Here is a 70,576-nt window from a genome sequence, read left to right as displayed (position 1 = left end):
TAAAGTAGCTGAAACTGTGCCAGCATTTCAAGAGCAATCCTCTCTCATCTCTTCTCCTTACACAATATAGACCCATCTACTGCACTCACTGCCCCTACTTGATTGCATTGTGTGATGATGAGAGGGGCTACAAGGAAATCACCTTGTCGTGTTGTTTATCTCGATCATTCAGGTAGGCATTATTCTGGGAAAAAACAGGCTGTAGGACCTGATTAGTTGAAAGAGGTCACAGTATCCTCCAGTGCCTTACGTGACTGTGAGGGGGAAAAAGCTGGAAATTTCCCCATTTGCACTTTGACACCATGATCTAGTTATACCTACATCTGTCTCTTTCTTACCATTATCTTTCCTTTGTGCCAAGGTCCACGCTTGTTGATTTGTTCTAGTAAGACACTGGTGTGCCATTAGAACATTGAGGTTCCAGAATCTGCACAGAACCCCCAGTCCTGATGATGGAGCATGGAGTAACTCTTTATTCCCCACAGCGGAGTGATATTTAGGAATGTGTCTCTATGGAAAAGCCATGAAAGTTCAGTTTAAGTATCAGCAGCTTTTCTACGTAAACGAGAGAATTGGACATGCTTGCAGAATGCCAGTGAAGCTGCTGAGAGTAGTTAGTGCCATTGGAAAAAGCAGAATAAATGTGTAGTATTTGCTGGCTCTTCTTTGGTACAGAGGAATAGGACTTGAAATCTTATTTGTTCCACAAGATTTTGACACTTGTCAGTTCCTGCCATGGTTATGTCACAACTCATGCGAAAGTGAGTTTCATCAGCTTAAATGAGATGTCATCTGAAAGTCTATGGATAACTTTCTGGCTGTAGGCCCACCCCCATCCATTTCTCCTGCTCTTTTCCTCGGTAGGGGTTGAAGTATTCTTTGCAATTAGCAAAGGGAGTCTGTTACTGAAGGAATACAAATAACATTGCAAAGTGGAAAAACTGGTTTTATCCTTCCTGTCCCTGTCCATCAAGACCAGCACCAAGCACAGTAAAATGGCCAATTCGAATATTTTGGGGAGGTGAGAGTTTCAAATGTGAACTTAGTTATTTTGCTCACCTTGTAAAGGCCTGGAGTGAGTGTGGTGTAGCCTGTAATTTTACAGGAACATTGGGAATCAATTGCTTGGCCTTTTATGCACCAGTGTTAACAGCACAGGTCTAAGGTTCACTTTGAGCCCAGAATCACTATGATGGAGCAAAGATGTAGAGCCCTGTGGAAAGGAAACACATGAAACCTACTGTGGGAATCTATCAGACTCAGATCCTGCCTTAGTTTTGTCTGTTTAATGCTCTTAAGTGTTTTTTAACTTGCTGAAACTAGAGCCTTTGTTGTTTGTTTTAATCAACTTTCTATTGCTACTACAAATGATTTTGCTCTTTGCCTGAGTGAGAGAATCTGAAATAAAAGGGTTCTTAAAGGAGAAAGGTGAAAACTAGATAAATCCTGCAGGCAAGAGAGAGGAGATTTGAATTAAGTTGTAAAAGGAGTTAATCTTCCTGACTATCATCTGCTTATGATCCAGAGGAGTTTCCATCCAAGCAGCTGTAATATTGCAGTGATTGGGTACTGGTATCTGAGCACGAGGAATCTTTTTTTCCAAATTCATACCATGGTCATTGGAAGAGGTCTCACAGAACAAAGTGTATTGCAGATTTAATCTCTCTTTCACTCTTCTGTAGGGCTTTCACATACTCATAAGAGAATAGCATCTCAATGCCACATACAATCACATGAAGCATTAATCACAACAGGCAGCAACTTCTGCTCCTTTCTTCTTGTACATGGTGACCACGAAGGCCATTCTAGGATGAAACAGAGATAAGGAGAACAGATTCCTGAGTATTTTGCAACAGGAAGATGTTTCTTGTATCACATGTAACAGTACAGAGGCGAAGTACAAAGGTGAAGAGATTGAGGAAACGAAACCCGATAAAAGCAAACAGTTGTCGGACAAGGGGACAGGGAGTGCAAGAGACAGCAAACACAAGGTATCGATGCCAATACAACCTTTCTGGACTTGAGGAGTGGCTGCTTTCAGCACATAACAGCTTGGGTTTATAGTACTTTTTCCTCTCTTCTGAAAAACTCTTCTGCAAGTCCAAAGCAATTACACAGTTGTTCGCACATAAAAAGGATTTCATGGTTGGCAACCCAAACTGATGATATATCAGGTTCTAGATGAAGATACAAAGGATATTACTGTATCAGCTGAGTTCATAAGAAGATTTTCTATTACATATTTTCTTAATTCAGAATATATTTATCTATTTGGAATTGAGGTTGAAGAGGCTGTGCCTTCCTCCAGTTCATTAAAATAAATCATGTGTACACAGATGTATATAGATTCGGATTCATATTACTGTGAAGAAAATTATATATAATTTCTTACATATCTCAATGTTATTCCTCCAAGTTAGTTCTTTAAGAAATATATGTGATTTGGACCTATTTTATGTCTGATTGAGAAAAATGCCTTTCAGGAGACTGTTTCAAGGAGGAAGCCACCTTCTTTGGAGAAAAGCATATTTCTTGCTGAAAATCCTGCCTTTGTTATGATTGCCTGTGAAAAGTCCTGATTTCTCCTGGGTCTTGATTTGAAGAAGACCCTGGCACAGAGTGTTTTATTTCAGGCCTTTGCATATCTTTCTAATCCTTTTTATTAGCCATTTATTTTAATATTTTTCTGACTGCTTTGTGCTCTAGTGGATCTGCTTCTTCAAAATGGATCTTTCTTTGAAATTTGCTGCTCTTCTGTGCACAGTGGTCCCAGGTTTCAGTTTCTCTTGACCTGTTATTAGGATTGGCAGAACAATTTTCATTTCATGGAAACTGCAAGGAGCAGATGAAATTGTCTCCTTTGCTCCAGAGATTTTTGCTTTAAGTTACCTTTGGGGAAATACTCATGCTTGGAACCAGAGAAAAATCAAGGAAACTTCTCAAAGTGTAGGTACCAGGTTCTTTGTACTCTAAAGGAAGCAATGTTTGTGTTTACTCATTCCTATCAGGTTGACACATGTTTTCTAATCCTTCTGGACTGTTGTCTGTTAATTTTTAAAAATTCCACCTCTATTATTCATCTTTATTTTAGATGACCATAGTCGATAGTTTTTTCATATTATGTTTTGGAGAACCTTTTCACCTGTATGAATCAGAGTGTATTTTTCCTAATTTTAAACAGGGATGTAATCAAAATCTCTTTCCCTTGTCAAATAGAGAAGTATTTAGAGCTGCAGGGTTAAACTACTATGTTAGATTAATGGCAAGTGCCCTTACTCACTGCAGAGAAGATTACAAATTTAATTCTAATTGATATCTGCTTCAGCCTCTAGAATGTTGTCTCACCAACAACCCCACAACCCATAAGTTCTTGGAACTGACTTCCCTCTAAGAATATATAGGCAGAAGGTAACGTTACTGTGAGCATTTTTATTCCCATGGACGACAGCTTGGACTGGACGTGTCTCACTCAAAAGGTCAGGTCTCCACAGTGGGTTCATGTATACACAAAGTACTTTGAGACTTGAGCATCCCAGATTATTTATGAAATATAACAGGAATTCAAGATGGGGAATTTTACCCTCTCACCTATCATGGACTAACATATAACTTCAGTGATTAAAAATTCATAGATGAAGATTTTATTCACAGTAAATCACAAATTGGTATCTGTCTTGGGGTGACTTTATGAAGTGTATCCCCTATCGCCGCTCTATAGGGGATATAGAGGCATGATTCCTGTGCCTTTCTGTGTCTTTAAAACTGGATGTGAGAGAAAGAAAAAAAAAGCCAGACAAACTTTTCAAAGTAGTTTGTGCTCCAAGGTCACTCTACTCCTCTGTGTGCTTCTGTGACAGCAAGAGTGGAGGAAGCACCTTTTGCTGCTTTTCAGACAGCTTTTGGCTCTGTTTCACTGGAGAGAGACGGAGAGTTAAACGTTTTTTTTTTCCCCTGGGACTTCAGCTCCTTCTTTTCTTCTGGAGCTTTTCAGAACACCAGAGCTCACTGGGAGAACTTTCCACCGAGGCCCAGAGGGGGCCCATGCCAACACAGCTCCGAAGAGGAGAGAGAGAGAGAGAGACAACACACCCAAAGAAACGACTCTGAGAATTTACCAGATTCTCTCCACAGAGAGAGGTTTTATTATTTAGCATTATTCTTTTCCCATTGTGTCTGCTATATAAATAGTTTTTTTCCTTTCTCTTTCCTTCGAGGAAAATTCTTTCTGAACCTGCCTTCTATTAGAGGATGTTGATTTTGGATGTTCCTCCAAATTTGTCTCAAACGGGGACAGTATCTTAAGCTAAAAGCGCCAATTTCTTGTCTTGAATTCCCACAAAAATGTTAGAAGAATACTTCTATGCAGAAAATTAGATGCTGCTGGAATAGGTGACAAAACATCCTCTCCTTTAAGTAATAATAAATCAGGTACTGGATGAATGGAACATCTCCTGTCAGCAGAATTCTCATAGTATATTGCTTTTTATGTCAATGCATACATTTTTCCTGGGACTGGAACTGTTTCAGGAAGAGAGTTGTCTATTTTCATGTCTTTCAAGCACTCTATGTGCTCTTTGGGCGGCCTCTTAATTATTTTTCCATGGTTTGGGATACTTAGAAATAGAGAGGTTCTGTTAAAGAACAGAAGAGGTCTGAATATGGATCAAGGATCAGATTAGATTTATGTTCTATTTTCAGCAGGATTTGTCTGAAAGCAAATTCTTATATCTAGTATTATTTGTGTGCTATCTACTATAGTTTCCAGCTCCTAGTCACAATTATTGATGGACTTTCTAAGCAGTTACTGTATTTGGACCACCACTTTAGTTGTTTGCAAGTTATACTCCACGTTGGACTGAGCTGTGCTGGTATATTTGTATTGTTTTCATTAAACCAATAAACTCAACAGCTACACAGCCAGTGCATTCACCCAGCTGATACAGTCATTTGCCTGGAGCAAAGGCTACTTTCTGGTTTTGTTTCTGCTAAGTTCACAGCTGGGCAACAGCTATGCTCTGTAATTCACACATCACCAGGCCCCCCCTGCTCACCTTGCCTGGACACTGGTGGGATGCCCACTTCATGGCACACAGCTCCTGACTCCCTGTTCCCTAGTAACCAAGCAGTTCTTCCTCTCCCTGGGCACTCTTAACTCTATCCTGATTGAATCCAGACAGGTGTGAGAGGTAAGAGAAAGGTTTGGTGGGAGAGAAACTGAGATACCTGGGAATGGAGATTGCCCTGGATTTCTCCCTGGCCTATTTGAATGTTGTTTCCTTTGTCAGCACCAACATGGTTTCATTCTTCCCAACCACTGTTGAGCCCCCACTTCATTCAGTGGCTGCAAATTCTGCACTGCTCTTGCAGGAACTCTGCTTGGACCTCTCTCACCTTGGTGGGGCATCAAATGTCCTGCCAGATTCCAGTCACTTGGTCCCAGCGAGCTTTCCTCTGCCATGTTAGGCTTCTGAGCTTTCACTTTATTAAGAAAAGGGGGGTTAAAAGGGGGATGAAGGAGGTAAATGGTCTGTCTCATGCCAGGTGCTAAAAGAGGGGTGCCAGCGAGAGACATGTTCCAGACAGGTTTCATGCTTCCATAGTTCTCTGTCCTCTTGTCCTGTGTTCCTCGAGGAGGTGATGGTCAGGATCTCTTCCAGCAGTCAATCATTACGAGGTTTGTTTGTTACTACACACAGCACCTTGTTCAGCTGTAGGTTTGTTTACAGGGCTAATCCTAGGCCAGGCTGAAGATTTAAAAGAGTAAATCAGACCAGAATTTTATCTTTCACAAAGCTTGCTATACAGTGCAGGAGTTCTGTGCATAATTGTGAGGGGAGAAGTTCATTAAGTCAAAATATGGTGTGTGCCACCAATTTCCCTGAGACTGATTATCTTATATATGGGTTTTTAAACTTAGTAACTTTTGCTCCCTTTCTCCAAGTAAAACCACTCCAAATTATTTCAATTTTCATTTTGTCAGTCATTATACTTTTTCTGTCTTTCAGTGCACAGAAATTGGGGTCATAAAGATACAGTAAACTTAATCTTAGATCTGTCTAAGAGTTCATGAGGTCAGACTTGTTGGTCTTCTCATACGACCAACAGTGCAAAAATCTGGAACCAACACAGTTAATCTTGGGCATAGGATAATGGGCACTAAAGAACTGCACACCCATAAATCAATGGAGACTAACCCATAATTTATATATTTTTGGGTCACACATTCTACTTTCACCATAAAAGCAGATAAGGATAACTAGAGTTAAAATGTCTTTCCCTCTCTACTCTTTGCGTTAACATTCACGCTATTGAATATACCCCTTCCTTAATACTATATTTTTTTCAGTATTCTAGTTATTGTTTTGTTAAAAATACCCCAGCGATATTAACTGTATAATAAATTACAATTCAAAATAAAAGATCAGCCATTTCAACCATGAGAGAGAATAAAGCCATAATAAAAAATAATAAAGTTTACCAATATGATAATGTAGCATGAGGTTTTTATAGACTCCATGCAAATGTTAAAATCTATAAATTTTTTATATTGTGTAAAATTGTAAAAAATAGCAATGAAGGGGGAGGGGAAAGGAAAAAAAGGACCATGGTCAGGTTGGCTTAATCATGAAATTTTCAGATTTCTTTTTAGAATCTGAAAAAGAGTGTATAAAAATATGCATATTAAATTATTTGTTTGTAACCTATCTTATTGACTAGAAATATTAAAGGTAAATTGAAGAAGGAAAACCCTGTCTTTGCACTTTCCAGCCTACAGTATTGGTAAGTGCAGAAACTCTAAAGCCTAATCACCTCTCTCCTTGTCTTTCTTTGCTCACGCCCAATACCCTGTACATACTCTGCCTTTATTTTTCCAACTATGCTTTAAACAACTTCTTTATTTGGCTTCTTTTTATTTATTTGGGGTGTAAGAGAAGGTAGCAGGATATGCAAATATGGGGAGAAGAGAAGAGAAGAGAAGAGAAGAGATTAAATCCTCCTTGCTGCCATTTTCTTCTTGCTGCATCATCCTTCACACCACACTGGTGGGATATGAATTTAAAACTTCCATTTTCTTGTAGACTAATGATAATATATTTAATTATAGTAGTCTAATATTTAATATTTCTTCTGGCAGCAGATTGCATAAGGCATATGCAATTTGAGTTAAAGAAAATTCTCATAAACAATTTTTTAATTGGGATATGAATTTAAAACTTCCATTTTCTTGTAGACTAATGATAATATATTTAATTATACTAGTCTAATATTTAATATTTCTTCTGACAGCAGGTTGCATAAGGCATATGCAATTTGATTTAAAGAAAATTCTCATAAACAATTTTTTAATTTAAATAAAGGAGAAGGGAGGGAAAAGTATGTATTTCTGGAACAGGTTCAAAACGGGTACAAATAATTATTGTTTAAAAACTTTCCTTTTTGGAAACAGCGCTGGTCAGCCTTGTTTTCTTGTATTGTGTTGGTCTAGAGACAGCACAATGAAAGGTACTTGATACATCCTAGAACATGCTGACTTGTAAAATATGGGGGAACTTAGTGTCCTCTCATGTTGGAGCTGCTTCCATTTAATTGACAGGAAGCTTGTCACTGATAAAAATATCCTGGATTCTATGTCCGTAACCAAGATTCTTGTTGGATTTCCAAAAAGGAGGAGAGGAAGGAGAGAGGAAACAAAGCTACACTGTCATAAAATAAGGAACTGACTGAGTGCCTGCACTTCTGAAAGGAGAAGTCCCTTTCTTCTATAAACCTAAAACTTTGTTTTCATGTGTGAGTCTTTAAACCTAAAACTTTGTTTTCATCTGTGAATCTTTAAAACAGCCATAGGGAAAGAGCAGGTTGGATGGAGCTTTGAGCAACCTGGTTTGGTGGTGGGTGTCCCTTCCCATGGCACTAGAACTAGATGCCCATGGAACTAGATGGCCTTTAATATCTCTTCCAACCCAAACCACTTTACGATTCTATGACAATATGAGACTAGATGAAGAGATGCTCAAGAGAACAGAAAAATATCTTCACAGAATCACAGAATAGTCTGAGTTGGAAGGGATCCACAAGGATCATTGAGTCTGACTCTTAAGTGAATGGCCCATGCAGGGATCAAACCCACCACGTTGGCATTACTAGCACCCTGCTTTAACCAACTGAGCCAACCTCAGGGCTCATAAGAACATAAAAACACGAGTCACAGCATAATCTGAAAACATTTAAGGACAATCACAGATTAAATCTCTTCCTCTGACACTCCACCTCCACTGCCAGTTTTCCACATTTTTTGTCAAGAAAAAGCATGGGGCTTTCTGACCCTTCACAGGAGCCTGCCATTTTAAGGCGGCTTTAGCCTATCTGGGATCAACATGCCAGTAGTTGGGGTCTCTCAGGTATCCCAGGAACTCCACCCTGTGCTGTTGAAAAGATCTGATTTCTGGGCTTTGACATGGAGTCACCACTGCTGCAAGTGACTCAGAACTTTCCTGGCATAGCCTGTTGCCTGTTGAGCACTGGAGAACATGAAGATGCCGAGAACACCATGAGACAGTTAACAAGCAGAGTATGCAGAACATTATGTGCAGAACCATGGAAAGTGGTCAGAGTACAGGAGAGACCAAATAGTATCACAAGATCCTCATAGTGTTTGCACCTGGTTCAGAAAGCACTTTTCCGCTCATTCCCTTCTAGCATCCAGGAAGTGCAGACTTTCTTAGGATTTGCCAACTTCTTCTGATGATTCAAAACATGCTTTTTCAGTATCATGGCTCTTCTAGTGGTACCTACTTGGAAGGGGCCTCACTTCCCATGGGCATGAGAAGCACACACAGCTCCTGAGGAACAGAAAAAGTTATTCACCACATCCTGCTTTACTGTCCTGCCCAGGTCTTGGCTGGCATTTCGTTATGGAAGCAGATGTCTCTGGGCCAGAGGGGCCATACTGTCCCATAATCGAGACCAAAGCAAGAGCCATGCCCCCATGTCTTTTTCTTTAGACAGATCGCTCCCACAAAAAGGAATTTTGACCTCTAAGACAAACGGCACCTGGCAAACCAAGCTGTCTCTGAGGAGTGGTAGCGCACTCTTGAGGCAGCAGAAGAACCAACAGTGGTGCTGACCTACCACCAGAATACAACTGGTAGACTGCCCCAGGCTCTGGGGTAGGCGAGTCCTACCCAGCTCATTTTGTGGGTGTCACAGACAGACATAGACTTTAAATGGGCTTGCTCTTCACACTCAGTTTCCAGAGTCAACTGATTCGTGTATTTAGTGACCAACTATTTCCCCCGATGGAGCTCCAGCACTCCAGTGCTTGGCCACTGCAAACTGTTTAAATGAACTAAGTCAACTGGTTTTGGATCACAGGGCCATTGTGTCCCACATGGCCACAATCCAGGTTGGTCTGGGATATTACTGCTGTTGATCATCTGATGTCCCTTGGGATATATGGTACATGGATAGGCTGTAAAGATTAGCCATATCTTACTAATAAACCCTAATATAATTGTGCAGTCCCCACTGAATGGCTCTGGAAGACCATAAAACCACAGAATGGTTTGGGTTGGAAGGGACTTTTAAAGACCATGTCATCGAACCTCCCTTCCATGGGCAGGAATATCTCTTACTAGATCAGGTTTCTCAAGATGGGAAGCAAGAGATCTTGAAGCAGCCTACAGTGCTGTGCTGCACTTCTACACATTGACCACAGCTTCCTGCAGGAATCTGAGGCTGATCTGCAGCTGATGGGGAGCCTGAAGACCAGGCTCTGTAACAGTCAGCCTTGGGCTTGAGGTGGTCCAACCCACCTGCCATGAAGCAGCAGGGCTGGGGCTGCTCTGCAAGGGATGACAGTGAAAAGCCATGGGAGATCACATCACAGGACAGCGACCTCACCGACCAGGACACAGTACCCAAGCAGGGCAGCCTGGTGACAGTAGCAGCTGTTGACAGTCACAGTGATCACCAGAAACCTGAGATGGCAGGTCAGGTCCAAGTGGAATCCATGAAATTCAGGGAACAGAAGCTGCAGGATATAGGACCAGGTACACGCCTGCCAGCAACACAGCTCAGGAACGGACTGGAGGCCAAGGCTGGAGCAGAAAAGGAGCTACCCCTGCAGCCATGCTGGTGAGCGTACACCGATGTGTCTCTTAGGCTCCAGGTTAACTCCAGTGCAACTGAGAGAGGAGAATGTAACACAGACTAACCAAGCACAGGAACTGGCCCCAACCACCTTGTACCTTCTAACTGGAACATAAAACCCAGGCCAAATGTGTCTTGAGAGTGTTAATCTGACCACAGATTGATTTCACTGTCTCTTCTGGTCCTTTAGTCATCCATTCCTATGCCCATGATGAAAAAGTTGCACAAAGATTTAGGAAAACTTTTAAGGGTGGGAAAGGAGCAGAAATGCAGGAAATCAGGCCTGTGAAACCACCTGCTCTCACTCCATAATGAATAAGAATTGAGTATTCCAACTTCCTGATTAAAGGCAAGGACAACCTTTGTGGATTTTTGTTTGTTTTATTTCAAATAAAAGCCTTGTAAGTATACTGTGACCTGGGTTTTGATCCTAAGCAACAGCAAGAATGGTCTCTCTCTTGTGAAGTTATAATGTGGAAATGCCTGAAATTATTTTGAATAGAAATTGCAGAATTCAGATATAAATTGTATTTCCTACCACATTACAAACTGCACTTTATAGATAACACTGGACTTCAAAGCATGAAGAATTTGTAGCTACTCAATCTATTTTCACTCTTAAAATTTAACTGTATGGATTATGTGTGTTATAACCAAACAGAACAACTAACTAATAAAGATGCACTAAAAGAGAGGTAGATGAACAAAAAATATATGCCTTGCCCCAGACCAGCTTGAAAAAAAAAAAAAAATCACATTACTGTCATATGTGCACTCACTGCATTAGGAGAACATGAAGTTACCACTGAATTAAGCAAATTAAAATGTCTTTTTTGCCTGGTCCAGATTAAGACCTTTATAAAAAGTGTGCTATAATTTAGAATGAAATGTTAAATATAGGGAATATTATTTCAGTATCTACAAACCGGAAATTCCCAAAGTAAAATTGGATCTTCAAGCACTGCAGGTAATGAAGAAACATAGATTTCACCACTAACATTTTTGTCTGAGGTAGGCTGATATCCTTGGTGTTATTCTAGTCTCACTTCCTCCTGCTCACACACCTCTATGCTTTTTTGACACCCAGTGGGACTACACGATGCAACTGGACAAGCACAGTGAAAGGTCACTCATTTTAAAACCATACCATTCATATGCCTAACAGCACCGTGTTTTTTAAATATGCACTTGGTTGGACTGTACAATTCTCTCCATACTTCAGCTGAGATAGCTCCTTTGCTTAAAAATTACTGATGACCATTTTAAATACCTAAAGCTGTGCGTGTCTTATCTGGACAAATCCACATCTTGTAAATTGAATCAGCCATACCATACAGTATTAAAGAAAAACATGCAGAAATTTTCCTAGTAAGTTACTGTCATTTAACTTTTTTCCAAGGCACAGTACACAAAAGAAGTCCTGCAATGGCAGAGCAGTCTACCACACGAAAATTTTAACCTTCTAATGACACAGTGGGAAACGTTTTGCTTCTTCTTTGTGCCAAGTGACATAAGGCAGCACAAGAAGCAAAACAAGGACATTCAGATATCCCTGGTTCTTCATCAGTCACAATGAATACTGGTCCCCTACACAAATGAGAGACACAATGTTGAAAAATATAGGAACATAATTTTATTCTGTTAATCTGCGTATGTATTGGTACAGCTGTTCTGAGAAAGCTTCTGAAGAAAATTTTTCCTTAACTCTCACTCTCCCAGCTGCTCCCATTGTGTCCTTTAAGAGAGGATCTCGCACAATTTTTTCCATGGCGTCAGCGAATTGGGTTGCCAGAGGATCACACAAAAATCCTGTAACATTATGCAAGATTGATTCTAAAGGACCACCTGAATTAACTGCTATAACTGGACATCTCATATACATTGCCTCCAAAGGGACAATGCCAAAATGTTCATTGCTTGGTGTATAAAGCACACATACAGAGTTACTAAAAAGAGAGATTTTCTGTTCATCTGAGAATGATCTCAGAAAAGTCACATGGTCATTAACACTAAGTTTGGCTGCAAGTCTCCTCAGCTCTTCATAGTGCTCCACGTTCTCCAGAACTCGCTTATCATAACCACCTGCCATAACCAGGTGAACTTCATCCCACTCATGAGAATCAAGCCTCCCTCGAAGTTCGTGCAAAGCTTCGAGAGCCAATGCTAGATTCTTTTTCCTCTCATACCTATTAATGGAAAGAAACAAGAACTTTTTCTTTTTCGGTATCAGGTCAGCTATGTCTGCAGGAACAATTTCTTCAAAGCTACTGATGTTGAGCGATGGGTAGAGGACATCTGGGTTTATATGAGATAGGGACTTAAACGTGTCTTTGAACACGCTGGCAGTAAACTTGCTGTTCACAACGATACAGTCTGCCATGCCAGTCGTGTACTCTTCCAGCCAGTCAAGTGGCCATCTGTAGAGGCGCTTTAGGAAAGATTCTCTCTTGGTCAGAAGTTGATCAGGAAAGTGACAGTAAAACAAAACCTTCTTACGGGTTCTGGCCAGTCTAAGTACAGGAATGCAGGCAGACACCTAGTGCAACCGGAGAGAGGGGACAATAGGAGAGGTTAATTATTTGTGACAGTGCCACCAGTGTGTACGTGTGATTTCAAACCCATGCTCTGGGACTGAGTGCTTTGCAAGCCAAGTGCCTTCTCCCTTCTCCCCTCCACAAGCACATCAAGTTGTACTCCCTCACCCAGGACCCCTTGTTGTGGCCCTATAATTTCTCCCTGAATAAAGCACCCTACTCCCCACCTAAGCCCCATCATGCCCCAAGACTTCTCCAACCACCTCCTCCTGCCACTACCACGGGTGCTGGGAGCAGAGCCCAAGGGGCAGTGGAATCCTTTCCCTCCAGCTGCTCCAGAACGTAAGAGAGAAATTGCAAAACTGATGTGGAATACATCAAGATTATTGTAATTCAGGATATTCTCTATATACTTTCAAGCCTAATCAGCAAGAAAGGACACCCAATCAGAGGACCAGGCAGCAGCAAGCATTCCTTAGTCAACAACATCCTGGAACTAACAAGCCTTAAGGACGCAGTAAATGAAGATGTTGATTTGTGTCTATGTATACACTGCTAACTTCGCAAAATACTCCAGGTCCATGTATTGTATAGCTAAACTGTGTTCATTATAACACTAGAAAACACACCTACAGGTCAGAAATACCCCTGCTCAGGTGAAGACCGTTTCCCTGAGCACGTGTAGAAGTGAACTGGGTTATGCAACTTGTATAGAATGACAGAATCAATTAGGTTGGAAAAGATCTCTGAGATCATTGAGTCCAAACGATAACTCACCACTACCCTGTCAACTAGACCATGGCATAAAGTGCCATGTCCAGTCCTTAAATATATCCAGGGATGGTGACTCCATCACCTCCTTGGGCACTCCATTCCAATGTATAAACACTCTCTCTGAAGAAATTCTTCCTAATGTCCAAGCTGAATCTCCCCCGGTGCAGCTTAAGAGTATGTTCTCTTGTCCTGTCACTAGCTGTCAGGAAGACCAACCCCCCCCACCTGCTAGAACATCCTTTCACGCAGATGTAGAGGGTGATAAGGTGACTCCAAGCCTCCTTTTCTCCCAGCTAAACACCCCAGCTCCCCCAGCTGCTCCTCCTAAGATTTGTGCTCCAGATCCTCCCCCAGCTTCACTGCCCTTCTCTGGAAATTATTAACCAATCACAACATAATGAGAGACTGCACTTGGAAAGTTACTAACTCTGAATTTCTGTGTATAAAAGATGGTACAGAAAGCCTGATGGGGTGTCCTTGATTTGTCGAACACCAAGGAGCAGCCAGGCTTGCACAGCTCTGAAATGAACAATCGATGTTTCTCTCTTGAGTGTATCATTATTGGCTTGTTGCACTCCACATAATGAATCAGATTTTGTGGGGATTTGATACTCCAGGGCTCTGGAGCATCTATCTTATGAGAGACTGCAGGAACTGGGCCAGTTTAGTTTAGGGAAGAGAAGACTAGAAGGGGATCTATTAATTCATATAAATATCTCTAAGGTGGGTGTCAAGGGGATGGTGCCAGACTCTTTTCAGCAGTGCCCACTGACAGGATGAGGAGCAGTGGCCATAAACGAGAACACAAGAACTTCTACATCAACACGAAGAACTTCTTTACACTGAGTGACAGAGCACTGGAAAAGACTGCCCAGGGAGGTCGTGGAGTCTCCCTCTCTGGAGACATCCCAAACCCACCTGGACGCGTTCCTGTGTCACTTGCTCTAGGTGACCTTGCTTTGGCAGGGGATTTGGAGCAGATGACCACCAGAGGCCCCTTCCAACCCTAAGAATTCTGTGATTCAGTGAAAAGCAGCCCACAGCCTCCCCGCCTCCCGTCGGGCCAGCGGCAGCAGCGGCGCTCCTGCTCCCACGTCCATGTCCGTCCCCGCACCTGGTCGCACACGAAGGCGTCGAAGGTCTCGCCGCTGAGCAGCAGCACGTAGAGCGCCACGAAGGCCATGCGCAGGGCCGCGCACAGGGCGTGCCCGCGGCCGCACAGGCTGCGCGGGAGCCACCCGCCCGCCCGCCGCACCGCCAGCCCGCGCGTCTCCGCGAAGCACCGCCCGGGGTCGTAGTGCGCCGTCCAGATCTGCACCCGGCAGCCCCGCGCCCGCAGCGCCAGCGCCGCGTCCACCACCAGCCGCTCCGCGCCGCCCAGGCCCAGGTCCGGGTGCAGGAACAGCACGGACGGACCCCCTCCTCCCGCCTCCTCCTCCATGACGGCTGCCGCGGGGACGGGGGCGCATGCGCAGCCCGGCAGCCCCGGCGGGACACGTCAGCCTTCCTTCCCTTCCTGCCGGGCCTTCCCGCCCGCCCCGCCCGCCGGGCGGCCCCGGCGCTGCCCGACGCGTCGTTCCCCGCGCTCCCGCGCCGGCCCGGCCGCTGCGCAAGGAGGGGGCGCGACCGAGGTGTCACGGGCGGCAGCGGTCTCGGAAAGCGGCCGCCGAGCGAGGGGTGTAGCGACAAGGGGCTGGTGTTGCTCAGGCATTATCCTGGGAAGCCGCATGGTCCCGGGATGCGCGTCGCGGGGGCGGAGCCTGATGCGGGCAGGGACGTGGCCGAAGCGGCTGTAGCGGAGCGTGTGTGAAACCACGCCGAGCTCCAGCCAGCGCCGCCGTCATGGTGAGGGGCTGCCCGGGGCGGGGGGCGGCTGAGGCGGCCCTTCCCTGCCGGCAGTGCCCGCCGTCTCTCACCCCTTCCCGCTTCTCTCCTCTCTCCGCAGCCCGGGCCCAACCCCAGCGCCACCAGCGTCGGCTCCTCCGGCCGCTCCCCTAGCAAGGCTGTGGCTCCCCGCGCCGCGGGATCCACCGTCCGGCAGAGGTGGGTGCCCGCCGTGGCTCCCTAGTGGGGGCAGCTCTTGCCTCCGTCGTGCCTTCTGCTTGCCGGGCTGCCCGGGCCGCCCGGGCCGATGCCTTCTGCTGACGTGGCAGCACAGACTGATGCGAGTCCAGAGGAGGGCAACGGAGCTGGGGAAGGGTCTGGAGCACAAGTGCTATGAGGAGCGGCTGAGGGAAATGGGGGTGTTTAGCCTGGAGAAGAGGAGGCTCAGGGATAAACCTTTTCACTCTCTACAACTACCTGAAAGGAGAGTGTACCCAGGTGAGAGGGTCATTCTCTTCTCCCAGGCAACTAGTGACAGGATAGGAGAGCACAAGTCTTAAGCTGTGCCAGGGGATGTTTAGCTTGGACATCAGGAAGAATTTCTTCACAGAAGGGGCAATTAGACATTGAAATGGACTGCCCAGTGAGGTGGTGGAGTCACCGTCTCTGGAGGTGTTTAAGGGAAGACTGTATGTGGCACTTTGTGCCATGGTCTGGTTGACGTGGTGTTGGGTCACAGGTTGGACTCGGGTCTTTTCCAGCGTAATTGATTCTGTGAAGTGTATTGTTTCTGCCGAGTCTCTTGGGCTGTTTGGTCCTAGAAGCTAAAGGAGTACTAACGTGTTGTTCGGTCTTTGTTTCCTTCTGTTGTCCATTAAAGGAAAAATGCCAGCTGCGGGACAAGGAGTGCAGGCCGTGCCACGTCCACAGGGACTGGTGGGATGTGGCGGTTCTACACTGAGGACTCTCCAGGGCTCAAAGTGTAAGTTGGATTAATGGGTAGTGGCAGGCTTGGGAGCTGTAGAGTTCCCTTGCTTTTGTAGTCTTGCAGTCTTTGAATTAATAATAAATTCTCAGTGCTCTGGTGTGCATGGGAAAACTTGCTGAGTTGATGGCTGGGATGACATATTTAATCTGTAACCCCAGAGAAGTAGCTTTTAATGTTACAATGGTTTTTAAAAGGTAGGTACAAGTTATATTTTGTAATTGCCAAAGCTTACCCTAAGTGGTCTTGGAAGACTGTGAGCATCACTTTGAAGTTGAGAAACATCACTTGCCTCAGTGAATTTAGGCATCTATGGTCATGCTTTCATTCTCTTTTAAGTAAAAATTTTGGGGTTTGTTTTACAGTAGCTGTGTTGTGACCCTGTGCACCCCTTGAAAATACAATATAACTGATATACCATATGCTTGCATAATCTCTGGTGTTTTTATTAAAAAGCTGCAGATAAATTACTTTAGCTGAACTTGCCTGCCAAATAGCATGCCAGTACCTTGTCTATCTCCGTTTTTACAAGATGAATATTCTAAGATTATGGTCAAATACCTAGTAATATATCCCTTAAACTATAAAGAGAGCCTAAGTTTTTACTTTTTTGACCAGTTTGAGTCATTTGGATGACTTTCCCAAACAAACTTTGCAGCCCAATACTTGGGTAACAAAGGTGTATTTCAGCTGATGAGTGCCTCCTAAGTTATATCCCAAGAAGGAATTCGTGCTTATTGTAGAATTATAGTTCGTGACCTCTTGTTCTTACTGGGTTGAAAAGTCTTGAGGTGCTCAGGGCTGACCCTGTTGCTTGGGGTTTTTTCTCAAATCTATTAATATTTTCTTTTGAAGTTCTTTAAAAGGGCTGCTGCTGGCTGCAGAAACAGAACACTTGGGGAAGGGCTGGTTATATGCTGCTTAGTGATTGTTCCATGAGTAATCCTTCCTTTGAAGTTGTCTTATGTGTTTTCATTTTCATATGTGCTTGACACTTCAAAAAACAAAATGTATCCAGCAAACCACTAAAGTAGTGCAGTTCAGCCTTGCTTACTGCACTCTGAGTGCGGAAAGGAGACAAGGCAAAAAAAAGACAATAAGCAGCAATAGTGTTCTAGAGCAAATCTGTGCAGATAGGCAGGGCAACTGTTTTCTCTGTTGTTTGGTCTACTATAGTTCAATTAAAAAATTCAGTTAAGCCAAACAATAAGAACCAGAAGGGCGTTAGGATTTTTTTTTAATAGACTTGTGATACAAGCTTTAACAATTTTGCTAGGTTTCCTTGTGAATCCTTTGATTTCACTTTTGGTGCTGAATGGCCATTTAGTTCTTATCTTCAGTGCAAGCAGATCAGTGAAGAGATTTTCCCATCTATTTATGTTGCAACACAGTGGTTCCCAATTTTAAGGTTTGGAACACTGGGAGTGTTTTTTTGAAGCTACTTTGGGTAACTGTATGCTCAGGCTTTTAATGGAAGAATCAAATCTGTAAAAGTGAGTTGCTTTTACGAATCACTCCATAATAGATATAACATTTTCTGAGCCATGGGTTGGTAGCAACTTTCTTGCTTACAGCTTTCCATGTATTTTTCTAAATTTTTTTTTTCTATATCAACCAATTGTTATTATCTTTGTTGTGTTTAGTAGACTTTAAAGTGAGAATGGGTTATCGAGGGTTTGTGATTGCCTTGGTGAAGTGCTTCAGCTGAAACTGTTTTTAGAAGTGGTTGTGATCACTACTGCATAAAGCAATGTGAAAGCTTAGCCTGGTAGTGGTGGTGGGTGGGCTTTTTTGGCGTTTTTTCATATTGTTTAAAATGCAAGCTCTTAGAATTGCTATGAAAAATACATAAAACCGCCTGAAGACAGGCTAATTCATACTGGCTACAATGAGGGGAATTCTGCTCCAGATAAAAAAGTTTTTGTATTTTTATGTTGTGTAGAATTATGTTGATGCTTTGGGTATTTTGTATCTGTATTCAACATCCAAAATAATAAATATGTTGAATAGGCAAGTTGGTTCCCCTCAAGAAAGTTCCTTTATTTGCATTACAAGATGCTTCAAGATGTGTATGCCTTTAAAAACAACTATTAGCAAAAGGGAATTGTGGGGGATTTGGTTGAGAGTGGGATATGATATTTTTTCTCTTTAAAGCTTGGAGATTACATGCTTTGAAAAGAAAACTAAACCAAACTTTTCCTCTTTTTGGGTCACTTGGTAGCTGTGGTTCCTGTATCTTGTCTTGAGCTTTCCTGCTTAAAGAGCTATAGGCAGCATTTCTTGTGGGTAGAAAGTCAGTCAAATTGGGCTTGTGCCCAATGTGCAGCCTTATGACAGACATTCTGAGAATGCACAGTACCAAATCTTTAGAGGTGTCTGAATCCATTTATTTTTTTGTGGTGGGCTGAGCAGATGCAGGTGTGTGGAGGAGAATCGCAGGGTTTCAACAGGTTTTCTTTGGGACTGGGGCAAATGAGATATGTGTGTCAGAATTGGAGAGCTGATTATTCTCTAGGGGTTCAATGTCATCTGCATGTTTAAAAAACACACTGAATATACAGTCAGTCCCCACTGTTTATTTCCATGTAGTTCTGTTCTGATTATTGGTGCTCCTTTGTTCCTGAATGTCTTTGGCAGAGCGCAGCTTACCTATTCCTACTGCTAAAGGCTCAAATGAATTAAGTAGTAATTCAGATACAGTGTGAGGACTTTCTGCACCTAATATGATTATGATTTATACTATGTAGCATATAAACTTACATGCATAAATATATAAAAATAAATATAAATTATAGAGGAAATATATATATATATTTATATGTATAAATATATATAAAATGCCGGGGTTTGAGAATTGCATTCTATTGCTTAGTGAAAGATAGCCCTTGAAGGGGTTGCTTATGTAGTCACCATGTATGTGGACTTTGTTTATTTTGTTATTGGCTTATTTGCTAAATGCTTTATGTCTGTGTTCAGGGTTCTCCATACCAAAATAAGTATGATAGATAATAATTGAGGTTTAAAACTCAATGTAAGATTACAGTTGTGAACATTTGAAGTATGTGGATCATGATCTTGTAGAAAAATACGACAGTAAACTCTTTGAATCCCTTTTCAGTTTCCTTTTTTTTACTTTGTATTCAGGTAGCATTTACATGCTTATAATCAGTACCCTGGAGGGTAACACAGGCTGGATAACAGATTTCCCAATAGCATGTTGAAAATCAGAAATGAGATTGTTGTATGAAGTGAGTGGTACGAAGGAGTGTTGAGTGTGTGTAGTCATGTAATTGTTGTATCTCAGAACAGCATGAAACAGCTGATTGAAGCTATCAACATGCACCCTAAGATTAATCTGGTTTTTTAAAACATCACTATACAATTTCTAAACAATCTATAAAAGTAACAAGGAAAAAAATACTAGTTTATTCATTTGAGGTAAAGATTTAATGATGGAGCTTTGCCACTTGGTGTATGTTTTTCAAGAAAGCAGAAGTCCTCTCACCCACTGCTGCCATTGTTTTCAAATGAAATAAAACCCCTAAAATAAAACAGCTAATGAGAATTTTATGCCAAAATTTTAGTAGCCGCTAGAGGACTCTGTTGGTTTTTGCATCGGACTGCATCTCTGCTCAGGTGGCTATCTGAGTTGTAAACACAGAGGATATTTTTCCAGAGACTGTGAAAACAGTGATGCATAATAATGAACCATTAATGGCTTTTTAAACAAGTGAGGTTTTTGTTACTCTCTTGTGCTTTTTAATGTACATTTAGGGTGTGTAGAACTGTCTTTAAAAACAGTGGCAGCAGCAGCAGCAGTTTTTGATAGAGATGGCTATCTCATTTCTATGGGCTTTAAGGTATTTCTGTGGGAAGGGGAGTTTTCTTGTATGATTTCTTATGAGCTGATAAGCTCACTTGGCTGATAATGACTGGCCTTTGGGCAAGACAGGCTTCTTTTTTATGTTAATGTATTTTCTCTTTATTTTTAGTGGACCTGTTCCAGTTTTGGTCATGAGTCTTCTTTTTATTGCTTCTGTGTTTATGCTGCACATCTGGGGCAAATACACTCGTTCCTAGACTCAGCTGCCAACTTAAAGCATACATCTTGGACCAAAACTATGGTGGATCCTGGTTGTTCTTGGAGAGAGACTGGGGAAGCTTCCTATCACCTGTTGAAGTCCTGTCAACTTTGGCTATAATACCGAATTAATTTCTCAATTCGCTACTTGGGCAGCTTTAAAGCCTGTCATGGGTCATTTTATATTTGTATCTGTACACTTAGAATACAGGTATTGCAATAAAAGTTGTATATGGAAATAGAAAGAGTCTTAACTGTATTTTTTCCTCTTCCAGTATACCACAGCTAACACATGATACTTGTGGTTTTCATATATAATCACATTTCTGAGTAAACGCTATTTGACAGTTCAGACCAGATTCTCCCATCTCTACATTGCTATGTAATTTTATGCTAGAAGATCTTTTTTTGTGGATGGAAGAGACAAAATCAGGTTCTCAAACATGAGAAGGTAACCAACGTCCTTGTTGAAATAAAACTGAGGTACTGGTGCTGAGGTGGTTATATTCTTCTGTTAACTCCCAAAATATAGCTGTATTTATTTAATTTATTTCCTTAATGCAAGTTAAGCTTTACTCAGTGCTCATTATACATAAAAGATATATAAGTATGCTTGTTTTTTCAAACTGCACTTGAGGAACAACATGAACTGGTACCTAACTGATTTTAAAAAGAATAATTGCACAGCTGTCAAAGACATTTTTCACCCTCAGTCACATGGTGTGATTCTTGGGACTGTCCTGTGCAGGGCCAGGAGTTGGACTTCAGTGATCCTTGTGGGTCCCTTCCAACTTAGGATATTCTGTGATTTGATGACTGGAGGTCCAGACTCTTTCAAGGAGAATTAAATGGAATGGGAGGACTGGAAAAGCAATGACTACATTTTAAGTAACAGGACATGCAAATAGGCTGAGATACAGCTAAGTGTTGCTTCAGATAATCACTCCAGTTCTGGATGTTCTTTATTTTCCTTTTGAACAGTCAGACAGCTTTCCCTTCTCTTTTTAAAGATATCTACATATCTGTGCATTAGCATTACTCACTGCTAATATGGTCTTGAAGTTGAATAGAATTATTTTAGCCTGCTGTTCATATCAAGTCCTGGTTGAGTATCAGTTTATCTTGGGAAAACAATATTCTTGGTTATGCAGCCTTGATAGAAGTGCTAACTGCATGTTGTAGAAGCAGCCTCCCTTACCAGCTTCCTTAAAGCAGTTCTTAAATTAGCATTACTTCTGAAGAGGCCAAACTGTTCAGAACAAAAACAAGAATAAGGAATGTGGTCTTGGGGCTACAGAGATAATTGTTTTGAGCTGTGCTTATGCCGTAGTACCCAGTATAAATGTGGAGGGAAAGATAGAAGACTTGGAGCAGAAACTGAAAATTGTCTTAGAAAATGTAATAGTAGGAAGGTTATGTTTTCAGAGGTTTGGAAGTTGAGGAACAGGGAATTTTGGAGACTCAAAGGCAGTGGGGTATCAGAACACTAAATTGATGGAAACTGATACAAATAAATCATGTATTAAAGGGGAAAGGATCCATAAATCATTTACCTCTATGCATATGGAAGGGAAGTTAAGCCACAAGGGAAAACAAAGTAAGTAGGGGGGTTAGCTCAGCACTTCAAAAGGCAGAGATAAGGATCTCTCCCTTAAATGCTTTGCTTAGCAAGAAAATAAAATCTGCACAGTCAGCGATTTCATCTTAAGGCAAGAAAATGCAGAGAAGACCAAATGCAGGTCAGTTGTTCTGCTGACCATGTGAACAGACTGTGCTAATTTGTGGTGCTCAAAGGAAAAGGAATGGAATACTCTAAAATAGTGTAAGGGTAAGGAATAAGGAATAACAGTAATATCTAAGTAGGTAACCTCTTCTCTACTGTTTTTTCTAATACACTGTTTGACTGTTTTCTAATACAGCAGGAAACAATTTTCTTTGAAACACTTCTGTTCCCTAAAAGCTGCTTTCCCACATCAAGTAATTCCATTTAAAGCCCTCCACATATTTTTTCTTTTTTGGTGTCCTGCTGCTTCTAAAGACCAGCATTGGTGATGACCTTGGAAAAGTGATGAGCGGAAGGCTTATTGCTGTACAGCCTTTTGATAAATTTTTAGTACATTTAAATACATATTAATACATTTAATTCAACTGAGTATAAAAGTGTTGACTATTTTGACAGGGCTGTCCTTGCTTAAATATTTTGTTTTCTAGAATGGCCTGTGTCATGGATTTTTGTATGCACTGTCAAAAGAGTCTAATGTCTCTAGTTTTGCACAAATTACTTCCTACCCTTTCTTGGCTTTATATTTTGTGTCAGCTTACCTCTGGTGATACTTTAGTTGGATTCAGCTAGCTGAAACATCCATAGTTTTATATTCGTTGTACTTCATTAAAACCCAGATACTCTATATTGTATGTTTTCAAGTTGTGCTTATTTTAATTATTAACATGGATGTGTTGGATATTCATGCTCCTATTCTTAGTATTTCATGTACACGAGTTGTAGTGGAGTCTTGCAACTGATGTTTATCAAACTTCAGCTCCAGAGAGGTACAGGTAAAGAAATGCAGGTGGCAAAGACTTACCAGAATTCTGGCTAATAATGAATGTGAAATTCTGTTTGACCTGGGTGAATAAATTACAGCCATACTGATAAACAGTAGGTAATCTGTGATAGAGAGAGCTAGTCTTTCAGTAATAGGTAGAAAAGAAGAAAGGACAGTCATTTGAAAAGCTTTGTATCAGGTGACTATGAATTAGTAAGGCTTTGGATTTTTATGCCTACTGGTATGTGATTGGAATACAAGCTCAACTGAGCTGACTGTTGTAAATATCTTTACTTAAGTGCTGCAGAAGGCTCTTAAGTCCTCAAAGATCTTTACTTTGTCTCCTTAACAATAAAGATTCAAGATATCTGGAAGAACTTGTATTTCCATAGAAGAGATGATAAAGTACTAGAATCTTTTATCCTCGATTTAAAAAAAAAGTATTTACAACCTCAGACTCCATTATCCCTCAACTGAAGAAGGGGTTTATAAGGAGATGGTTCTGTTGCACATGAGTCCATCTGTGTCTTAAGGCTTCCCTCCCCCTCCCAGCAATAGGTCTGAGTACGTAAGCAGCTTCAGTCTAATTTGCCAGAGACCTAGAAGCTGAAAGACACCATTCTTGAGGGTTGGATGGACTAGGTAACTGATGGTCAATGCTCCTTCTGCGCAAAAGCCTCTCTCGTGTTACCTAGGAAGAAAAGGGGGAGAGAGTCTTCTTCCTTTATGAAAGGAAAATTTTTGTCTTTGCTCTTGCACCTGTTTGCACACTGTAGTCAATCACCCATGAGCTACTGATCTGTAGGTATGTGGGCTTTGTTAGTTCCAGTGTTTCAGAATTGCCTTTCACTTTTGCCATCTGTTTAGAAGCCAGATGTACTGCACAGCACACACACACACACACATGCTCTTTCCATTGGTTTTTGTTTGGTTTTTTTCTGGAGAAAGAGATGACTTCAAAGTCTAACTTGTTACATACTTCCTGCTTTAGTAATAAGGCTGCATTGGCATCTTTGTATTAGCTGTTGATAGAGATGTGTTTCAGAGAAGGCTCTTTTCTAGACATGGCACTGGTAATATACTAAGAATATTAATGATTCTCAGCTTAAGATCTCTGAGGAGGACTCTGCCTTTTGGCTCTTTTTTTTTTTTTTTTTTTGAGGGGAAACTTGTACAGCATTTGTGATTTCTGCTTTGATTTCAGAAGTTGCTGAAAGGAAAGGCAGGCAAAGCAAGAGCAGGTGTGAAGTTACTGAGTATATCTCATCCCTGACATGTATTGTTATCTTCTCTTCTTCCTTCAGTGGTTTAGTTATCTCTTTTTCTCTGGAGGCCTCTGAAGATACTGAATTGTGCCATGTAGTAGGATAAGGCTCTGATGCAGAGATATGCAGGTAGTAACAATAACGAACAGAACAGACCCATTTTACTTAAGTCAAAAAATCCAAGTTCAGACGTGGATCACCACAGATTTGATACCACTATGGCACATTTGGCAGCAGGTTGCAAATAATTATCCTTGTTTCTTATTTTGAAGGATTTTTCACATGGCTTCCTTTCAGAATAGTATCAGCGACTTTTTGACCAAACAAAAATTGAGGAATTCTTTGAAGTTACACTTTTATTTCATAAAATAGAACTAAGCAAAGCTTCCCATGCACTGCTTCCTCCAAAGAGCTTCTTGTCTTAAAAAAGTGAAATTCCAGCTAGTTTAGTGTGATTTTTTTTTTTTTTTTTTTTTGGTTCAAGCATTTATCACTGAGTAAATATACTGACCTGGTTTTCTTCTCAGATACTATAGAGAGATAGAAAATGTGTTTACAAATGCTGCAGAGCTAAGACATTATCTCAGTGAAATGCTTCCAAAATCAGAACTAAATTTGTGGTTAGTATGCTGTGGTTTCAGAGGGGCTGCATTCCCAACATTGCTTAATTATCAAACACTATTCTGTAGACCTTCCAGTTTATTAGCTACTGTTTTGATTGTTTTCCTGGTAAGGTAATAGGAAAAGAACCTAAATTCCCAAGATCGGCTGGTAAGTAATATTACTCCTGTCTTACATAAATGCTCCATGCAGTTAGAGTGTGACATTTGTTGTAGTCAGTGAAGGAGAGCATATGTGTTCCTCACCTGAGGAAGACAGCTGTGAGGGAGAAAACATAACTGCATGATACAACTGCACAGAAGTTTGTAAAGGACCAAACTATTGTAATTCAGTGTGAATCTGAACCTGATGCAGTTGTGGGGTTTGGTAGACGTCACTTTCTAATTTTGTTCCATTTTTGTTTCCATATTCCTTCCTTTACTTCAAAAAGTAAATGATGAATAAAATTAATTAAATGTAATATTAAATACCTTTTTAAAATTAATATGTTTAACTTTCTTTAATCTCAAAGCAATTTAAAAAATTCTTAATGATTTTTTTGTTTGATTGAAATTATAATGAAAAGTAATTGCAAATGCCAACATTTTCCATGAAATGGAAATTCAGATTGGAACCTGCACTTACCACTAGATAGCTACGACAGTGTGAAATAGTATTGGAAATATGGGTATATGTCATAGCAAAATGCACTTTGGTAGGAACTTGATGATGTAATCATCAAGGCTTGATCAGGTTGCTGAGGGCCTTGTGCAATTGCATTTTGAGAATCTCCAAGGAAAGGGTTTCTCTGAGTACCCGTCCCTGTGCTTAAGCACTCTCTGGTGAAGATACTGTTTGTTATATCCAGTTAGAATTCCTTTGTTGGACCTTGCAGTGATTGCCTCTTGCTGTGCATTGCAGGGAGGGCTCTAGCTCCATCTACTCTCTAACCTTAGGTGAGGGCAGCAGCTTGTTTTACCCTCAGCCTCTTGAGCTAAACAAATATGGTTGTCTCTGTCCCTGTGTGTCATGTGCTCAAGCCTCCCACCATCTAAATATCCCTCTTCTAGATTCTCCAGTTTGTTAGTGTTTCTTTTGCACTGGGGGCACAAAACTCAGTTTTCCAAATGAGTGTGTAATAAAGGAGTATCTTTAGGAGAGCTTCGCTTGACATGCTTGTTGTGCATCTTGCTCCATGGTTAGCCCTCTGTCTTGGTGTGACTTTATCATGTGTATCCCCTATCATCATCATCATCATCATCATCATCATCTTTCACTGGGCAATCAGTTTTGGTTGTGTGATTTTTTCTCATGGTAGGAGCAACTGTCATTGGCAACAGTCACCTTCCTCTCTGCAAGGGTGTGCCACTGGTTCATGTCCAGTGTGTCCCCTGTGCCATTCTGTGCAGAGCTGCTCTCTGGAGAGTCAGGCCATGTCTCACTGCATGGAGTTCATCATCCAAGATACAGGACTTAACATTTGTCTGTCCTGTACTTCAGGAGGTTTTTGTTGGCTCATTTTTCCACACTGCTAGGGTCCCTGAAATTGCAGTGCTCTTCTCCATCAGCTACCACTTTGTGAAATTTGGTGTCCTCATAAACTTGCTGAAATGCAGATAATGAGACCAATTGCCTTCCTGCCAGCAGCACGACAGTGAGTTTGCATCACTGCAGGATTACTTTAGGCTTCTGTCCCTGTTTATGACCATCCTCAAAAAACCTGATATGTCTGGGCTTGAGTGTAAATCTGGCACTGAGATACTGGATTTCACATAAGGACAGGCTCCAGCCTCATGCATGGAGGATGCAAGTGAAAACTCAGACGTGCTTGAGAGTGCCTTCCCAAAATTCACTAGGCACTGTTCCCAGGCCTTCTGCTTATTCATTTCTCACTCACCACCTGTGCATTCAGATCTATCTGCTGGCTCATAAACTGATTTATATAAAGTTCTAACTTCTCAATAGCCTGCACCATTTCTGTTATGTGTAGATCTCACACAGACTATACTAGAAGATGCCTAGAACATGCACTAGGTGGCCAGAGCAACACATGAAAGTTAATTTCTGGTATGATTTCAGTTGAAAAGTGTGTTTTTCTGAATTTCCTCTTAGCATTCCCAGTGAGTCCAGAAGAAGGAAGAAAACTTCCAAGTATATACTCACCCTGTATTCTTTCTCCCCTTGAACTGACTAATTCTGTGAAAGGAAAAGGGGCTCCAGGAATACAACTGTAACCATCTTCCAGGCACTTCTTTGCCAGTAAAATGGATCTTTAAGATATTTTGGTAAAATATGTTAATGCCACTGCATACCTGTGTGATACCTGTGTGTCCAAGTGCTCCATTTGGTGGACAGCTTCTCTTCCTCTTGTCTCCACACAGATTCTTAGGTAACTTTACCAGTGATCCTGTTTCCCATCCCTCTTGTCTGCTCTCTGGCTTAAGAGCCTCTGGCAGGCTCATTGTTTGTTGGGATAAAAGTCCTGGTTCTTTCTCTTGGAACATTTGTGTGTCCAGAGTCTCAAGGCTGAGTGGTTTTCTCCTCATTCTCAAGACAGGAGGCTAAAAGCATTGAGGAAGAACTGTCTTCATATAATGCCAGGTAATTGCCAGTGCTGACCAGCCAGGTCCCGGGTAGTGGCTGAAGCGTGGATGTTTTCCAGGGAGTTTGGGTTAGAATGTTTACACCTGGCTTATCTTTGCCATATAGACATCAAAGCTGAGTGGGAGAAAATAGTATCTATGTCTCAAAGTTCACTTTCCCTGCTCTTGCAGGCAATGCAGCATTAAAGCATTTTACAGACTAGTCAAACTCCACAATTTAAGATTTATGAACTTCCCATGTCTTCTCTGGGAAGGCACACTGGAATAAGTACAGGAGTTATCTACCTCCCTGTATAAAAAGGCACCTCTTGGTAGTGAAGTTGTAGGTGTAGTCATGCCAGGTTTAGTAAAATCTGTAGCTGATTCACAGGCAATGTAAATACGCCTGTACTTCAGGAAGATGGTGTTGGTGGAAGTCTGTGCCTTACCCCTACAATGCATGAGCATCAGGTAATGAAAAGATATCTTAAAAAGCCGCCTACTCACCATGTTGTGTAGAAAAGTGCTGTGAGACAGTTGTATTCATGCTCCAAAACCTGTTCCTCCACCATCTACTGTAAAACAGTGGCTTTCAGATAATGCTGAAGTTGGGAACAATACTGCTACTGATAATTCATGGATCAGATTGCAAGGAACTTTGTCATAAAAACTGGCATACATTCCAAACACAGCATCCTATCTTACTCTAAGTGTCTTTGTGAAGTACCCAACTGTGAAAAACCTGCAGAGGCAGATTAATGTGGGAGAGTGATGGCACCATGGGTTCTGGCATTCTAGTGTAACTCCATTGTGCTGTTGTAAACCAGCACATGCATGGAGTCAAAGCTGTACTTTAGCATACAAAGTCCCATTTTTTCACTGTACATTTAACACCATCAGGTCCTGGATTTGAAAGTGTAACTGCAATGCCTAATTAGCACGCCCATGCTAAATATTTCCAGTACCTTCTGTGACAGAAGAGCTTTCATGCAGTGCTTCCCATCCTACATTTCCCTTCTCGCCCTCATTTGATGCTGCTGGGTAAAACCCCTATAGCACTAAGAACCACTGCTACTTACTAGCTATTAGTAATAAGCTATACCACCATCATTTCATTATTCACCCAGTTTCCTGCCTTCAAACTTTGGCCAGACTAACCCCTCAAGTTCTTTTCTGTTTTAAGAAATCATAACACTTCTGCTCACCTCCTGATAACCTCCTGAAAAGTAGCAGTTGCTACTTTGTAGGAGGGCATCATTCGTGTGTTAATGGTGTGAGGTGGTTGGAACTAGATGTTTTTTAAGGTCCCTTCCAATCCCAGCCATTCTGCAGCTCTGTGATTCTATGTAGCTCAAGTTTGGATGTAGTTCACTGAAGAATTGACTTGGTCTTGGTCTTTGTTGGTCTTGCACAGGCAAGACCTTTTTCTTGCTGAGAAAGGCAGTAAACATAGGTCATGTTCTTTGTTGCTGTGTGTGATATAAAGCTGTTTACATCAAAGCAATGCCAGTGCTTTGCTCCAGCTTTCATTTCCACACTGCATCAGTGCCACTCCCAATTTCTTTGTGTATGTGCCCACCTTCATTCATTGCCAGAAAGCACTGCATGGATTTCTGCTGAGGGGATCTAGCGTCATCCTGCCTTTTCCAGGAAAAAAACAAATTGACATGAAAGCATTGCGTCGGTCCCGCCTTATGACATTTGCTTCTAAAACTGATCTCTGTGCATTAGGGGGTGTGTTCTTTTGTCACATTAAAGAAGAAGAAATAATAGTGTTTGTCTCAGGCCAGACTTGCTGAGTTGGGCTGAACCTTGAATATATGTATTTTCTATGAGATGTATGCTGTCCTTGCATGGAAGTATTGTAGAAATGAAAGAATTTAATCTTCTTTTGTATAGCAATTCAGTGACACAGGTCAGGCTGGAATTCAGGATTTCTGGGGTCCTTAAGTTACAGATATTCCTCTATGTAATGCTGTGCTTGGCATAAAAGTATAAAGTCCATGTGAGTTAGCCTGTGCATGAGCTCTGAGCACGAGGAAATACTGGAGGATAGTGGCACAGTGTGTCAGTTTACTGCAGAGATTGGCTGTGTCCACCTCTCACCCTATGTGATCACCCTCAATATAGGAAAGACAGTGATAAATTGGGCCTTAATAACATCCTTCCTAGAGCTACACAGAGGTCGTAAAGAAGCTGAAGGCAGTCTTTTCATGGCAGTTCATGGCAGGAGGACAAGAAACAATGGGGTTAAGTTGAAACGAGATACATTGGATATAAGGAGATACCTTGTCACCATGAGGATGGTCTAGCTAAGGTTGCCCCTAGCAGTTACACAGTCTCCTTTCTCCACTGGATGTTTTCAAGATCTGATGGATAAAGCCCTGGGAAGCCTGGTCTGATCTCATGAGTGACCTACCTTTGAGGTCTAGGTAATAGAGGGTTGCACTAGATGACCTTTCAAGGGGTCTTCCAACCTGAAATATCCTATGACTGTATGATTCTTGTGGAGTCTTTATGACACTGACACGAATGTCTGCATCCTCTGGAACTTGTGATGTTTCTGCTGCTTTGCTGCACAGCAGGTGATGGGAAGAGCTGAAGGTAAAGCAGAACCTCAATAGAAGTTACTTCAGATTTTCAAAGGTCTTGGAGAGTTATGGAGAGAAAGAAGATTCTTAGTTTTATCTGTTGGTTTATTCAGTCTTTGGAGCTTGATTTTTTGATACATTGAACCAAGTAGAGTTCCATGATATAAGGTAAAAAGTAATATAGTATATATTGCAAATAAATAAGTCTGCAGGAATTATCAAAACTGTACATGCTACTCCATCTGCTGGGGAAATCAATAACAACTTCCAGTATTTAAGAGGTGGAGACATTCTTCAATCACAAAGGCAGGGTTTTTCCAATCTGTTTTGTATCGGTAGGCAAGTGTCTTTGCTTTTGTAATACTTACACTACACAGGATAGACAGGAAATCTTAAACTGTTTGGGGCAATTATGATTTTTGAAAAATTCTGCAGGTGTAATTACTATTTTTTCTCCTGTTCCCTTTATTTTGAGAGGAGTCACTTAAATCAATGTGGTTGAGAGGTTGCAAATGAAACACACACCCCTTGGCCTCCTCTTTTCTATGCATTGTAGACTCAGAACATGAGAATGTTTGCTAAACTACCCGGAGCAGAACTCGGAAGTCAGTCTCTGTGGTCCAGGATTGCATTCTGTCTGTTTGTGAAGAGCTTAGCTCAGTGGTCCTTGATTAACCCCTCTCTAAACAACATTGTCCACTGAAATTTTCTTCACCAAATTTTGTAATGGCTCTGCATAGAGGTAGGTGAGAATGATGGTGTTGAAGGTGCCTGAAAATAACATGAAGCATGTTAGCATGAAATTACAATCTCATATCTTTGGAAGGTAATAGATGTAAAGGTCACACAGCCTCTTCATGAGCTATGAGACTCCACGTCTGATAGTAACTTCTCTCTTGAAATAAGAGAACCTCACAAGAAAAAAGCCATGAAAGAGTAAGGGCTGAGCTAAGTATTATTATGTGGCTTTCACAGGTGTCTTTTTCTTTCATTACATAATCAGTAACAACCACTTTTTTCAAAGTAACACACATTGAAATGGAGCTGGAGAGGTCCGAGACAGTGAGCTTCAGTCTAAATCTGCATTTATGTTTTGATATGCAAACAGAGACTGAGGATTATGTTTACTGTCCTGAAGACTCACATCTACTGTTTATTTCCATATTTTGAGCTAGAGAAAGAGCAGTAAGCACCTATCAGGAGTACAATCACTTCTTTCTGGTGAGAAGTAAGCTTTCATTTGGACCAGAGAGTGTTAAAGTGCTCTTCACAGCCATGAAGTCTTCAGTTGTGCTCCTTTTTTGCAATGAATAAAAATGTGTGTTTGTTTCCTGTATGATGGCAAATTTGTAATTCAGACATTTGTCATGGAGACTGACTGATGAGTAATGAAGTCTAGTCCCTTCTAATCTAGTCTGAATGAATATTTGATCTCAAAGAGAGCATTTGCATCACAGTCCCTGTCGCTTCCCAGAGGTTCACTTGATCTGAAGACAGGAATTCTTGAGAGGTTTTTTTCAAGCTCAGAATTTGACTGGAGACTCCATCATAAAGCATGGGTTCAAGGAACAGCTGTAGCCTTGTAGCCAAGTAGATAAGGTGTTTCCATTTATTGTAAGAGGCCACAGGCTTTGTGCCAAGTTAACAGTGGAGACTTCTGACCCTGTTGGGCTTTGTATGGACTTGTCTTGACCTACTTGTAGATTTATTTTTAGCTTATTTACCTGTATTAATGATTGTCTAATGACCATGTAACTGTTAATTACTTCTTTTTAGCTTTTGATCACTTCGTACAACTGTGTGGTATAACACCTAATCTTACATATTTTTTGTAACTAGAAGATATTAATAACAAGCACTTATTCTCTGTAGAATGAACTGTGTATGACTGATCCTGGAATAAAGCACCTTGTGGGTTACAGGGACAGGAAGATACTACAGGCCCCAAGGCTATGAAGAGCTTACCAGAGGTTCCTTGCAAGCAATTGAAGAAAAGCAGTCTTTAGAAATGGGTAAAACCAGTTAGGCATAACAAAAGAACTAATACTAAGTATCTGACACATGTAATACACACTATATGGAACAGTGTTATACATGTGTAACATAGAGTTGGAGAACAGTGAAGAAAGAGCAAGGTGCAGAGGGTGCTAGAAAACATGTAAAAAGGACTCCAAGCAGATTCCAAGTTGAGATGGAAGAAACCATCAGCATCATACTAGCAAAAGATTTGAACACTGGGAGCTCACTGTTCCTCTCCCCCTGCTCTGAAGCTGTCCTTAAGACCCAGAGGTGCAGTGGAAAGGAAAGCACACCACCAAAAAATGGGTTGGTATATCCTGGGCATAGTGACCAAAAAATGGTAAGAGATTTCAATTCTGGGTGAAGTTAGGAGTGGTGCCAGCAGAACTTGGACTTCCTACAGGCAGATTTTGGCGTGTTTAGGAGATTGATTGCCAGAGTCCTGTGGGAGTCAGTCCTGAAGGCCTAGCCAACATGGGTTTATGAAAGGCAGGTCCTGCTTGACCAACCTGATGTCCTACGACAAAGTGACCAACTTAGTAGATGAGGGAAAGTCTCATCTATCTAGACTTCAGTAAAGCATTTGACACCATTGCCCACAGCATTCTCCTGCAGAAACTGGCTGCTCATGGCCTGTACAGGTGTAGCCTTTGCTGGGTAAAACTGCCTGGATGGCTGGGCCCAGAGAGTTGTGATGAATGGAATTACATCCAGCTGGTGGCTGATCACAAGTGATGTTCCCTAGGGCTCAGTATTGGGACCAGTCCTGCTTAATACCTTTATTGACAGCCTGGATGAGGGGATCGAGTGCACCTCAGTAAGTTTGCAGGCATCACCAAGTTAGGTGGGAGTTGATCTACTGAAGGGCAGGAAAGATCTGCAGAGGGCCCTGGATCAGCTGGATTGACGGGCTGAAGACAGCTCCAGGAGATTCAACAATGAGAATGCAACAACCCCAGGCAGTGCTGCAGGCTGGGAGCTGAGTGGCTGGAAAGCTGCTCAACAGGAAGGGACTTGGGGGTGCGGTTTGACAGCGGCTGAACATGATCCAACATGTGCCCAGGTGGCCAAGAAGGCCAATGGCATCCTGGCTTGTATCAGAAATAGTGTGGCCAGCAGGACAAAGGAAGTGATAATTCTGCTCTACTCAGCACTGTTGAGGCTGCAGCTCAATTTCTGTGCTCAGTTTTGGCCCTTCCCTTCAGAAAGGACGTTGAGGTGCTGTGAGTGTCCAGAGAAGGACAACAAAACTGATGGAGGGTCTGGAGCACAAGTCTTATGAGGGTCAGCTGAAGGAGCTGTTGTTGTTTAGCCTGAACAACAGGAGGGTCAGGGAGGACCTCATCACTCTCTACAACTCCCTGGAAGGAGGTTGCAGTGAGGTGGGGATTGATCTGTTCTGTCATGTTTCAAGTGCAAGGATGAGAGGAAAGGGCCTTAAGTTGTGCTAGGGGAGGTTCAGGGTAGATATTAGAAAAAAACCTTTCACTGAAAGTGTGGTTAGGCACTGGAATAAACTGTCCAAGGAGGTGGTAGCATTGCTGTCTCTGGAAGTCTTGAGGAAGCATCTGTATGTGGCTCTTAAAGCTATGGTTTTTGGGGTGATATGGTGGTGCTGGGTTGATGATTGGATGAGATGATCTTTAAGGTCTCTTCCAACCTTAATGATTCTGTGATGCTAAAATGTTTGTGTATATACAATTTTAAGTAATATAATTTGAACTGTGAAGCATTAGTGTCATTGTAACTGGGTGGGTAATTCTTTTATTAGACTGTTAAGACTTCAGCTAGACTCACAGTAAGATCATGGCTTTGTACATATCTTATGTTCCCTTTGCCCTTAACTTTGCAAGTTTATCCAACTGATGGGAATTCAAGCAGTCTATAATAGAACCTAAATGCAATGATTTGGTAGCAAAAGTTAGGGAACAGTCATGAGCTGTGTATCCCTGACTGGTAAAGTAAAAGTATCTTGGGGTGGCCTGTCTTCAAGTGGTACATGCCCACCTTTTGTTATGCTTAGTTGGAGCAAATGAATCTGTTTCCAGAGATTTTTTTTTTCAGAAGAGGGTAAAGGGAAAAGCTGTACTCAAGGAAGGGGTGTGGTTATGTCGTGAGTTGCCCTCATCCTAGACAGGCAAGCTGTATGACTTTTTAGACTCTTTAGGAAAACACAGCTTACATGCTCCTCTGGATGACACTACTGGATTTGGCCTTCATGCACTTGACCCACATACACTGAATATGTGGTTTAATTTATGAGATATTATTTGGAGATGTTTCAAGCAGTCATCATCCTCTGATACCAGCATTTGCCATCTTACAGGATATCCTTTAAGTGCCGCTAGAGTCAATCTGGTTAGGTCTTGTGAAGTCTTCTGCTGTTGAGGCTTCTAAGGAACAAGAAGGAAACCCACTAGATTTAGAGCTTATTTACTTTGTCTAGCAGTGTGTACAGTGATTTAGGTAGAACCGTCATTACATTTCAGAAATTGTACCAAGACAGCTTAGCTTGGGAGCAGATCTGTGAAGAAGAGTCTGTGATGGTATTTAAAGAAGAGCATCAAAGACAGAGGAAATTAAGCTGCTACTGTGCTGTTTTGAAAGATTGGAGAACAAGCCACACAGATATTAAGGGGAAATATTGTAAGCCATAGGCCATTTCCTGTGAGGCCAAAATGCAATCCCTACAATTCAAACTGCTCTTCATATGTGTGAAGGACAGATTTAGACCCACGAGGGAAAGAAAAGCTGTGAAGAAGAGGAGGAGGGCTAACAGCTTACTTCTTGGCTGTTAACATTGAATAATTAAGCACTAACAGCCAAAAGGAAAGCTGTTGTTTTCCTAGTCCAAATACCCAGCCAGGAATAAAACATTAAGCAGCTATAGAAATTATGTCTTTCATTTTCTTTTCATAAAACAAACAACTAAGTTAAACAACATATACTTTGGATACATGGAATATAAGTGTGTTTCATATAGCCAGAATTGTAATTTCTGGAATTTGGTCTTTGCATTTCATGGGTAAACTGAACATGGTGTGCTCAGTTTTGTTCCTTAAAATTCACTGGGAATATGTGGGAATAAAGGCTGGTATCTAAAGCTTTAAACCATGACCACTTTATGGTAAAGAATCCCCTAAAGTGCTTGTGTATACCAAATCTTACCTGTTTTGTTTTTTTCCATCTGTGTTATTTGGTTCAAAAATTTTGTTATTTACTAACCTGGTCCTGCTTCTGGAAAGTAAGTCATTTTTCCATGCTTTTACTGATGGAGGGTCTGAAGGTGTGGCATTAGGCTCTGGCCCCTGCCACTTTTGTAGTCTTTTTACAAAGGCTGACCTTTTGAGAAGTTTTCAACCTGCAGCTTAAGCTTACCAGAGAGGGGAATAAAACAAGTTTTTTACTGGTAGATTTTACTGGGTCTAAAGTGAGGATTGTAAAAATCAGAGTGAAACAGAGACACCACATTCATGATTTAAGAGTACAACCCATACCCATTCACACGTTTTATACTGTAAGGAAACTCAGTGGGGAAAAAAAAGCCTAAGAAAAAAAGACATATGAAATGAAGGAGATGGCATTCAGCATGTCTGACAGAAGAAATAGCCCCCAGAGCCAGAAAATTGTCATCAGGTAGCAGTGATATCAGTCTAGAGCTCCTTCCAGCTTTGGATCACAGGGCCCATCAGCAGAGCTCCCTGTATACAGCACCCCTTCACAGTCACTCGTCAATCAAACAACTCTGAAAATAAAGACCACATGCCATCAAATTTGTGGAATCCTTCTCTTCCTGTTTATGCACGAACTGCCAGATCACTTATGTTGCTGCACCAGCTTTCTGTCCTCAGAGAGGTGGGTGATTTTCTTTTCCTACTGTCAGTGTAGATAAGTCCTTTCACTTCTGGTGTCAAAATTAAACAACTTCTGGTTGTTGTAAGACAGTTTCATGCTGCATGGGACACTGAGGACCTTTGTAGGAATGCAAAGCAGTAGCTTTGAAAGGCTGTTTATCACCTCTATAAAGACCCTCTGCCATCATGGATAGGGAGGTATAGAAGGATGGATCCAGAATACCATGTTTGCCTGTGCAAAAGCCTTCATACTTGTTTGTATTGGTTGGATTCAAGCACTGGAACTGGAAAATTGCCCCAAAGATGCAGTGTATGCTTGTGTGAAGGCCACAGGAGCAAGGTAGAGAGGCTGTTTACCTGCACTAGCTCTTGAAATGTTACTAAAGAGCAGGATGTCATTTGGCCTGGGCCAAAGCTGTGCAAGAAACAGTGCTCATGCTTTTGTGGGAAGGCTGATTGCTTGCCAATGCTCAGTTTACTTGGATAGGTGCAGCAGAAATGGGACAGAACAGTCCTATTTCAGTGAATTATCCCCTGTACATAGCTCACTCCTGCTCAACTTAACATCGGCAGAGGTGCCATAAGAAGTAGAGATCATTCCTGGTAGTAACCATCACTGCTTTCTCTAATAAAGCTGCACAGATAAGGAAAAGCATGAAAATTATATTAAAAACATCCAAAAATAGCAGTACTTTTGCTGGCGGATTTCCCAGCAGACCATATGTCGACCTTTTCTGGTCAATGTAAAATCCGCAATCAGCCGTTACTGGATTAGAGCCTCACCTCAGATGTATCACCCCATGTTTTGCTGTCTCACTGATGCCACCTTGCCACCCTTTCCAAGTGGCTTCAGGCTCTCTTTGTGTGACCTTTTGCTCACAATGTGTGTTCTCAGAGAAGCCATCATGGGCTCTCAAAGCGTAGTCCGAATGCTCCCCAGGGCCAGGATTTCATTTGTTCCTCTGCATTGCCTGGGCCAGGGCCCTGTTTTTTTGGTGTTGCTTGGCCAACCTTAAATTTTTTTTACAAAGCATTTTTTTTTATGAATGCTAGGTTTCTTTCTTTGATTATCAGAGGAACATTCCCTTCCTCTTCCACATCTGTCTGTGTTTTCATTCTCTTTAACTTACAAGACAAATTTTAGAGGGCCTTCCACCCTCCTGGCCCAGGAAGACAACCTGATGCCTCTTCTTTGCCGGTCTTTGCTCCATATGCTAAAGAGGAAGGCTTTGTATATTTTTTAATGTTCTCCCATAGCATTAATTCTTTATATCCAATATGAGTTATTGGCAGATTAACAGCAATCTGGAAAAACAGATGGTGCTTTCCAGACCTCCCTCCTCCTTCCCTGTCATGGTTGAAAGGAAACTAACATTAATTCAGCCACAGCCTTCAGTGAGAGTGCAGGCCTACTCAGTGTGCCAGGCTGCCAGATATTTACGTACAGCTTTATCTCATGTTCGTACGTCCTATTTCTTCTAGATATAGAAAGAAACCTCTAATATATATCAGTGTTTTTTAATGTGCCAAAATTTTATCTATAGTTACAGATGCAAATATAAAACCACCACTTAACTATGTCCATGTCTAATCACATAACTATATATTAGTAGCTCTGCATTTGTACTCCTAAATATATGGAAGTGTATTCACAAAAATACAAATGTATATATGTGCATACATGATACATCAGGTGTGTGTTTCCTAAATCCATTGGGCATCAATATTGACGTTTCTCTGTAGAAACTCTAAATTAAGTCTGATTGAAAGTTGTTATTATGGCTTGGAATGGCAAATGTCCACCAGCTACTGGTTAATCACAGACGTCTTCCCTGGCTAGAAACAGATCCTTATATCACTTTCTCTGCACAGTTGCACTATGTCCTGGCTTTATGTATCATGTTTGGCACTATGTCAGTCTTTTCTCTGCTGGACAATGCTCTTCAAAAATTTCTTGTCAAGAAAATTCATCATGCCAGTTGTATGTATGGCTTTTCCATCTACCACCAGAATTATTTGTCACTAGTTGTACTCTTTAACAATGGATAAGAACTAATACATCTCAAGACCTTTCTTCAAACTTCTTCCAGGAAAACATTAATTTTTTTAACAATTCTTTAATTTCATAGGAGTAAGGTTAGTATGAAATGCACTGAAACCAACAGAATCTGGTAGCAAATTGTATATATACGTGTATATACACACTGATGCACAGAGGTTTCAGTCTGAGACATGTAATCTCTTTTTGGCAGATGCTTTCCCTTTGTTTTCAGTAGTTTATATTTTGACTATCTTTTCTCCCAGCCTACAGTTAATAAAGTCAGCCACCACAGACAGTGAAATTCTTTCTTCTTTATTTTTTTGTATACTAATAACCTGTGCTGTTCCTTACTGTGCTGTCAGAAGGGTTTTGATGGAAACCTTTTCAAGACAGAAAGGATCCCACAGCAGTGGTTAATGAAGCCTGTGGTGCCCTCTTAAATTCTGCACTCCTGCACCACTTACAATATTTATTTCTTCAGGTTTTTATGAAGAATAGTGTTTAGTCACTTGATCACAGCTCCCTTACACTGAGTGGCAAGAGGCCGCCTTGTCAGTGAATGAGTATAGCATCTTCGACGGAAAGCACTGCAGGAAGAGAACGTCAACTGCGATGTGATGGAATTTTGCGAGGTTTTGTTGTGGTTTACTTTGGTTTTGTTTTTCTGTTTCATTTGTCACATTTTGGATGTTTAGAAGTATCAAGTGTACTTAAAAAGTAATGGTGTTTTCCTCCGTCCCTGTCAAAGGGCCATCTCACTTAAGGTCAAGCATATCAGCGAAAAGTTTACCAAGAGAATCTGGAGGCCTGTGATGAAAAGCAGAATTTATTTATTACTAATGGCTTCTGGTGTCATTTCAGACTGTTTCATGCTCATCATATAAACAACCCCTTGCATTTACTCAGCTATATACTTATATTCCAAAAGGAGTAGCATATGGTGTGAAAACCAGATGCCCCTGCCCACATAAAAGCTCCATACATTTGTTTGAATGTAGTCAGGAAACAGTCACGATCTTCTTCCCACTCTCAAAGGAGTCAGCTGAATGCAGCCGAGACCCTGTTTAGCTCTCAGTGACTACTTAGAGTTGCCTAAGCTCTCCTGGGGGATAATGGGATGGACTGTCTTGTCTCATGGGAACGTTTCACCATGAGAACTGAACTTCCTATGCTCTGTGAATTAATTCTCTTTACTGAGACAGTTTTTCTCTTCCCCTAAAAGGCTGCCTGGATTCCTCCACAGAAACTTTTAACTCCATCCTTCTCCTTCTTCTGGCTCTGTATCTCATTCTTTGCTTCTGTGGAGTAGGTTACATCATCAGGATCTCCTTCGCAGTTGCACTTTATATACAGTTATGGCCTCTGCTTCCAGAGGCCAAGTTTGCATCCTGTCTAAAACCTGTCGTTAATTCCTCATATTTTAAAATCAGTACTCCAAATGAGAACCCTTCACAAAGCCTGTAATAAGTCAGATTTCACTTCTCTTGCATCTTCCCTTCCGACCATTCTTTGTTTGGAGGTTGGTGTTTATGTCAGCCATTAATTTTTTATAGGCTTCTTTCAGCTGCATTGCTCCTACAATTTTCTGGCATGTGCAATTTTAACAGAACACGATGCTCTGAACACTAACACGGGTCCCTTCCATGTGGCATAAGATCTTTGGCATGCTTTGCCATGAGATGATGGGTTTGTCAGTGTGCAGCGGAGGTCTGGCTCCGTGCTCTGCCAGTGACCTGCCATGCGGGGGCAGAACAGCTCCACCGTGGAACATGAAATGAGTTCTTCCAAAGAGAGCTGGTGGCTCTGCAGCGCTTCTTTCCACAGAGGCACATACTCCACTGAAAAAACCTGGAGGATTAACTGAGTTCGCTGGAAGACCCTTAGGTTCAAGAGATTCTCATCAGCCTTGTGTTGTTCTTCTTCACATTTGCAATAGCTGGCTTGGCTGCTCCTACTGTCGTCCAAACTCATAGGAAGCCCACAGTCATGAGAAATTTCATATCTTCTGCTGCACCTGAGTTGTCAGACAAGCCAAATTCAGCTCCAAATATTTCGTGAAGATCAGAATGAGGCAACAGTACACATGACTACTGTGTGCTCTGGGCATCCTCATGTAGCCTGGGTCAAGCATGACACCAGTGGGAATTGCATATGCAGAGGAACTGCATGGCATGCAGCAGTGGTCTCCAGTGGATGGACCTCTGCATCTCCTATGCAAACTCCAGTTGTAAGATATGCAGAGGCATTGCTTTCTGGTAGGGCCTATATTATTTTAATATTCTACTTTTTTCAAGATTTCTGGGCATGGACAGTAAATCTTTAAAGGCATTGATTCTATTTTTAGTGGTGCTATTCTGAAAGTCTTCCCTGAAGAAACTGCAAATACTATTTTAAAAAGTCTCTACAGCTCTAAGTCATATGAGTCACAAAAAAGGGTTTGTATCTTCTTTTTTAGATTTAAAAAGAGTTTTTTCCTCCAGTAGATACTTTGCTCTCCCAGGAAAATGGATGGGTTCTTTCTTTCAGTCAGACTAGAAGGTGTTGTTGAAGGCCCTTTGACATGTTTTTTCTCATGCACATCAGATGATGCAGGTAATGAATGGACAGCACTGTGCCTGATGTTTGACTTCAAAATACCATTTAATACTGGGCTTGGCCTGTCATTTCTGTCCTGTTGGTGAAGCTGCACTTACTGCATGCCACTTGATTCTTCTTTGTTGCATGTGTCATGCCATTGAAGGCCATAATTCAAGCAAAGAATCTTTTTGGTTTTGATCTTTTATAAAAAAAAAAAATTATCACATCAGCAAAAAGGCTTACATGGGCATGGAGGCAAGGACCTCTGTTCACTCCTCCACTCCCACCTATAAAGGAGCTTCTCTTCTGAACTGAGTACAGTGTATTTCTGGTAACACCTGAGCTTCTCCACTTTCTATCCTGCTGTGGAAAAAACTTCCCACTGAAATTGGTGAAAACTGATAAAAAACTACTTTTTTCAAAACCTGCAAGAAATAGTGCAAAGCCTTTAAAAAAATCTGAGTAAAATCCAATTTCTTAAATCCCTGATGGAAGAAATCTTATTACCTTCAATACTATTATATACAGGACAAAGCCTGTAAGGCTTTGCTGAGAGATTGAAAAAGGCAAATTAATGACAGCACTTGAAATTACCTGTAATTATCAGTGGCATGGGGTCAGCATCACTGCAATGACAGTTTCACAGGTGGTGATTCTGACTGGTTCAGGATTTATGCAAAACTGCCAAACAAAACGTGACCTCCACAATCAGTATTAACGTATCTCTGGAGCATTTAAGCATCTGAATTCTCAATCTACTGTGTAGCTGCTTTCATCTTTTGAAGAGCAGTTAAATTCTGAAGGGTCCCAAGCGTTTTCCTGGTCAAAATCACCTCTTCTTTCCCATTCATATTTACTCAGGCCTCTCTCTTCACTGTCACCACCACACAATGTCTCTTCAGCAGCTATAACAACTGCTTATATGGAAAAGTAATAATAGGAAGGCGTTTAATGAATTTTAAGCTGACTTTAATGTAATTTAGCAGCTGGAAACAAGGAGAAAAGCCAGCACAGTGTGACCTGCCAGCTCTCTATGGATTGTCAGTGGTCAATGTAGCACATATTTCAGCACTGCTCTCCAGGGTATGCTGGCAATGTTTCTTTTCTCCAGCTACATTCCTGATTTCAATTAAATCAGCATCTGAAGTACTCTTTCTGATATAGTTATTTTCTGATATAGTTAGTGCCTTCCAATAAATGCTCCTGGCTTTGTTTCTCCCCAGACGCTGTCCTTCCTAACACTTCTTGGCTCAGTGAGTGAAGCAGATATCACCTAAAAAGCAAAGATGTTGTTTTTAGAGAGACTAAAAACCAAGTTTTGTCTTGAGAAAGAAAGGAAGGAAAAATAGTCTTTGGTTACAGAGCCATAATTCCTTCATTCCTGCGGAACGTCTCCAAATCTTCCTTTTGTTCCCTCCCTGTTACTATTTCAATATTAGATCTGGAGTGGCGTTGGTTTTTTTTACTCTTTCTATAACTATAAAGGAATTTCCAACATAAAACCACTCACCAAACTATATAGCTGAAGTTTTAAGTTTGCAGGGACCAAGCATACCTTGAAGTTCTTTTCTCTTTATTTTCCACTAAGTATATGAACCAAATTGTTAACACATTGACCCAATGCCTTTGAGGCATTATCAGGGTTTTTATGACAGCCTGCAATTAGTATTATATAGTTTCTTTTGAAGGAGGCGTGCAACAGGTGTCTTAGCTTTCTGCTCATTGCTTCCGTCCCCTCCAGTTCAATGAAAATTATGCAGTTTAACACCCCTTATTAAGATTACCCTTGCTTCCAGTTCAGATGTGTCTGTGCTAGGACATGGAAGGAAACTACATTTTTATACTCAGCTGGACAAAGGACTGCATTTGTCTTCAATTTTGCAAAACTTTATTTTGATACAAATTCATTTTTGCAGTTTTAAGGTGTTTTGACCTTTAAAAAAAAAAGCAAAACACAAAAACAACCAACCACAAAACCCCTCTGTGACATTGTTGTGATGAGCTCCACAAGTAGCTTTTTGTGGTGGCCCCACTACTGAGATACAGAACAGGACAGAGAGTTGTGCTGGTGGCATCTGGAGCCACTCAGCTTCAGAGCTTTGCTGAAACCATCCCAAAGAAGACAGTAGCCTTCAGATAGTTTCCCTTGCTTGCTGAGGAAGGGTCTTCTAGATCACTTCAGGCTCATTTGGCCTGGTGACAGTATAATCCTTCATTGCTTGTTGGCACTCTCATTTTGCCTGCTTGGGTTGATGACCTGCAGTGATAACCTGAGGCTGCTGAGCCACAATAACCAGCCTGTCCATGGCAGTGTGCAGCAGAAGGCTGCAGTTCTGGGGATCTGACTGCTCATGGCCCCTCTGTGTCTCCAAAGGCATTCAATCAATTGCACATTGCACTAGCTGGACATTCAAGGTAGGATGAGGATGCCTGTACCTCTGGCCTATACAGGTTTGTGCGTTGTAGGACTCTCAGATACTGGCAGCTATTCTGCTCCTCACAGCCAGATAGCAGAGGCTGTTTGGGGCTTCTTGGCACTGCAAACCAAATACAGTGATGCTACCTTCAAAGTGAGATGCTGGGGTAGGACCCATGCTGTGGGAGGGGAGAAAGGAGGTAAATGAGCTGGCTCAGAGAGAGAGGGGAGAGCCTGGGGAATGCAACTTGTTGCTATTGTTAATTGGAAGAGAGTGAACGCTTCTGTTGAAACCCCTGACTCCATCCTCTCAGTGGAGTCAGCAGCTGTGTTGGCACGGCTCTCACCAGCTCCAGTGTACAGAGCAGGCATCAGGGCTGTGGTTGCTTGTCAACCTGCTGCACAAAACAGCTGCATCCTCTGTGCTTAAGATTGGCCCTGCTGTGCATGGAAGTTGAAGGCAAGCAGGCAGAGACACCTCAGCCCCAAAGACAACATATGTAAAAGCCATTGAGCACTGACCTCTCACTTCTATCCCTTCACTGCACTTTCCTGAATAATTTCACAGACTGTAGACTCAGGCTGCAGATAAACAACACTTAAATTGGGACCACTGCTAACTATTCCTCCCCAGTTACACATTCTTGTCACTTCTTTTGTGGTCTCTCTGGCACCCCGACACACAGTCAGGAGGTAAGAAAACTGACCATGTAAAGGAAGTGAAGCCAAGGGCAATGGTATGACACTTGTATGAAAAAAAACCCAAACAAAAAACCCAAACCCCAAACCATAATATTTCCATTCCCTTTGTCCTTTTCAAATTGGCCCTGTCTCCTTTGACATTTTCCTTAAGCATCAGTGGCATGTTGACAAATTCAGTGATTGTTGTAATTAGCACCTGTAGCCAGAAAAGAGCTTGATGCTTACAAAACATCCTTGTGATTCTGATAGTTATACATGCAGATACAAGTTCTCTGGGAGAGTAAAAATCCCACATGCAAATTTTTAGAACAATTGATTTCAAAGTCTGTAAATGCATATGTACTTACGCTGTCTTGTACTATTACCTCAGTCTTGAAACGTTCAGTTAATAGATGGGTGGGTTATTTTCCTAACTATATTCTAAATTGTGAGCATTGTGTTCTAAAAGTAGTTCTTATTAATATGAAAAAAAGAGAATGTTTGACTTAGCCTGAAGGTTCCTGAGGAATGGTGTCTAATTGTCAGGGCTATAAGAGCCTAAAAACAGTGCTCAGAGCCCAGAGCTGAGGTGTGAAACATACCGCTAAGTGCTGGGGGATTCATAGTTACTTGCAGACCACAATGTGAGTGGGCAGACTTATGAGCCTTTCTGAAGGGAGGCATGATGCTTTGATGTGCCCAGTAATGACATTATAAGTTCTAATTGATGTAAGCAGTAAAGACAGAGTGCCTCGTGGCATGGAAAAAGAGACTGGCAGATACCACTAGTTGGTAGCTGAGCTCTGGTAAGAGATTGTCCAAGTGAACATCTCTCCATTCAATCACATTTTCCACTGGAAATTCCTCTTTCCTTCACATATCTTTTAACATACAAGACTCTCTGTGGGCTCATTTGAATAGGTTGCCACACAGGTACCTCAGATGAAACCACAGGCTGTAGCCTCAAAAGGAGCGGAAATACTATTTTAAAGATCTTGTCTCTCTGTGAGAGTCAGGCTGGCACTGTCTGTTGCTTTCCTGCTTTTACATGTACTTGCCTAAAAGAAACTCTACTCCTTAAGGACTTAAAACCCCCAAGTAAATAAATAAATAAAAATCACTTTCAAGGCCAAAAAATGTGCCAACCAGAATTTGCGGTGGTTGTGCTGCACCTTCAGAAAATCCAAGGTTGTTTCACAAAATTCTACATGCAAGAAGGTTGGAGCAGCATTTAAAGCCTGAGATGTGACACATGTCTAATTACTATATCTGTCTGTGCATAAGAGTGCTAGCTCTGTGTGAGTAATTGGGGCAGAAGATGGTGTCTAAAATCCCCTTTCAGACATCATACAGGTGAGGAATCGGTGACAGTGTGGGAAACATGACTCACATCAGTGGTGATCGTTGAGATTAGACGAGAGAACAAGCCTTCCTCTAGCTGCTGTGCTGGATGCTGTCAGTGGGATATCTGCAGCATTTGGCTCTGTTGTTCAGCAGGTTAGTCAATCACCTTTTGGGGCATACAGTTCCCCAGCAGTAAAACGCTGGGAGTAAAACGCTGGGCAGGAAAGAGTTGGCCAGCACTATTCACCTTGGCAAGAGTAATGAAGAAAAGCTGTGCACAGAAGCCACCTACTTACTAGAACCGTGTCCTTGATTATTATTACTCATCAGGAAGACTTACTAGAAAAACTGAGGTGAAAAGATGCTTCTTTCAGGCAACAGAGGGTGGAAACAGAGCTTAAGATACAGACAGAGGAGAGTCACTCCAGGCTGTGACAGTGAATTTTTTCATCATGTTTGGTTTAATGTTGCTCTTTGAAGAACCATGTTTTAATAGATGTTTTGCAGCAGAGATACCAGTTACAAGTTGACAAAAAAATCTGAACTGTGCCATACTTGGAGTAAGAGTTTTTAAGAAGTGAATTAAAATCTCAGTATTGCTTTACTGCTTATTATGTCTGAGAAACGCCCTTCATAAAAATAATTATCTGGGATGTGGGAGTTCAGCTAGAGGGGAATGATTTCCTCCCCATGACCTGAATCCAGACCATAGCCCCCTGGACAAATAGGTGTGGTTGCTGGCATAAGCAAGCATCAGTATATGTGAGTAGAGCATCAGGAGTCACTTAAACCATCCTGTAATTCAGACACCTTGTTGTGACAGGCTGTTCCTGGGCATGGCGGGTCATTACTGGCTTAATAAGAGCTTCCCCTGAAGCTGGCAAATGCCCTCTCCCTGGAAAATGTCCCTGACTCAGGTGCTATTGACAGGGAAAAAAACCTGGAATGGGAGGTGAAGGTGAGCATGGGAGGATGGGTTCCAGAAGAGGCATCACTTCCTGAACCTGGCAGGCCTTTTGGAGGCCATGCTTCTGGTCTGTGGCCTCCTAAATCTTTAAAAGCCCACGTAGCAGCAGCAGCACAGGATAGGGAGAAGTCAGAATGCAGCATCTGCTTTCACCCTCTGGAGACCACAGTATTGTTACTCCTTTGGATATTCCTTGGGGTCATTAACTGCTGTTCAACAACAGCTAGTAGGGTATTCTTTTGGAAGATTGGCACAGAAACTTTGGTGTCTTTATCTGGTTTTATCCTCTTAGGTCTCATAGAAGGGATTGTAGAATGTAATCAGTGTAAATAAAGGATATTTTAAAATTCATTTTTGGCTTCAGTAAAACAGTGGCATAATCATTGCACATAATTTTGCAATGAATTTTTGAGTAAAAGTAGTATAATTACAGTCTATTCACTCTTCCCGATCACCTACAGGTCTATCTCCCTTTCATTTGAATGGATTCAAAATTAACTGTTTTTCCTGTTCCTAATAATGACAAATGACCATAACTAGATCATATAGTTTTGCTTACATTTGTAAATGATGCTAAATTGTTATGAGTCTTTTAAGGCATGTTCATATTTTTTTTTAATTTGATGAATTGCAAATTATGAGTACTGGGAACCTGTTACTCCTCTTTTTCTGCGCCTCAACCCCAACACTCACCCCAGTTATATTATTTTTAAAAGATAATTGTTACACTAATGCCAGGGACGATAGGAACTCAAGTGTGTGAAATAGAAATGTAGAATGAAAGCTTAATTCTAGAGAGCTGAAATACTAGGTAATAGGATTATAGGAAGAAGTGATGTAGAAAAGATGGAGAAAAAAGTGAAAACAGGGCAGTAATATTTTGTGTAACACTGTCTTACACAAAATGCATGATATAAAGACTTCTGGTGGGAGATCTTATGAAAGATACATAAACTATTTTACTGGATCCTGACTGGAGTGCTCTCATGACTGAGCACAGTCTGTTTAGGGAAGATCAGCGGGGTTGCTGTCCCCTCTGTAAAGGTGCTCCTTTACTTAGCAGAGCTCTAGCAGAAATCCAAGGATGTGTCTGCCAAGAGTCAAGGCCTATGGGCAGAGTGCCACCGAGGATGCTGTGGTGGGGTCGGATGACCAAAAGCTCCTGAACAAGATGTAAAAGATGAGGCTTTCTACAGACAAATACAGAACTCTTCTGATTGTGCCTTTGTTTTCCTGGGAGATTTCAGCTGTCCAGTAGGCATTGCTGGGCTTGCACCATGTGAGCAACCCAAGAAGTTGTAGACTATGCAGCTCACGGGTTATGATGCAAATTTCAGAGGGGCTGTACTTGACCTGCTGCTTGCAAAGTGGGAAGAATGGGCCAAAAGTATGGCAGAAATGGCAACTTGGGCTGCAGTGTCCAATGAGATGATTGAGTTCAAGGTACAGAGGAAAAGTGGGAAGAGAAGTAGCAAAATTAGGACTCCAGACTTCATAGAGTTTGGCTTAGCTAGGGAATTTCCCTAGGCAAAATTCCTAGGCAAGATGCCAAGGGGGAAAAGGGCAAAGGAGAGCTGGCTGATTTCAAACAAACAAACAAACAAAACTGAAAGGAAAAAAAAGGCAAAAACAAGCAAAAAACTTTCAGCTTTCAGAGAGGTGAGGAACCATCTGCCTCATTGTGCAGGATGGGCTTCCAGCAGAAGGGGCTCCCAGCAGAAAGGGCTCTGGACTCAGCATGGAATTGCATGGCGAGCCATTAATGCAACTGATATGCAAACAATAGTGTACAAGAATTGAAAAGGTGAACAAAGGAAGAGTATAAAGGTATTGTTTTACCATTTTTTGATAAAAATGCATAAGGTCGAGGCCCAGCTGGAGTTAAGTCAAGGAGAGGCTATTAAGGGTGACAAGAAGGGATTCTACTGGAATACTAATTACAGAAGTTCAAAGGGGATGTAGGCCTGCCAAAGAATGGGGGAGAGCAACATACTGGCAAGCATTGCAAAACAGGGTCCCCAATGTCTCTTTTGCACCAGACAAAGATTTATACCAGCGCTTTTTGTTACGGAGGACAGCCAAGAGGGAAGGAGCAATGAGCTAGGGACAACCACAACTGGATGTATTCATATCCATAGGGCTTGATGAGATTCTTTTGACACTGAAAGTGTTACCTGCTCTCTATCATATGTGAAAAATCAGGGTGGTCTGCAGAAGTCCATGAAGACTGGAAAAAGGCTAAGGGCTGAAATACCTGTCTTTCATAAAGGCAAGAAGGAGAATCCAGGGAACAATATGATTGTTACTGTCACCTCAGTCACTGGAAAAGAACATCTTCTTGAAATTCATTTTCCAGCATAGCAAAGACAAGAAGGCAGTGGCCTGTATGAGGAGGCAGATGGCACCGTTAGCAAATTTGCAGACTGTGTTAAGTGGGGGGGCGTGATTGACATACAGAATGGCAGAGCTTTAGTCCAGAGGAATCATCAGAAAGTTGAAGACTGGGACAACGGAAATTTCATAAGATTAAGCAAGAAGAAATGCAAGTTTCTGCATTCATGGCAGAGTAACTTCAGCATTGGTATAAAATGGATAATGGGTAATCAGTGGCCTGGCTGGAAAGGACCTCAGGGTTGTGGTGAATTGGTTGAATCATGTATGATTGAGCCATAATTCATTGTAAAGTAAGCTACACACTGGGCTAGAAGGAGTGCACTCAGAAGGTCAAGCAGTGTTGTTGTTCTCATCCACTTTTGCTTGGCACTGGTGAGGCTGGAATCATGTACCCTGCTGTACTGGCCCCCCTCCCACCCTGCCCTGTTATAAGAAGGCTGTGAAGAAGCTGGAAGGAGCTCAGCAGAGGGCTGCCAGGATAGCAAAGCACCAAGAACACATGCAGAGTTTGAGGCATTAGTCTGGTGAAGAGGAGCCTGTGGGGTGATCTTAGCAACAGCCCACAGCAGCTAGAGTGGGAACAGCAAAGGTAACGGAGCTAAACTCTGCCATTTAGTGGTAGACAGTATGACAAGGAGCAACAGCCAAGAACTGCCGTGGGAAGGTTCCGGTTGCATGGTTGGGAAAACCCATGAGAGGGGTACTGCAGCCCTGGAACATGTTACTGAGAGCGTCTGTGCAATCTCCACCCTAGGAAATTTTCAAGAGCTGGCCAGACAAACCACAGCTTGACAGGAGCTAGTGTGGGGAATACCCACAGTACTAAGGAAGAGGAGGGAGTAAATCATTTCCACAGTCCTTTTCAAACAACTTCTCTGTGATTTTCTATTGTAAACGTCATCTGTAAGTAATAGGAGATACCCGTGTGATTGCAGAGATGCAAAGCTAAGTATTTTCAAGATGAGACAGACTGGCTTCTGGGTCAGGGCAAAAGCAAAAATCTCTAGGAATGTTTTAATGATGTTGCATTTTTATTTTACATGTGTCCTGAAAAAGAAATGGTCGTGTTTTTTCTGCTTCCAGGAAATGCTGCCTGAAGCATTGCTCCTCCTTTTCCTGACAGCCACATAGAGAAGAAGTAATTCTGTTTCCAAGTACTAGTCTGTGTATTTTGTCTACCTGCAGGTTCCTCTCACACTTCTTCAGGGAGTTGGAAGTAATTTCTGCTGAACTTTTATTTTCTATGCACTTGTAAAATCATTTGGTACCTGAGTCATAACTCCTGAAACTTTCTCTTGATTTTTGCTGTTGGGTGTCTTTATTGTGTTTGGTTGGGTTCTGTTGCTGATAGTGGTCTTAACCTTTGTCCTAGATTATACAGCTGCAATGAGCATAACTTGGAGAAGTCTAACTTGAGGACTTCTCATTTACTCTGCATCAGTTTCCTTCATATTAGGGAGTACACAGTCCATGTCCTTCCACAAAAAGAAAAGAACAAAAGAACAAAGCCAAGCCAGTTTTTTAAAGCAAAAAACCAACTTGCTTCAGCCAATGAATTGCTCCTCTGAGCTCACAGAGCAGAGCAGGTTGTAGTGGAGCCACCAGGATTGTACGTTTTTTGAGGGCTGCAAGAGAGGAGAACCATGAAAGCAGGTGCAGAATAGCCATCAAACTCACTCAGGATTTATAAATACATCCTCTGCATTTCAACATAATCACGAGGTAGTTCAATGTAGTTGCAAGTGCCTGCTCAGCTGAAACTAGGCTGTGGCCTCCCTAGTCTCCAGACAGCGCCGCCTGCAAGGGAGTGTGTGTGGGACTTTCACAGGCTTTCCAGTTGCGTATGTTCTGTCTTGTCTTAGTAGTCACTGAACCACAGAAAGACTGACTTGGCTTCCTTCATATTCTTGTTGTGAATCAGGCAGAGCTGGGACCTGTGTTTGGTTCTCTCACATGCGATGTGAATTTCCCTCACAAGGAAATTACTCATTATCCTGGCATTCCTTTCTTCCTAGTTTTGACCAAAATTTGTGGCCCTCCTTGTTGATACTGTCTTACTTTCCCCCAAAGTTTGTATTTGACTAAGCAACATTTTCTAAGAATAGCATTCAACAGATACTTGCCCATCAACTCCTGAAGACAACAAAAGGTGTAGGGTATCACCTTTCAGAGATCCAAAGGTGTGTGATTTCAGCTCATAACTTTTCAGTAGCTTCTTGAGGTATACTGACCTCTCAATCTCTCTTTTAGTGTTTGCTGAACTTCACCATTAATTTGGTCTATGTAAAGTACATTTTTCTGCGGCCACTTATCTAGGAATCCTAGAAGCTTCATTGGGCTGCTTATCTGTAAACAAAAGGAACAAAGACTGTAGGAGACCCCAGACAGCTGATGAGAGACAGAATTCAAAAGGCTGGAGCAAGGAAAGAAATGGAGAGAGAGAGTGTGTGTCTGTGTGTGTGTGTGTGTGTGTGTGCATGCATAAGAAGGGAAAGATGGTGATGCAATGGTGAGATGAACATAGAAGATGGGAAAAGTTGTACTTTGCTTTTGTCTGTCTTTCTACCTGTCCTCCTTTCCCCAATGTGCCATTGATAAAGAACAACACTCTTTGAATTCAGCTTCCAAATGTTGCATACAGTTTTCTGGGTCTGACGTGGACCTTTGATGGGATTATGAATATTGTTATCTACAATATTCTGTTATATCTGGTGGGTTCTGTTCCTTTCTATCATTGTTACATTATCTTCCTTGGGTTTTTTCCTTTTCTTATGTGCTACTTCATATTTAAATGTGTGCTCCTCTCTCAGGTGCCATCTGATTCTGTCCTCTCTGATATTTTAATTTTTACGTATTGCTCCTACTTCACCTCCTGGGTTATAGGTTTCCTTGGTTAGTTTCTGTTAATGACTTGAAAATTTACTACCATGATCAGCTTTTTTCAGCTGCATGTTTTGGTTTTACTTTAATACTACTTCTCCACTTTCTATCCCTAAAGAATCTGATCCTGTAGTGACTTTTGTGACTCAGCTATAGAGCAAATACTGCTGTCAGTGATACTGAAAGCACCCATGGTGGCATATTCAGAAGAAAAAGAGCTGTCCTGTGTGTTTTGTAGTTGTCCAAAAGGTGGAAGGAGAAGAGGCTGTTAGACAGCAACTAAACATTGGCCTCTCCCTTCACTGTGGGAAACTGAGCCCAAGTATGGCAGTAAATTCTTAGCTTCTGAAGCAATCTCTCCCTGACTGCAGAAGAAAGCAACAAGACAGAGCTGTAATTGTGTTTGGCTGCTCTTTTGAGGGTGCATGTGGACCATCAGTGGGCTTTGCACACTCCAGATTGGAAATCTCGGTTTTAGAAGAGCTGGCAGAGGAGTGCTGTAAATTTTGAACTGAAGTTGCATAAGAAGCTATTCTTGGCTCAGCATTGCTCAATACCTTTATCAACAATTTGGAAGGAAATGTATAATCATCACATAGATGCAGATGATATAAATTGTGACCCAGTAGGTGGATACCAGCATTTAAGTTCTTCTGGCACTGAGTTCAGTTTGTTCTGTTCAGAAGAAGGGAATTGCTCAAACTACTTCTCATAAAACTTTTTTAAGGGCAAATGGTGAATGACATAGTTTGGCATTCCCCACTCCTATCTATACTGTTTTGCTGGAGATTACTGTACTTTCATGCAGTACTATTTTACGAAGGAAAGGGTTGGGTTCATTTTGTGAGATCTATCAGACTGTACGTAGCAGAAGTTCACTCTCTGCAGGTGCCAGTGGGTGGCTGCTGGTATATAGCCAGTAGAGGTGGGGTTATGGATCCTCCCTTCCCTTCCCTACTTTTAAGAAATCCAGTATTGCTTGTGATTTACCAACACACATGCACACAAAATGTTTCATGGAGTCAATGCTGTTACAGTACACAGCAGAGCCAGAGGATGGGGTGCTGTTCACACTCTCTTCTTTCACTTACGTATTATTAATACATACAGCCAAGTGTGGTTTTAGTTCATTTTTTTTCCTAGCAGTTAATACCCTCTGGTTCTGGTAACCCCTCACCTATGGCAAATGTGATTATGGCTGATTCCACATACTTAAATTAATATTAAATGCCAGGGTATGGATGGAAAAATGTAGAAGCAATGAAGTTTTGATCCAGCAGTATAGATACAGCTCACAGAGCATTTAGTTATCATGTGGATCAAGCAGCTTAGTAAATTTTCTAAGATTAGATCTTTCAGCAGGTTTGCCTGTGCTTGCTGTCAAGTTTGTTTGCAAAAGCAGAGATTTCTGGTGGTACAGTGGTGTTATCCTACCAGGGAAATTTTTGGGAGAACTCTGCATAGGCTTCTTGCATTCTCTAATATAGATTTATAACTTGGGAGTTCTCTGGTTTGGTGGGCAATTTCAGCTAGAAGGATGTCTTTAGGGGACTTTTTGTCTCCTTTGGCAAACACAGAAGACAATGTATTGCTCTGAAGGAAAAGTACAATCTAAACAAATGGATGTGAATTTTAAGCCTTATGAGGGCCAAAGGGCTAAGTGTAATAGAGGGCCCTTTCCCTTCTCCTTCTCTTTCTTCCCTCATTGTAATCAGTCAAGTATAGCATAGTTAGATGGGCAAAATATTTCTGCTCTTTTATTGCTACTCCCATCCATTTGCTTGCTTGCAACATCTGATCAGACATTCAGAGTTACTGACACAGAAGGGAAAAGTTTGATACTTCTCTATCTCAGTTTGACTGTGTCTTTGTTAGTATCTCCCGTATACCTAAAAAAAAGAAGTAAATATATTATTAAGGTGCATCTACACTTAGCAGTTGAGTTTCACTCAAGGTTAGGTAAAAGGTTAGATTACTTCTAACCTAATAATCTTTTTCCAACTGGAAGGGTGCCCAACAAATCCTTCCTTTCTAAAGTGCCATCTTTTATTTATTTATTTATTTTTGCATTGCTCAGTTTAATAAGTCTCTGATATAAACCTAAGTTCCACTAAAGTATTAATGCCATTTTTGTTAAGAAAATCGAACAACAGAGCAAGATCCAGCTGTAGAGAAGCCAATGGATTTGAGGGGGCTTTATAACTTTTCTGAATAATCACCACACACCTAAATGTATATTGTAAAATAAAATATCACATCATTAAGTGAGAATTCTCAGATGTAGTTCAGAAGCATTCTAGTGTATAAATGCTGAAGCTGGCATCAAATCTCTAACTTCTTTTCAAGGTGATGACTGCAATATCAAAATATTAATGTATTTGTGTGGATAATGCTGACAATTATTACAAGTCCACCTTTTGTTGAACTGCACAGTCACTTCACAAAACAAATGTAAAAATTTGGTTTAGTCAGGGGATTTTGCCAAACATTTTGTTAGTCGTAACTGCTAGTGGTCTTGTAGTGTTTAGAAAGTATAAAACTCGTGAGACACCACATTAGTCAGGACCACTTACCAAATCTCCTCTCACTGCATGTTCTGAGCAGCCAGCTCATTTTTTGTCTACCTGGGCTTACACCAAAACTACTCTTCAGCAGATGGTGTGGTAGTTAGGACACTGAGAAACACTAAGAAAAAAATTTCCCATGAGAGAAGAGCAGATAAAAATCTTTCCTTTCTGTGACATTTTCCATGGTTTCCTCAGTCTTATTTCTCTGCCATACATACAGGCACAGACATGTGTGTATGTATGCCTGCACTACTCTCTGTGTCCAGTGCCTGGCCGCCAAGCTTGCTCCAAGACAAGCAGCTGGCATTTGCTGAGTCCTGCAGATGGGTCATGAGTGACACACACACATGGTGCAGCTGTCTGGATCTGGCACTCAGGTGATTATTTGTTTTCTAATCAACCAGCAGCTCCATTAGTGGAGTTGGAGGCTCAGAGAGGGTGATTAAATATACAGAAAGAGAGGCTGTTGTGTAGTTGTGGGTGAAATGTTGGGTGGTAATTACAAGAGATGAAAGGATTGTTATTGTTACCAGGGATGGAGCAAAAATTAAATCTATCTATTCAAACTGCTTGTCACTGAATATCCAACAGCAGTTTCCTAAGGTAGAACAAAAAATCAAACCCTCTCTGTTTTCCAGTGAGAATAAAGAGGTATCTCCATGTTTACATTAAAAAGCTGCAGTCACCTGCAAAAATGATCAAATTTCAAACTAAATCAAATATGCAGTTTCTCACAACCGCTCGCAAAGGACGTCAGGAGTTATGTGTGAAAAGAGAAGGAGTGAAATCTGATAACTTTGTGCTGCTCAGTTCAATTAGTTTAGCTAGCTGACCAAAATTGCAGGTATTAATTCTGCAGGTGCCAGTTGGGTTTAATCAATCTGCAGGTTTTAACTGATGCTTAGTGTAGCTCAGCTGGCCAAGCAGTGGGCTTAATGCCTAGCAGAGAGGGATGGTCACCTGCTAGGGTATCATTTGTAGCTGTATTTTATGCAGCTTGTAATGAAACATTACTCTGTGTAATTTTTAATTTATTGTGGGGTTATATGAGCATTTAACCTATACAGAATGAAGAAAAAAATCCTCAAATTATTTTATCATTGGAATAGTTGGGGTGAGGTCATTGGTTTTGACCTCTGCAGGAATGGAGTAGTATCATTAATTTTGAGTAAAATGCTGCTGCGTGTTAGGCTGGAGTGTGTAACAGTGGGGTGAGCTGAGGAACTGGGGGTATTTGGCCCACAATAGAAAAGGAGAAGGGGAGATGTAGGTGCTGAGCTCAACCATCTAAAGGAGGGTTACAGAGAGGATAGAGACAGGCTACTATCAAAGTTGCTGACCAGAAGAACGAGAGGCCATGGTCACAAGGTACAGGGTGGGAAGTTCTGACTGTAGAAAGGAAATTCTTCACCAGGAGACTTAGTCAAACACTGGAACTTTGAAGCATTGTAGAGTCCCTGTGCACAGAGACAGTGAAAGCTTCCAAGGCAACTTGGTCTGCCTTGAAGCTAGTGCTGCCTTGACTAAGTCATGGAAGTACAGACCTCAAGATACCTTCTAGCCAAAATCTTCCTGATGTTCCAGGTTGCACTTGGCCCTGCTCTCACCTCCAATCTTTCACAGGGACATGAAATTTGTCCTCACCTCAGGATCTTGCCAAGACTTCAGAAAGGACAGTGGAAAAGGCTTGCTTTGAAAAAGAAGCGTATAAGAAATGATTGTGGCTTTGTTAATTTACTGTTTCTAATTGAAAGCTTGTGAGGAGTATGGTTTTGCTTTCTAGTGGTTAGCCAGCTGACTCATGTGCTGTCTCTTGTAAGGACCACACAGAACAAACTGCCCCAAATTATGCTCAAGACACCTCATAGGCTTCATCCTATCTGGGCTGCAGTAGGGGCTGGGAACAAACAACTGATTCAAAACCACTGTTTGGTTTAAGTTAAGTAATTCCAGAGTTTCTGCTGAATAAACTTGTCCCTTGGGTGCTTGTGAAAGCAAGAAGGCATCTTGGAAGTAGAGAGAGCCTGTGGAAGCAGAGGTTAGCTGTCCCCTCCATTTCCTTACAAAGTCTGGACTCACACACAGCCTGCCTGGTGCTGGAGCCACTGGTGTCCAGGGCAATATTGTACACAGGTTTCCTACAAGCTTGATTGTCACAACACTACAAATAAGCAAAATCCCAGTTCCTCTTGGGCACCTTCAGAATTAGGGTTGTAGGTATACACTGGGTTATTGCAGAATATTTAAAAGACAGAAAAAGGGCTGCACAGTTGTATGTTCATTTGGTATGCCTTGGTCAGACCTTGCTCTTCAGCTTCCTCTGCTTCCTCACAAAGACATCAAGATTCCTGGAACCTTCTGAAAAGCCATCTCTGTGTGAGGGCCCAGGAGCTCATGTTTTCAAAGCATCTTCTGTATAAGATCTCATCTTTCTGTTCAAGCCTGAATGTTCCTTACAGAAAAGGAGGATTTTGGCCCTTAGCTGGTAGCAGTGAGATGATGGATTGAGCTCCCTTTGCTCCAGCCCGGGCACTACTGTGTGATCAGCTGCATCTGCTGTTGGGTGATCTTGGATACCATTCAGTAAGGCAGAACCCCTTTTTAGGGCTTCCTGGTGAGGTTTTAGTGTGGCTCTGGTGCATTTGCCTTGAGGATGACACTAAGGCCAACACTGTCCTTCCCACCTTTTGTGCACAACTATGGAAACTTCTTCCCTTGTGTAATTCTTCTGCATGCTTCCCAGGCTCTTGCACCTTGCAGAGGTTTACAGAGGTGTCTCCACACAAGCTAATCTGCTTGGGAGGGTAGATTTAGGAGGGGTATAGCAAGGTTCCAGCCCCTCTGCATAGCTGCTGTGCCTGTGGTCAGCCCTGGAGCTCACAAACTGCCCCTGTTCCTTCCAAGCCTCAAAGAGCCATTCTCCCTGCACACACCTTCATTCAATGAGCTGTAGCTTCTCCCTGTAGCCAAGCCATTGGGCCATCCACTATACCGTGTTTGCGGGGTGCTTGGCAGGGCCTCGCTTTAGGTTGGTGCTTAGGCAGTATTGCAATAAATTATAAAAGATCCCCTCTTTGATGCCTTGTGGGAGAAGGCACTGGGCCTGTTTTCCCCCTGCCTCATTCCTTGTGTTGTGATTCATGCAAGATGCTATAAACTGCCACCATGCTGGTTTGGTAACCACTTTGCCACAGGTATAAATTACAACCCCAAGGTGCACAGCAGTGGGGGAATGAGGCCAACCATCTCTAAAGGTCAAAGGAGCATTCATCACACCAAGTCTACTGTGACTTCATTGTGACTTCGCATCAAAGTACTGTTGTTGTTAAAGAATCTCAAATCAATACAAAATAAATAATTTTTTTAAAAAGCCACACTTCCCTTTTCTGCTCCTTTGTTCTGTGCAGAAATGCCTTGTTGTCCTCTGGTCTTCTTAAGCAAAGACATAAGGTTGCAGATATAAATGTATTTAGTCAGAATCAGAGTGTAAAGGGATGGGATCATTCTCAGCCAGCCTAAAATAGAAGGGAGCAGTGGTTAGAAACAATTGCTGCAACTGTGACTTCCTCAAACAGCATGGCTCTGAGGTCAGATACCGGGAAAGAGGAAGCAACGGTTAGAATGCATGATGGTTTAACCAAAGGTGCAATTTGTTCCAGCTTTCTGATTAAGTCTGTCCCCTGTAAGAAGGAAATATGAGCAGAACAGGCAGAGTACTGTTAGAGCTCTCCAGCTGTACAGAAGTAAATGAGGAGCAGATTCGGTCACCCTCAGCTGCCTGACACAGACTGCGAGAGCACATGCTTGCTTTCAGTTCTCTCTTCATATGCCTCTGTTTTGATCTGGAGAGAGCCTGTCCCCCCCAAAAAAACCCAGAAACTCCTACTTAACAAGGTTAAATTACAGTTCCTAAAAAAGATATAAAAATCTGAAAGAACTTGAAAGCCATTATTATGTTTGATAATGATATCAGGATTTCAGTCTGCTGCTTGTGTTTGGATTAAAGCATAAGGTTTCCTTTAATCAATTTGTTACTAAATTTGAACAGCTTACAGTTGCTGTTTTCTGGGTGTGGTGCATTTACCTGAGAGAGCTGATCGTGAATCAGTGTCCCATTAAAATACGTTTTTAAAGTAGGGGTTAAGTGAAAATGTACTTAGGAAATTCTTATGAGTTCTCCACTGGATGCTGCACATCCAACACAGATACTTACCCCTGGTGTTTCTGTTATGTTTCATTTTGTTGTTAATTAGCCACTGTCTAACTCGGAAGTTGCACTTCTTGAGCAGGGTGTTGGAGTAGGTGGCTCCCACAGGTCCCTTCCAGCTGAAGTGTCTGATGCCCACACTGCTGATGGCTGGCACACCAGAGAGGTGGGCAGGGGGATCTGTGGTGAACCTCACTGTCACTTCTCTTGTGACCCACACTCAGCTGATCTCAGTGCGTGGTCCCCACTCAATAATACAAAGGAAAGTGAGAAACCTGAAGCTTCCTCTCCATCAGTCCTACAGAATTGCATTTATAACAAAGGGCAGAAAACAGTAATTTTCCTGCAGTGTTTATTAACCATGTGGTTGAATTTGCATGTTTTACAGTTGTTTGGGAAGTTCAACAGAAAGGAGATCTTTCAGTATCAAAACATAAATTGTATTGACTTTTCACAAGTCTCTGTATGATCACATTGATCTCATCCCTGCTACATTCCTTAAGACTCCTAAATTTTCTGGGCCTTCATGACCTGCCAAATAACTGAAGTCATTCTGCCGTGCCCAGATTGGAGGCAACAAAACATGGATTCAGTTTCTAGTGGTCTGTTTTAACACATTTGCTTGGCATCACCTCTGATTCCTTTCTCTGCAGCAATCTGAGTGTCTTAATTATGCTCAATGGACAACCAAGGGACAGTGACACTGATGTATTCACATGCTGTGAATGATATAAAAAAAAGCTAAAAAAACAATTCAGTAGGAGGTGGTAAAGGAAATAAAAGTGTGCAAGCATCTCTGTTTTTCTCCTTCCTTCCTTCCTCTCGTCTGAGGAGCCTTGGCAAGAGTTGTATTCTCTTACAGGTGTGCCGGTTGTGCTGGCCATAGGACTGCTGGACAGGCAGATGTGTTGGCCATGGAAGGGAGTGTCTTAGTTGTGGGAACGTGTGATGCACGCACTGCTGCCCCATAGAGTCTGTGCCCTAGAATTGGAACCTCACTCCTTGTTCCCATGAACAGCAACACCAGCCCTGTCCACCAGTGGTCATAAGTCCTAGTGGGACAACCAGTCATCCCCACTAGCTGTGTGCTGCCTGTTGCTTCCTGCCTCTTCATGCTGTAGCATCTCTTGCAGCAGCCCAAGCAGCTTTTCAGAGGGGATAGTAGCAGCAGCAGACCTGAATGGGCTCCCTACCATGACAGGTGTCATAGAGGCAAACAATTTGTGAATCTAGAATCTCAAAATATGCCAAAGAAAGAAAAATTTCTGGCCCTAGTTTGCAGGTTTACTCTTTAAATTTAAAACCTATCCAGCACTTAGTACAGAAGACAAATCCAAAAGTAATCACAGAATCATAGAATGGTTTGAGTTGGAAGGGACCTAAAAGATCATCTAGTTCCACCCCCCCTGCCATGGGCTGGGACACCTTCTATGAGACCAGGTTGCTCAGAGCCCCATCCAGCCTGGCATTGAACACTTCCAGGGATAGGGTAGCCACAGCTTCTCTGGTCAACCTGTTCCAGTGCCTCACCACCCTCACAGTAACAAATTTCTTTCTAAGATCTAATCTAGACTTACCCTCTGTCAGTTTAAAGCCATTCCCCTTCTCCTACTACCATTTGCCTTGTATTGTCTGTCAAAAGCATTTCTGTTGTGCCTCTCAACATAGCATTTAGTCACCTGTTCCTCATTTATAAATGTTTTAAGTAGAGTCCTGGCATGAATTAAGTGGGGCTGGAAGCTCTCCTGCCAGTGAGAGTTACAGATGGAGATCCATGGGCTTTCAATGAAAATCAAACTCGGAGATTTTTATTTAAACTGGAGTGTCATTTTTCCAAGATAAAGTCAACTCATCCCCAAATTTAGAAGCTGCTGTGCTATCAGATTTGCAGCCCATGATAATGGCTTTCTCCATTCTCCTATGCATGGTTTAAAAAAATTACCTGAATTTTTCTGCTAATGTGAAGCTTCAGTTTCATAACTGAAAGACAGTGTAGCATGCTATCATGTGATGTTATAATTATCAAAAAATCATGCATAAGGTCGAGAGAAATGTGCTGAGTGAACTGGGACATTTGGAATCCATAGGCACACGGCCTTAAGGCTGAAGGAGCTTAATGCTTTTGGCATCACACAGAGCCAGTATTATGTTCATGCTGTGGTAGGGATTTCTTTTTCCATAGACCTCCTGACTGTAAAAGGGGATTCCAAAACTCACATGCAAGCAGCAAATGTCTCCAAGTACACTGTGGCACCCATCCAGGAACAGAAACCCCCGTTACTGTCTGCTGCCACAGTACCCTGATTGGAAATGAGATAGCCATCCGAGCGCGGTGTATCACGGCTCTCCGGAGTCATGTGAGGGAGACATCAGGAAACAGTAGCTGACAGTCACATCGCTGCCAGTCAGAAAGGGATCAGTGCTTAAAAGGAAGCCCTGCATGCTTTCAGCATGACTGAACCCACTGCTAATCTGCATATGTCTGGATTAGAAGTCACACCATCATAAAGATGCCATGAGCCAGGCAGCACCCATATGTCATTCGTGTGGTGACAATTCCTAAATATCCCATCCCACACAGCTCTGTTCCTAAGCGTAAACAACAAATAGGAGGCAAAAGGCAGAGTATACAGGCTGTAAAGCATCCCTGTCCTGATCCCAGGATCCTGTATCATAAGGATTGCTAGGTTTTTATACTCCGGTGTATTTGCATATCCTCTTCACCATTTGAAAGAAAAGATTATTGCATTTGCCAGTAGTTTTTCATTTTAGTCCTAAAACAACATTATTATGTGGGTTGACTGAATATATCATTCTTAATCAGATGCAGAACGGCATTCCCTACCTTCCTGACAGTGTTATGGAGCACATACCATTTGATTTAGTCTGGTGACAGGGTTGTAAATGTGGAGCCTCATATCACGCTCCCCACCAGGGTGATGTCTCCTCCTCCAGCCTGAATTCAAATACTGCTGGAGGTGGGGGCTTGGCTCAGAGTGACCAGAAGATGAGGATCAGTGCTGGTATGTGTCTCTGGTTCTGAATGCAAGTGTGAGCTTGGGACAGAAGGGCAGAAAATTTTGGACAGATTAACATGGATAATTTTGACCATGTGGCTAAAATGAATCAAAGGTCAAATTGGATTAATCCAGATCTGTGTATAAGGGATAAGCAATATACATGGTGCATTTTTTTCTAAGTGCGTTGATTTGTGGGGAAGACCTGTGTGATGTGACCTCCCAAAATATTTTTCACATGCTAGTGATGAGTTCAGTGGTGAACTGTGATTTCTACAGCAGACTGAAATTAAGAAACACAGAAAAGCTTTTGTTCAATATAACATTTAAGGTAAATGGAAGTTTCTCCATGAAGACAGCCATACCATGAGTATATGAACGAATACTTCTCAAACCAGAACTGACTTACTGAAAATTGCACTTCTTGCAAGTATTTCTTTATCTGTCTGTGGTGGCAGAGGTAAAAATCTTTGTTCAAGAGCGTTGGCACCCTGAGTTCAGAGAATTTCAGTCTTTCAGTGCTGACAGGCAATGATCCTCAAAAGCACACTGCATTTGACCTGAGGCATTGGGAAAAGCTTCCCAAATTATGTGATAGCACTGAGATTGTTGCTGTGTAATTAAAAAAGAAGTTTGTTATGTCACTGGCTGGAATATGTAGAGATGTAGAAAATTTAGGTTTCTGGGATATAGTAATACATATGTAACAAGATGGAGGATTTTGGGTGTAGGTTAGTTCTTCTTCTTTCTTCTTCCTTCTTCACAAGCCTGGGTGATCTGGTATTGGTTCAAAAAACCCATAGTGCAGAACATGAATGATTAGTTACTGGATTATAAGTAAAAATAAATTAGTTGGAATTCCATAATTGGGAAATTTGGTCTTTAAAAGACCTTGGAAGGTAGAGCTTGGGGGCCATTTTTCACCTTGTTAACCTAGAGGCACAATCTGTGCAGCTGTGCCATAGATAAGAAATAACAAACATCTGAGTCCGAAGAACAACTCTGCGTCTCCTGCGTTTCAATCCGAACTCTGAGTAAAAGAACACACGAAACAGAGGCAGAGGAAGAAAAGAACACAAACAGAAAAATTAATACAAGAGGTTATCAGTGAAGAGTAGTCCACCTTCAATGCTTGTGGAGTGGCAGGCAAAATGAAGCTGAACAGATCACAACCCACAGTTTGTTGGCACTCCCAGGTGTGAGGCCTCTGGAATGTAGCTGCAGGTTGCAGGCTACCTGGTAGAGATGCTCCAGCTTACCAGGGTAGGAGGGGGGAACAAGTTGTGGAGATGCAGAGCCTTTCTTTTTTCCTTTTTCTTTCAGAAACCAAGTACATAAAGTGGCTGTTCCAAATGCAGATGCTCTCCACTCATCACTCCAGCTTTATGTTCTTGTTCCTGTTTGTATGTAGGTGCTTTGAGGATGATCAGGCTTCACTAAAATAGTGCTACCCCAGTTTCTGCTGGGTCTGAATCCAGGATACAAAGCATATGGAACCAAAGCTAAAGCTGGTTCGGCATGTCTTTCCTAGAGCTACCCAGCTCTTCTGAGCACTCTCATGTACTAGGTGCTAGGTAGGCTCTAGTCAGCTTTGGGAATATCTTTTGTTTGTTTGTTTTACTTTGTGCCTGAGCAGACCTCATCTGTAAGTAAGACCAAATGTCCCAAAATTCTTAGTTTTTCACAGATTCTTGTGGCAAGGTTTTCAAACAGGACCGAAGATGTTAGGTACTCAACTCTTACTGATTTCGTGAAAGCAGTGGGAGTCAGCCAATTGGCCTGTTTAGTCACATTTGAAAATCCCACAAGATACCTATCTATCTCTTTCAGCTGCTTTGAAAACCTCTCTCCAAGTGCTTTCTAGAGTGTGTTGTCATTAATATTGAAAGGTCAGTCAGGGTTGCAGTATTATTTGGACAGGACTGATGTGTGTGGAGGAGACACATGCACATCATACAGGAAACATGAGTCCTGGACTGGAATGCACAGCTACGGCTGTACTGGGCTTAGCTCTGCGTGGCTTGAGGCAGATGGGCACTTCTCACTGGAGATGGAAATGTAGACTGAGGGAATATGATTTGAGTACAGACATAAATATCAGGACTGAGATATTTCAAGCTGAACTAACTGATTTGACTGTATACTCTTCTTTTCAGATTGTAATTCATGGCACTGGATGCAAAGTTTGCTCTAAATTATTCAGCAGTTGTGGGCCCTAGGTATTATTACATGGTAACTAGCTTTCCTGAATTAATGTTGCTTATTCTACTTTTGAATAAAGCTAAAAAATTAATTGTTACAAGCTCAGAGTTTACTTTGTTTGATCTCACATACCCTCTGTTCTGTAGAGTTGGAGCTACAGTGACTTTTGAGCATTGGGTACAGTACTTGTCCAAACTCGTGAAGATTAATAAAAAATAATATAAGTATATACCTCAAGGACACAGTAACAGGAGGCAAGCAAAGTCACCATGATGTTGGTACAGATGCTCCTAGCTGAAATGACATTCTTGGGCTTAGGCATTTATGTTTACTTTATGGGCTGTTAAGCAAGTACATAATGTTTTGCCCAGAAAAAAAGACTTACATGAGCTGGATTGCTCAATCTGTGGCTTCCATGATATCAGACAGCTTGAAGGAAACAATCCTTAGGAACCACTAGAGAAATTCTTCCTTTCAACCTGTCCTTCCCAGGACAGTCATCTTCTTAGCCCCTCTCCTTATTCCCCATGTTGTCCACTTGATTCTTCAGAATTGCTTTTTCCTCCTTCAGTCTTCTGCCATAAACTTCCTATGTCAGAAAAGGAAGGGGCACACACATAAGAAAGAAAATTTGTGTAAGGAAAAGGAAGGCCTGCAAAGACTGGAAGAAGGGTGGTATCTGGGAAGAAGGAAAACTGCTGGACAGCAGAGAAGGTGAAAGGGAGAGTTGGAAACATGCAGTTCCTAGCCTAGATGGGCAGCAGTATCGGTTTTGCTGATCAGTACCTGTGCAGAGCCTTCTGCCAGACCAACTCAGACAGCCTGAGGGTGAGCTGAAATTTTTGTCCCTCTTGAATGGGACGAAATCCTAGAATGGTTTGGGTTGGAAGGAATCACTAAAGGCCCTCTCAGTCCGGCATCCCTTGCAATTAGCAGGGACATCTGCAACTAGATCAGCATAAGGTCTGTGTGTGTGTCTTAGTGGTGCATTGCCTACCAATCCTAATAAAAAGTACACAGCATGTATCAGGATATGTGAATCTTCCTGTGTTAGCGTCTCTCATTTGATCTGCCTGCACACCTACCATTTGTTTTCAGCACCTGCAGGTGATCCACTGAGGGCAAGGTCCTATTCCAGCATTTTTGGATGAAAGGCGTGTATGATGATGGGGTGGCTTGTCATACAGAAAGGATGGTAAAATGTATAGGAACCTTTGGGAATTCTTGTCTTTAACGATTGCTACATGAGGAGACTTCAGGATTGTTTTTCACAGAATCACAGAATATGCTGAGTTGGAAGGGACCCACAAGGCTCATCAAGTCCAACTCCTGACCGTGCATAGCACCATCCTCTAGTTAGAGGAAGGAGGATGCTTGTGATCAGGTCTGTGGTGGCTCTGTGGACAGGGAAGTGGAAATTCCAAAGGGCGAGGTCTGTGCACACCTCATGAGAACAGGTGACAGGGTAGAGGGGATGTGGTTGGTACGGAGGGGTGGGACGCGCCCAGCTCTTGAAGGGCTGCGGAGAGAAGCTCTCTTGGGGCGCAGCAGCAGCAGGTGCAGGCGGCCGGCGGGCGGCTGCGGTGGGTGCGGGCTGGGCGGCAGCAGAGGGTGCCCGCGGCTCGCTCTGCTCCTCCGCTGCCGCGACAGCCGTGTCCCCGGGCAGCCCCCGCACATTCCCCTGCCCGCGCCGGGGCCCCGCTCCGGGCTACAGCGGGCTGCAGCTTCTCCTTTGGGTTTACTTCTTTAAGAAATACTTCTTTTTAATACTTTAAAAAAAATATTTTAAAAATACTTTTTCCAGCCCTTTTTTCCTAATACCTTTTTTTAATACTTTTAAAATACATCTCTTTTTATCGTTCAGACAGTTCTCACTCAAACACCCTCCCCCTCTTTTTTTGCTTGATTTTTTTTTTAATTTTTTTTTTTTTTTTTAACATATCCTGGAGGCTCTCCCTTCTCTTCCTTTCTTCCCCAGGAACATGAACAACAGCTGTGGAGTTAGCCAGGAGAGTGAGGCAGAGGACAGAAAGGGTTGGGCAATTTCCTTGCCCCAACAGATAGGCTCCCTTTTCCGTAGCACGTGGACAGAAACTCTTCCGTCTTCCCAGAGCTGACCCATCTAGCAGAGCCACCTTGACACACACTCTGTGTTCACAAAAGATCAGCTTGTTTTCATGAGTCATCTTTTCACCCCACAGAAGGGCAGTCCCAAGGAAAGGGGCAGGGGGTCTGTCACTGGATTGGGGTGCCCTAATGTCAACACCAGGAAAAAAGTAGTGAGAGAGAAGGCAAAGGGGCAAAAGTGTACAAGGAATGAAAAGGAAACTGCTGGATACGCTGTAGTTATGAGACAATGGAGGAAAAGTTATTTGCTAGAGAAATGTGGAACCTGAGGTTAAGGGGCAGCAGATGTTAAGTAAACAAACACATCTGAGCTTATTTCTTCCTGCTTTTCTACCATCCACTGAAGAACTAATTAATGAAAAATCTGGCAGCATGGATTTCATTGTCTGGGGAACAGACCACAGGAAAATGTGTAAAATTTTGGCAGTGTTTTAGTCATAAGGTCAGTCCAGGCAAAGGAGTACTGCAGCCCATTTAGTTACTTTGGCCAAGGAATTTACATTAAGATTATCTGCATTTTTAACAATCAGCAGAGCTGAGACTATGCCCTGCATTCAGAAGGTCAGAAATTAACTCACAATTCTAGGGAGGTTTTTCACCTTATACCAAAATAACATTGTATCTATCTAACAAAAATCTGGGTTTGTTTGTATTTTTTAAGCACTACAGTAATATGGCAAGAAAGGAGAAATAAATGGGAGATATGTGAACAGCAGAACACTGATATATTCTATTAGTGGAGACAATAATGTGCAAATAGTCAGTAAGTAAAAAGAGAGGCCGTGTAGAGAGCTCATACTTAAACCTAGGAATGAGGACACATAATTAGACCAGTTTTTGTTATAAGTGCTTTCTCATAATTTTAAACAGTAATGTACTTTCATAAAGTATCCTGTTGATTTTGCCTGGGGGAGAGTGTTTCCTACAAATGCCACAATGCAGGCAAAAGCCACTGGTGTAAAGAACCCCAACATGGATATTCTGAAAACTGAGGCTGCTAAATAAAGGAAAAGGGATATTTGACTGAGTAACAGAGATACCATTGCACTGTCCTTATTGTTAATCTTGATATTTATTTAATTAAACATATCCTTTGTTACAGCAGAAAAAATGCAGTGGCAGAATTGGCTTTTGCCTCCACCAGATTGTTGCAGAACCTGGGAACTTTGCCAGTGCAATTACAGTGAAGTTGGCTGTGGAGTATGTGAGGCCTCAATCCCAAATCTGGATAAACTGAGGCATAACTATATCCTCAAATGGAGGACGAGGCAGTCTTTCCAAGCATATACTTACTATAGAATTTTCAGTGGGAATTACAATACAATGTCTTTGCTCAAAACATTGTCTGAGTGCAAGGTGCTGTACCTGGGTTGGGCCAATCCCAGACACGAGCACAGGCTGGGAGAAGAGCTCCTTGAGACCAGCCCTGCAGAGGACATGGGTGTTCTTGGGGACAAAATGTTTAGAGACATCTTTTTATAAGCAGAGAGGAAGACACGGGGTGGAAATTCTATGTGTTAGCATCTAAGAACAAGGAAAATATATTCAGCCTTTTCCATAACACACTGTGAAGGCATCACTGACAGGAAGAGAAAGGGACATGGGCAACTGCAGGGAGTTCTCAAACGTGACTAAAGTCAATGTTCCCTAACAATTTTAGCATTAAAAGGGAAAAACTGGAAAACCAAGGTCAGTCTCCCTCTTTGAGGTGTAAAGCAAGCAGTATTACTCTGTTTCTGCTCATTTGCTTCCAGCTTTCTGAGCGAGTGGCCCTCAACAATGATCTGATGTTCTCAGTGTCACTAAAATGGAATCCAGATATTAATCCCTCATGTGCACAGGGTCACATGTTAGTTTTGGGACACCGTGGGTAAGGTAAAGATGGACAAGCCTGAACAGACTGCGCAGCTGAAATACAACCCTTTGTGATCGTATCCATCACATGTTTTTTCCAGGGGGAAAGGCATGATCAGCAGGGATGCTAAGCTTTTTAACCTTGAATGACATCCTGTGATAAGCCCAGGCACACAGGAAAAGAAAGAGGCAATGGCTTCCACCCACCAGAAGTCTTATATTTCCACAGTGCTGAGGCTGTGATAATTATGATACACCCAGCTGGTGCTATTATTCAACCATTCCTGAAGGAGAGGGTCGGTCTTAAGCAGCATAAAGATTGCTACAAAACTTCACAGTGGCCAAAAGTTAATTAATAAAAAGCAGTTAGCTATTCATATGAATGGCAGGAACAACTTCCAGAGCCATGTGATTATATTTGCATTCAGTGCAGTGCTTAAGATGCCTCGCTGGTGGGCCAGAAGCCCACTGTGCTAAGTGCTGCATGAAACGGGTGAATGGAAAAAGGAGAGAACAAACTCGTAGTGGCAGTTGTCAGCCTGCTCTTGGAGGAACAGTTGTTGCAGTTGAGCCAGTGCCAGTATAATACTTGCAGTGGGAAAAAGAGGGGAAAGAATCACAGCAGCAAGAGAGCATCAGTAAAGCTGTCGCTAAGGGGAAAGCACAAAAGGTTGAGTGCAAATGCTGATGGACTGGAAGACGCCAGGTGAAGGGTTGTATCTGAGAGCAATGGATAATGCTGAAAGAGACATGGTCACAGTTGGAATTTAACAACACAGGGAACAAAGAGATAACATAGTTTGAGGAGTGGCCTCTTAAGTGAGAGGGGAGGTTGAGGCATGGATGCAGACAACAGAAAGACACAAGTGCAAAGAAATCAACACCTATAGGATGGCCTTGTTATCAGCACACTGGTACCCACATCCAAGGATGAGTGAGAGTAGAAAGACAATGAGAAACTCCAAAATTTCTCAGGAGACACAATCTGAGGAGAGTTGTGGCTGAGAGCAGTGTTGGAGCAGCAAAAGGGCTTGGATACAGGGTTATTCCAAAGAGCAGAAAGGAGAAGGGAAAGAAGAAAGAGATAGAGAGTGTCAGAGAAGAAGGGGCATCTTAATGAGAAGCAGGTTTTAGTGGCAGTGACAGCAGAAAAAGCACATCTCTATTAGGGCTGGGAGATGATGGAGAAAATTGTTTGGCTGTCTGCAGTAGGGTTAGACATGGTACAATCATGGAACAGACTGCCAGAGAAAAGAGGTAAAAACTGAGTAGAGAAGCATGCAGGCTGGATGTGTTTCCTTGAGAGGTTACAGAAGGAGAAACTTGTGAGGGCAGCAAAGAGCAGTGTGGGTATAGACAAGTAGCCATGATGGGTCAAATGTCATCAGAGGTGAGACAGAGTAAGGCCGAAGTGGGGTCTGGGTTTGTGTTACTGAGTGAACTGAGAAGTGGGAAGAGCAGCAGACAGAAGTGTGAATGGAACAGAAATCAAAGAAAAGGGCTTAAGTAGAGCAGTCAGGTGACTGCTTTGAGTTTGTAAGTAGAGTTCTTGGGGAGTAACAAAAAAACTAGAAAGCTGAGTGAGTTTCATCTGGGGGAAGAGGGGAGCACTGTGAAAGTTATTGTGGTGCTTGTATAGCCAGAGGGTAGCATTTTGTTTGTAAGGAGAATGGAAGTGGCATAGAGTAAAAAGGGTAATGGAGATTTCTTAGCTGGGGTATGTGACAATTAAACCTGAGGTAATAAGTTATATTTGATCATTTTATTGTAACAGTATGTTTTCTTACATACTGCTTGTATTTGCTCTTGTGGCAAAATCATACATAGTGACCTTTTCTACAGTCTCCTGTCCAGCACTGAGCTTTTCCAGCTTTTGGAAAAAAGGAACCTGAGTTTGACTGGCCACTCCTCAGTGCTTTCCTGAGCTTCTGGGCTATGGTAGGATGGCTGGCTGTAGTTATTTTTAGGTGACATATAGATTTGCATTTCTTCAGCTGGAATTTCCTTCTTGTTACCAACTATGGTTTTCAACCTTACTAGGTTGTCAATCTCAGATCTTCCCCAAATGCCTGAAACTGTTCTTAAAACCTGCTCTAAAGACTTCTCATAGATCCCACTGTTCATACAGCTTCTTCTCTTTCTGCCTGTAGACCAGCTGTACTGGCTAGGATGTCATTACCAGAATCATCACACCAAATTTCTGTTAACACTCATAAAAATGCATGTTCTGTCAATGACTAAAAGTGTTCATTTTCCTTGCCTTTGTGTTCAGACAGCTTCCTACATTCATACTTTCCTTTTTCTTCTAAATCTTTTGCCTCAGACAGAGTTCATTTTTTGTCTTGCTTTTTATGTTAGAAACACACACCACGTCATTTGAGTTAAACAAAAAAGTCGCCTATTCCTCTTCCCCTACACTGTTTGAATAGAGGCCTGTGTAAGAAGCCCTGCCAGCTTTGAAATGGGAAGGCTGGTATTTTTTTTTTGCTTACATGGAGATCATTTTAATCCAAACAGACTCTCATTTCGAAAGATATAAAGGACATTCCATTGCTTCTTGGGTCCAAAACACTCCTAAACTGACACATTTACCACTTGGTCTCAGTTTGCACAGCACAAAGCACATAAGAGTGCTTTGTCTGCGGTGTTATAATGCTGTTCTTTCAGAAAGCTGATAATTCTCTAGCCTGAGCTTTGGCACGATCTCACTAACAAAGCTCAGCACATGGGCAACAGGGTATATTTCTGAGGGATGCCTTGTGTCAGAGGCCTTAGTTTGTGATAGCACTAAGTGACCCTTGTCCTTTCTACATGCCTTCAGCCAGTGCAAGACAACGTGAGCTACAATCAATCACAAGCATCCCTTGCATGCCAAGACTTCAAGCCCAGATTACTATCATCAACAAATGCTTGAAGAGCCATTACAGGCTAATTGGGCTGCAAACACTACTTTCCTATCTGTAGGAGCGTGAGAAATTCAACCTCAGCATTAAAGGCCAAAACCAAGGAGGGGATCTGCTCAAGACACCGTTTGTCTAGTCCCTAGCTGCTCTCTCCATGTTATTAATTGTAGTCTCTAAAGTGAGCATGGTTTGGATTGGGCAGCAACTGTCAGTCTTCCTGAAGAGAAGAGGTAACTTTGCCCATCCGAGGATAGTTGATAGTGTCTTACCTGGCAGTCGTACTTGTGAGAAGGTGATCCTGCAGCTGCCTCCACAGTCTGCTCCAGCTCTGTGCAGCCCTTATTAACACATATGTGCTGTAGTTGCCAGGTACTTCAGCGTTTGGACCTCATGCAGCTTCTGAACCTTACCAAGTGGGAATGTATTTGAGAATAGAATGGAAGGATTTGGTTGGAGAGCTGCTGAAAGGCCATCTCCCCTTTGAGATGTGTGAGACACCTGGAGACCCCTGCCTGTCATGTAGATGGGGCAAGAAATATTCGTGGAGGATCTGCAACAATGCTCATTCTGAGTGGTGTGGAAATGTGGCTGCAAG

The 70,576-nt window shown here is 42.1% G+C and overlaps 2 protein-coding genes across 2 annotated transcripts; one reads left to right on the top strand and one right to left on the bottom strand.

Moving 5' to 3' along the window:
* Nucleotides 1-11,759: 11,759 nt before the first annotated feature.
* Nucleotides 11,760-14,978, bottom strand: ALG2 (ALG2 alpha-1,3/1,6-mannosyltransferase). Its single transcript, XM_039549456.1, has 2 exons — nt 14,572-14,978; nt 11,760-12,685 (listed from the first exon to the last, which is right to left on the bottom strand). The coding sequence occupies exons 1-2, from the start codon at nt 14,896-14,898 to the stop codon at nt 11,783-11,785; spliced, it is 1,230 nt and encodes a 409-aa protein (XP_039405390.1). The 5' UTR covers nt 14,899-14,978; the 3' UTR covers nt 11,760-11,782.
* Nucleotides 14,979-15,130: 152 nt separating this feature from the next.
* Nucleotides 15,131-20,592, top strand: SEC61B (SEC61 translocon subunit beta). The gene is made up of 4 exons (XM_039549455.1): nt 15,131-15,302; nt 15,403-15,500; nt 16,162-16,263; nt 20,259-20,592. Exons 1-4 carry the CDS (start codon nt 15,300-15,302, stop codon nt 20,344-20,346), a joined length of 291 nt encoding a protein of 96 aa, XP_039405389.1. The 5' UTR covers nt 15,131-15,299; the 3' UTR covers nt 20,347-20,592.
* The last annotated feature ends 49,984 nt before the right edge of the window (nt 20,593-70,576 follow it).

The sequence above is a fragment of the Corvus cornix genome, chromosome 2 (genome assembly GCF_000738735.6).
Source record: "Corvus cornix cornix isolate S_Up_H32 chromosome 2, ASM73873v5, whole genome shotgun sequence".
Classification (NCBI taxonomy): domain Eukaryota; kingdom Metazoa; phylum Chordata; class Aves; order Passeriformes; family Corvidae; genus Corvus; species Corvus cornix.
The sequence above is the reverse complement of the archived record's forward strand: the minus strand, read 5'-3'. Positions and strand labels throughout refer to the sequence as shown.

Coding starts and splice junctions, on each gene's coding strand:
- ALG2 (XM_039549456.1), bottom strand. CDS start 14,898: ATGGAGGAGGAGGCGGGAGGAGGGGGTCCGTCCGTGCTGTTCCTGCAC. Junction 12,686..14,571: donor ACGCCTTCGTGTGCGACCAG/GTGCGGGGACGG, acceptor CGGTTGCACTAG/GTGTCTGCCTGCATTCCTGT.
- SEC61B (XM_039549455.1), top strand. Junction 15,501..16,161: donor GGATCCACCGTCCGGCAGAG/GTGGGTGCCCGC, acceptor TGTCCATTAAAG/GAAAAATGCCAGCTGCGGGA. Junction 16,264..20,258: donor GACTCTCCAGGGCTCAAAGT/GTAAGTTGGATT, acceptor CTTTATTTTTAG/TGGACCTGTTCCAGTTTTGG.